This window comes from Triticum aestivum, chromosome 5B (assembly GCF_018294505.1).
Source record: "Triticum aestivum cultivar Chinese Spring chromosome 5B, IWGSC CS RefSeq v2.1, whole genome shotgun sequence".
Lineage (NCBI taxonomy): Eukaryota > Viridiplantae > Streptophyta > Magnoliopsida > Poales > Poaceae > Triticum > Triticum aestivum.
This window is the reverse complement of record NC_057807.1, coordinates 168,295,814-168,367,902: the sequence shown is the minus strand read 5'-3', so window position 1 is coordinate 168,367,902 and position 72,089 is coordinate 168,295,814. Positions and strand designations below refer to the sequence as shown.

General features: G+C 46.8%; 1 long non-coding RNA gene across 1 annotated transcript; it reads right to left on the bottom strand.

Moving 5' to 3' along the window:
• Window positions 1-35,747: 35,747 nt before the first annotated feature.
• On the bottom strand, window positions 35,748-39,464 carry LOC123115882 (uncharacterized). Its single transcript, XR_006456795.1, has 2 exons — window positions 39,095-39,464; window positions 35,748-36,047 (listed from the first exon to the last, which is right to left on the bottom strand). It is a non-coding gene; the product is annotated as an uncharacterized lncRNA (long non-coding RNA).
• Between the last annotated feature and the right edge of the window lie 32,625 nt (window positions 39,465-72,089).

Sequence of the window (72,089 nt, the reverse complement as noted above, 5' to 3'; positions counted from 1 at the left end):
CTTGAGGATCAGCAGCAGCAGGTTCTTCAGCACTAGCGGCTGAAATTTCTTCATGAACAGAAGGAGTGGGATGAGTTTCTTCAGAGCCCATCTGAACTGTGGTTGCCGGGGACTAAGGAATTTGTTGGATAGGTGTGAATGGAGGAGTATTGGGATGCTGACTTTCCCAAAAGTCATCATTCATCACTGGTGTAGTGCATCCAATATCCACATCTTCATCTTCAATTTCTTCAACACCAGCCTCTTCAGCTGTGAACTGAGGCGGAGGTGAGGAAATGACTGGCGTTGAAGGGATTGCGTCCACTTCAATTTGATCATCAATCTGCTCTGAGGAAACAGCAGAATGATTTTCTTCATCAGATCCGCTTGGGATCTTGTAGTCTTCTCCATAAGGAACAATTTCCTTTGATGACATGGAGGAAATCGGAACGACATCAATAGGATTTTCAAGAGAGCTGGTCATTGGCTTCATTTTCTTCGCAGCCGAAGAATTTGACGCAGCTGATGCCTTCCTTTTCTTCACTGCAGCTCGCTCTGCAGCCTTGGTTTTCTTCACTTCATAGGCAGAAGGAAGAATTGGAGTTGGTGTAGGCGCGGGAGGAGCTGAGGAATCTGGTTGATTTTCTTCAGGCGCAACTGATGCAGTTGCCCTGATCTCTTAAGTTTCTTCAGGCGCACCACTAGTGGATGCCCTGGCAATTTCTTCAGCGGCTGGAATGGAGTCATCAGCCCTGGAACTTACATTTTCATCAGCATGCTGAAAGTCATCAGCGGTGCTGGCATGTTCTTCAGCAGGCCGAGCAGAGTCTGCAGCCTGAGGATTTTCTTGTTGTGATGGGGCTGCAACAGTTGTCATTTTCTTCGTCAGGTCGACGAATTTCCTTTGGCTCCTTGCCAATCAGCATGGTATGCATCGAAATCTTTGCTGAGGGCTTGGATTTCAGATTGAGCTTGGAGAAGTTCCTCAGGTGTCATGCTGACAACATTCTTCTTCAGGAGCTTCTCCTTCCTATATTGAGCCTTCTTGATCTCACGAGCCTTCTCAAATTTCCATTTCTCTTGAGTGATGAAATGGGTCAGCATGTGACTTTGACCGGGAGTCAGAGGCAGATCAGGCATTGGAGTGTTTGGATCCTTGTGCCAGAGATCAATGTAATCGAGGATCTTCTTCGGATCCAAAAGCAGTGGCACAGATGTGCCTTTGGCTCTAGCGGCCTTCACTTGTCTGTCTCTGATGATTTCTGCAAGTTCATCATCAGAGGCTTCATCATCAGATGGCACTTGGAATGCAACTTGTTTCTTCCTTGGACTTGGTCGAGGACCGCGTCCAGCTGTTGCTTTAGTCTTCAACAGTGTGGGGCCTGATGAGGACATTGGTGCAGCTGAGGAACTTGCTGAGACACCAGAAGCAATTGAAAAACCAGTAGTCCTTTGGCATGTAGCCAGATGCACAAGAGTTGAGGACTTTGGTGGAGCAGTAGCAGCCTGAGGAATTTGCCGTGAGGGCATAGCTGAGGAACTTGGCCGTGAGGGCGCTGTCGGTGAAGCACTTGGCTTGCGAGCAGGCTTCTTTGGCATTGATTTCCTTGGTCTGACCGAGGTCTCAGCAGAAGCAGCAGCAGCAGAATCCTCATTGAATTTCCTCACTGCCTCCTTGGCTTGTCTTGCCAATTTAGCTTGGCGCTTAGCCCATTCTTCAGGAAAGTCTTCACCACTTTTGATGCTGGTGGGATCAGCTACTTGGCCAGGTGCCAATGGAGCTCTTGGGCACGGAGGATTTAAAGCGAATTTCTTCATGTACTTTGGAGTAACATATCGATATTCCCTCCATTCTCTTGCCCATCTCCGTTCAATTCTCTGTATGCGCACTTTATGCTGATTTTTGTTCTCTTTGCCAAACTTGGCTTCATCAGGTGTGCAATAGTCCTTATAGAGTTCATCAGGGATTTCGAAAGCAGTCATGACCTCAGGCCTCTTTCCTCCTTTCTGCGGTCTCTTTCCTTCAGCCATATTCTTCAGATGAGGAATTTGAACAATTGAACACTCTGAAGAAGTATGCAATTTTTCTTCGAGGAACGCTGCAAATGAGTTAAGTTGATGAGAACCTAGTGATTCAGCAGCGGACATGAGTACCTATGAACAGAGTGTAGGTGCGAGGAATTTGGAGAGGTCATATGCGTTCTCAGAAGGTTTTTCGAAAAGACAAGTTTTGAGGAATTTGACCAGTTGAGCCTTGAGGAATTTCACTAAGTGCTCTTTGTCTTAGGTTCCAGAGTTGTACAGATTGAAAATCCACACAATTGAGGAATCTTGAAGAAAATGATTGCTTAGAGAAATGGATCAAGAGCATACAGTGTGTGAGGTGTTCATATGTGTGAAGATTTGAAGAATAAAACACCTTTGAAGATTTTCAGGAAAGCTTGAGAATCAAAGTGAGTAATAAAAGTAACTTTTAATTACCCGAACTGAAGAACGCGACGAACTAAGATGAACAGACGTGAAGTTCGTCAGGTTCGATCTCCCACGCCCTAACTTGGCAGAGGGAAACAGCTACGGCGGCGGTGGAGTGAAGATTTCCGCAACTGGCGCGAGTACGACGGTGACGAGGTCGAGGCAGTGAAGCTCTTCCTCACCGGCGACGATGGAGTAGCGGCGGCGTTAGGGTTTGAGGAGCTCGAGCGAGAGACAGTGACCGAGCGGAGTAAATGAAGTGAGGAAGGGGAGAGGGGTATTTATAGCCACGGTAAAAACTGTTCGCCCGAAGATTTTGGGACGAACATGCCCCTGCCCTTTCTCCTTCACGCGACATGTGTCACCCACGTACTGTGCAGATGAGATCGTGTAAGATCGTGGGTGAATAAAATAATGCATCGTGGGATGCGGAACGGTTTGAGCGGTAAAACCGAAAATCTGGATAAGATTTGTTTTAAAGTTTCGTTCGCAATTTCTTCAGCTGACGAGGACACAGTGAAGACTTTGAATGAGTTTCAAATAGAACGCACATGAAGAATTTGTGAATAGATTGGGTTGAGTATAGCATAGAGGGGGAAGGGTCCGATCACATTCACTTAGTAGAAAAACACAACTTGAAGAAATAGCCATAAGTGAATGCTGTAGAGGACATAAACTCATATATATGTATAGCCAATGAAGAAAAACGACGGAAACAGTGAAGATTTTGCAAAGTTGAAGAATTTGAAAAACTGAAGAATTTCAAAAATGAGAAAAAACTCAAATTGAAGATTTTCAACTTTTGTGGTGGCGTGACCCACCGTATAAGAATGATGATTTCAGACACCACATACAATTGTCGTAGGGTTCTGAGAATCAAATTCTTCATTAATTTCTTCACACTTAGAGTGTTATTCTTCATTGATTGAAGAAAAAACGTTTCTTCATGTGTTGCACATCTAAGTCATCAATTCTGCATAAGGGTTAGGATGTGTGTCCTTTTCAAAGAACATTCGAAGATTCTAAAATATTTAGCTCACACCACAACTTGCTAAATCTCTTCTCATCCAAGGGCTTAGTGAAGATATCAGCTAGCTGTTCTTCAGTCTTCACGTGCTCGATGGAGATGTCGCCCTTCAACGCATGATCACGAAGAAAATGATGACGAATCTGGATGTGTTTTGTCTTCGAGTGCTGAACTGGGTTGTGAGCAATCTTGATGGCACTCTCATTGTCGCAGAGGAGAGGCACATTCTTCACGTTGACGCCATAGTCCTTGAGGGTTTGCTTCATCCAAAGCAGTTGAGCACAGCATGAGCCAGCAACATTATATTCAGCTTCAGCAGTAGACAGTGATACGCAGTTCTGTTTCATAATCCTAGTGTTAGTGGGTGAGCTAGATATCGAAGAATATGCTTCACAGCCTTATGGTGTGATTCCTTCGGTCCAGCTTGAAATCGGGCACACATGCAAACACTAAGCATTATATCTAGCCTAAATGCACATAAGTACAATAAAGAACCAATCATGGAGCGGTATACCTTGTGATCGAAGTCAATACCATTTTCATCAGTGCATAGATGGCCATTTGTGGGCATAGGAATTTTGACGCCTTTGCAATCTTGCATGCCGAATTTCCTCAGTACATCTTTGAGGTATTTCTCCTGAGATATGAATATGCCATTGCGCTGTTGACGAATTTTAAGACCTAAGAAGAATTTCAACTCTCCCATCATAGACATTTGATATTCTTCACTCATCATATAGGCAAATTCATCACTATAACGTTGGTCAGTACAGCCAAAGATAATATCATCAACATATATTTGGCACACAAACTGTTCACCATCATAAGATTTAGTAAAGAGAGTAGGGTCAAGTGAACCGGGTGTTCTTCACGAAGAATTCCTTCAATGTATCATACCACGCCCGAGGGGCTTGCTTGAGGCCATAGAGGGCCTTATTGAGTTTGAAGACTTTGTCAGGATTCTTTGGATCTTCAAAACCTGGGGGTTGAGCAACATATACTTCTTCCTCAAGCTTACCATTGAGGAATGCACTTTTCACATCCATTTGATATAAGATGATATCATGATGGTTAGCGTAAGCAAGTAATATGTGAATAGCCTCAAGTCTAGCAACAGGTGCAAAAGTTTCATTGAAATCAATTCCTTCAACCTGTGTGTATCCTTGAGCTACAAGTCGTGCCTTATTCCTCACCACAAGGCCATTTTCATCTTGCTTGTTGCGGTAGATCCACTTTGTGCCAATGATATTATGCTTGCGAGGATCTGGGCGATTGACCAATTCCCAGACATTGTTAAGCTTGAACTGATGTAATTCTTCTTGCATAGCCTGAATCCACTCCGGCTCCAGAAATGCTTCATCTACCTTAGTGGGCTCTGTGATAGAGACAAAAGCATAGTTCCCACAAAAGTTAGATAAATGTGAAGCTTTTGAGCGTGTGAGAGGACCTGGTGTGCGAATGTCATCGATGATCTTCTCCACTTGCACTTCTTTTGCAACGCGAGGATGAGCCGGTTGTCGCTGAGGAATTTGATTAGCATTTTCTTCAGCACCATTTTCCTCATCATGTTCTTCAGGTGCATCAGCTCGACGTTCTTCATGAACAGGAATGAATTCTTCAGCAGATTCTTCAGTAGGAATGACATCCTTAGTTGCCTTGAGCTTGATAGCATCCTCAGGTGCTGGTTCATCTAACACAGAAGGTAGGTGCTCTCTTTGCGGGCCATTAGTTTCATCGAACCGCACATCTACAGTGTCAACAATCTTGTGAAGAACAATGTTGAAGACTCTGTAGGTGTGCGAGTCCTTTCTGTAACCAAGCATAAAACCTTCATGTGCTTTCGGTGCAAATTTAGAGTTGTGGTGAGGATCTCTAATCCAACATTTAGCACCGAAGACTTTGAAATAACTCACATTGGGTTTCTTGTCAGTGAGGAGTTCATAGGACGTCTTCTTGAAGAATTTGTGAAGATATACTCTGTTGATGATGTGGCACGCAGTATCAATTGCATCAATCCAAAAACGCTGAGGCGTTTTGTATTCTTCAAGCATAGTGCGAGCCATCTCAACAAGAGTTCCATTCTTGCGCTCCACGACGCCATTCTGCTGAGGAGTATAGGGAGCAGATAACTCATGAGTAATACCAAGTTCATCAAGATAGGCATCAAGACCGGAATTTTTGAACTCAGTTCCATTGTCACTTCTGATATGCTTGATCTTCACACCAAAGTTGGTTGAAGCCCTCGAGGAAAATCGTTTGAAGACTTCCCGCACTTCATGTTTGTAAGTAACAATGTGTACCCATGTATATCGAGAGTAATCATCAACAATGACAAAACCATATAAAGATGCATCATTAGTGACTACTTAGTAATGATTAGGTCCGAAGAGGTCCATGTGAAGCAATTCGAATGGACGAGTAGTGGTCATGATAGTCTTCGCTGGATGCTTGGCCTTGGTCATTTTTCCAGCTTCACAGGCTCCGCATAAGTGATCCTTGAGGAATTTGACATTCTCAATGCCAATGACATGCTTCTTCTTTGCAAGCGTGTTCAAATTCCTCATGCCTGCGTGACCAAGTCGTTGATGCCATAGCCAGCCTTCTGAAGCTTTTGCAAGTAGACACACGGCTGGTTGTGGTCCTGTAGAGAAATCAACAATATACAGATCTCCTCTCCTAAAGCCTTCGAAGACTTTGGAATTGTCAGCTTCCATAATCACAACACAGCGATACTTGCCAAAGACAACAACCATATCAAGATCACAAAGCATTGAGACTGACATGAGATTGTATCCTAAGGACTCAACAAGCATGACTTTGTCCATGTGTTTATCCTTAGAGATTGCAACCTTACCAAGACCCAATACCTGACTTTTGCCTTTGTCAGCAAAGATGATATGCTTCAGAGGTGACGGTGATAAGGGAGCATCCGTTAATAGATTCTTGTCACCAGTCATGTGATTTGTACATCCACTATCGAGGACCCATTCAGTAGTTTTGGGTTGATCATCCTGCAGATGAATTAGTGTAGCTTACAATCTCATATGCTTCATCAGTGAAGAATATGATATCAAGTTCATCAGATGAATTTCATCAAGCAGTAAACAGATATAGCAGTATTAGGACGTGTGAAATGAAAGTTCATTTCATCATGATTCGCCTGCGTCCTTTCAGGCATTTTGTCAGGTCCCCAGCAAATTCTTCAGACGTTAAAGCACGTCTGGAGACCTGGCCCTGCAGAAGAGATTAGTTCTTTTTCTTCACCACCCACATCTGAAGGGGTGGCAAAGAGTTCATCACTCTGCGAGCACCATATGAGAAAGGTGGCAAAGATGCCAAACCATTTCGTTTCACATAAGAGGGGTTAGGGTAAGCATATGAATAAGCAGAGAAATTCTTCGAGGACTTATGAACATAATGATTTGAAGAATAATGCACATATTCATAGCCCTTAGCTCTACCCTGTGACACAGAGTTGTTAGCACAATGATAATCATATGAGGACCTTGATCCTTTTGTGGAATTTGATTCATGTGAGGATTTGGATCCATATGAAGAATTTGGTCCATATGAAGAATTTGATCTGGGATTCCTATTCTTCACAGGTGATGTCATGAGGACATTCTCCTGAAGACTTTCAACATAACTTTTGAGAACCCAGATTTTCTTCATAGGGGAACCGTTCCTGCAGTTAGTGCCAACATATCTAGCAAATACTTCACCATTCTGATTTTTGAACAGTTTATAGTTTGAGTCAAATGACTCATCAAAAGAATGAGGAGATTCACATGTAAAGCCAGATAAGTTAGATGGATCAACTGGAGGTCCCTTTGCAGCAACCCATGAGGTTTTGGGGTATTGCTCAGGCTTCCAATATGTTCCATCAACATTAAGTTTCCTCTCAAAGGCAATACCCTCTTTCCTAGGGTTTCTGTTGAGGATCTGCTTTTTAAGCACATCACAAAGTGTTTGATGCCCTTTGAGGCTTTTGTACATGCATGTCATGTACAATTCTTTCAGCCCTGCATTCTCAGTGATACTAGCAATGTCCTCAGATGAGGAATTAGTGATAGCAGAGGCAGATGAAGAATTTGTAACAGTTGAAGCATTTGAACATTCAGGTGAAGAATTAGCAGATTCACGTTCAATGCACTTTAAGCATGGAGGAACAAATTCTTCCTGAGAAGCGCTGATTTGTTGAGCTAGTAATGAATCGCACTCCTTCTGAAGATCTTCATAACACACTCTTAGCTTTTCAAGATCTTCCTTTCTTTGAAGAGATTCAGAAGAAAGCTTCTCGTGATCAGTCAAGAGGGTATTATGTTGATCTTGAAGGGCGTCAAACTTGGAGTGAATTCTCTGAAGACATTCACCCAATGCTTTTGACTGATCCATTTCTTTACGCAACATATCATCACTTTTGTCTAGCATGTTTTGAACTTGTTCCAAAGCCGTTTGTTGTTTAGTGGCAATGCAAACAGGTTTGGTATAACAAGATTCAATATCATCATCAGATTCATCATTATCAGATTCATCATTATCAGATTCATCATCACAAAACTCGGATGAGGAGCATTCGGTTACCTCAGCACCGTTTGCCATGAGACATGATGCAGAAGATGATGATTCTGGCTCGAAAGTCATCGTTTTGAGACATTCCTTGAAGTCCTCAAACCAGGGATCATGACGAGTTCGATGACCTTCATAGACATCAGAGATTCGGTCCCAGATAAGCTTCGAATTGCCAAGATGCATAATGCGCCCGAATTGATCTCTGGATAGGCAGGAACAGATGATATCCTTTGCCATGATGTCAAGTCGAGTGTACTTGCAAATATCATCAGCATCCGCCATCTTGCATAGATCAGTAAGACCAATCTCAGTGACTGTCCACAGCTCGCTGTTCATTGCCATGAGGCGCTTCCTCATAATGGCCTTCCACTTGGGATAGTCATGACCGTCAAAGATAGGGCATGTCACTTTCTTCATACCTGCGGTCGACATAACTAAAACTCCAGGCGGTTAAACCAAAATCACATAGAACAAGGGAGTACCTTGCTCTGATACCAATTGAAAGTGCGTTATATCGACTAGAGGGGGGGTGAATAGGCGATTTTTATGAATTCTTCACTAAGGAATTTGCCGGTGAGGAAATTCCTTACTGAAGAACTACTAGCAGCGGCATAAGTACTCAGAAGTAAGCATAACAGGATACAAGCATGGTCATCATGATAAAATGAAGACTAGCACAGAGTACCGAAAGCGTAAACACGGGATAACAAGATGAAGACAAACAGACTGAAGAAATTGAACTGAGGAAATTGAGAAAGTCTTCAGTCAAAGTCTTCAAGCACAGATATGAACAACATTCAACACAGTAATGAGGAAATGAAAGAGTTGAGGAAATAGAACCAGTTAGTTGGTGAAGACAATGATTTGGTAAACCAGTTCCAACTGTTGTCTCAGTTGTACGTCTGGTTGGAGCGGCTGAGTATTTAAACTCAAGGACACGCAGTCCCGGACACCCAGTCTCTGAGCCGCAACTCAGGACACCCAGTCCTCACCGTATTCTCCTTGAACTAAGACCACGCAGGCCTCGTCCAATCACTCGTGGTAAGTCTTCAGGTGACTTCCAAACCTTCACAGACTTGGTCACTCGGCAATCCACAATTCCTCTTGGATGCTCTAGACCTTGACGCCTAACCGTCTGGAAGAAGCACAGTCTTCAAAGGTAACAAGCGTCGGATCCACGCAGGATCAATTTCTTCAGTGATGCTCAATCACTTTGGGTTTGTGGGGGTTTGGTTTTGGATTTTCCTCACTTGATGATTTTTGCTCAAAGTCCTCGGAGGATGGATTGCTCTCAAATGACAAGTGTCAAGTTCTCTCGGAGCAGCCAACCAACTAGTGGTTGTAGGGGGCGACTATTTATAGCCTAGGGAGCAGCCCGACATGATAAGACATAAATGCCCTTCAATGATATGACCGTTAGGTGGATAAGATATTTTGGGACAGCCGGCGCGCAGCACAGCAACGGTCGGAAATTTGACTCTCAAATTCCCCAGGGCTATCATGTTCCTCACTGTGTAGGCAATTCGCACTGGCGAATTCCTAACTCCTCAGTCAGAGCAAAGTCCTCAGTGACCAGAAGAACTGCATCTCTGTCACTGAAGAAATTGACTGAACTGTATGAGATTTCCAATGGCTTCACTCGAAGGGATTGGTAGGTGTAGGATTTTGAGTTGAGCATCACATGAAAATTTTTCCTTAGTATTTCCTCGACCCCCTTTAACAGTACGGTGTTTCCTATGACTCAAGAAAGAGAAAATGAAACTACGAAAACAAAAGTCTCCACGCTTCATGTTCCTCAAATGAATACCAAGTCTTCAAGGTCACACCAATTTCTTCACTTTCAAAGTCTTCAGAAAGTCTTCAGAATATCAAAGTCTTCAGTCGAAGAACTTCATTTTTAGGGGTCGACTTTCTCTGTAAATATCAAACTCCTCATAGACTTATAGACCTGTGTACACTCACAAACGCATCAGTCCCTTAACCTATAAGTCTTCAATACACCAAAATCACTAAGGGGCACTAGATGCACTTACAATTATGTATTCCTCCGGGGTTACGGTTTCAATAACATTGGTTTCAACATATGGGATTACCTGAGATATAATTTTTGATTCTTTGACCGTTCACCACCTTCGGATTTGTGCCTTCGAAGTTGTTGATTTTTATGGCACTGGAATGATAGAACTCCTCAATAACGTAAGGGCCTTCCCATTTAGAGAGAAGTTTTCCTGCAAAAAATCTTAAATGGGAGTTGTATAGCAACACATAATCACCTACATTAAACTCACGCTTTTGTATCCTCTTGTGATGCCATCTTTTAACTTTTTCCTTAAACAGTTTAGCATTCTCATAGGCTTGGGTTCTCCATTCATCAAGTGATCTAATGTCAAATAACCTCTTCTCACCGACAAGTTTGAAATCATAATTGAGTTCTTTAATGGCCCAATATGCCTTATGTTCTAGTTCGAGAGGTAAGTGACATGCTTTTCCATAAACCATTTTATATGGAGACATACCCATAGGATTTTTATATGTAGTTCTATAAGCCCATAATGCATCATCAAGTTTCTTGGACCAATTCTTTCTAGATCTATTAACAGTCTTTTGCAAAATTAATTTAAGATCTTATTACTCAATTCTACTTGACCACTAGACTGTGGGTGATATGGAGATGCAATTCTGTGATTAACATCATACTTAGCAAGCATTTTACGAAAATCACCATGAATAAAATGTGAACCACCATCAGTCATTAGGTATCTAGGGACTCCAAACCTCGGAAAAATAACTTCTTTAAGCATATTAATAGAGGTGTTATGATCAACACTACTAGTTGGAATAGTTTCCACCCACTTAGTAACGTAATCAACAACAACTAAAATATGTGTATACCCATTAGAGGAAGGAAACGGTCCCATATAATCAAAGCCCCAAACATCAAATGGTTCAATAACAAGAGAATAATTCATAGGCATTTCTTGACGTCTACCAATATTACCAATTCTTTGACATTCATCACAAGACAAGACAAACTTACAGGCATCTTTGAAGAGAGTAGGCCAATAAAAACCGGATTGCAATACCTTATGTGCAGTTCTATCCCTAGCGAGGTGTCCTCCATATGCCTCAGAGTGACACTTGCATAGGATCTGTTCCTGTTCATGCTCAGGTACACAACGTCTAATAACACCATCTACTCCTTCTTTATAAAGGTGTGGGTCATCCCAGAAGTAATGTCTTAAATCATAGAAAAACTTTTTCTTTTGCTGGTATGTGAAACTAGGTGGTATAAATTTAGCAACAATGTAATTAGCATAATTAGCATACCATGGAGCAGTACGAGAAGCATTTATGACAGCTAACTGTTCATCTGGAAAGCTATCATCAATAGGTAGTGGGTCATCAAGAACATTCTCTAACCTAGACAAGTTGTCTGCAACGGGGTTCTCAGCTCCCTTTCTATCAATAATACGCAAATCAAATTCTTGTAGTAGGAGAACCCATCTAATAAGTCTAGGTTTAGCATCTTTCTTTTCCATAAGATATTTAATAGCAGCATGATCAGTGTGAACAGTTACTTTAGAATCAACAATATAAGGTCTAAACTTATCACAAGAAAATACAACTGCTAATTTTTTTTCAGTAGTAGCATAATTTCTCTGGGCACTGTCTAGAGTTTTACTAGCATATTGAATAACATTTAGTTTCTTATCAACTCTTTGTCCTAGAACAACACCTACCGCATAATCACTAGCATCACACATAATTTCAAAGGGTAAATTCCAATCAAGTGGCTGAACAATAGGTGCAGAAATCAAAGCTTTCTTAAGTATTTCAAATGCTTCTACACAATCATCATCGAGGACAAAAGGAATATCTTATTGTAAGAGATTAGTCAGAGGCCTAGAAATTTTAGAGAAGTCCTTAATGAACCTCCTATAAAAACCAGCATGACCAAGGAAACTTCTTATACCTTTAATGTCCTTGGGACACGACATCTTTTCAATAGCATCAACTTTAGCTCTATCAACTTCAATACCTCTTTCAGAAATTTTATGCCCCAAGACAATACCTTCATTAACCATAAAGTGGCACTTCTCCCAATTCAAGACAAGACTAGTATCTTCGCATCTCTGCAAAACTCAATCAAGGTTGCTCAAGCAATCATCAAAAGAAGATCCATAAACGGAGAAATCATCCATGAAAACCTCAACAATCTTTTCACAAAAGTCAGAGAATATAGCCATCATGCATCTTTGAAAGGTAGCAGGTCATTACATAAACCAAAAGGCATACGTCTATAAGCAAAAGTACCGAAAGGGTAAGTAAAAGTGGTCTTTTCTTGATCCTCTGCTGACACAGGTATTTGAGAGAAACTAGAGTAACCATCTAGAAAGAAAAAATGTGTATGTTTGGATAATCTTTCTAGCATTTGATCAATAAAAGGTAAAGGGCAATGATCCTTTTTAGTAGCTTTATTTAATTTGCGGAAATCAATTACCATCCTACAACCTGTAACAATTCTTTGCAGGATCAATTCATCTTTATCATTAGGAACGACAGTAATACCTCCCTTCTTAGGGTACAATGGACAGGACTTACCCTCTGACTATCAGCTACGGGATAAATTATACCTGCCTCCAGGAGCTTTAGTATTTCTTTTCTTACCACTTCTTTCATCTTAGGATTCAACCATCGTTAGTGATCAATAACTGGTTTGGCGTCTTTCTCCAATTTTATTTTGTGTTGGCATAGAGTGGGACTAATGCCCTTAAGATCATCAAGAGTATATCCAATAGCAGCACGGTGCTTCTTCAGAGTTTTCAATAATTTTTCTTCTTCCTGCTCTGAAAGGTTAGCACTAATAATAACAGGATATATCTTCTTTTCATCAAGATAAGCATATTTAATAGTAGCAGGTAATGGTTTAAGTTCAAACACGGGATCACCCTTGGGTGGAGGAGGATCCGCTAGGATTTCAACACGCAAGTTGTGTTTCAAAATAGGTTCCTGCTTAAAGAATACTTCATCTATCTCCCTTCTTTCATTCATAAACATATCATTTTCATGGTCTAGCAAATATTGTTCTAAAGGATCATTAGGAGGCACAACAATAGAAGCAAGACCAATAATTTCATCCTTACTAGGCAATTCTTTATCATGGGGTTGTCTACAAAATTTAGCAAAATTAAACTCATGAGACATATCCCCCAAACCAATAGTAACAACATCCTTTTTGCAGTCTATCTTAGCATTAACAGTATTCAAGAAGGGTCTACCAAATATAATGGGACAAAAGTCATCTTGTGGGGAACCAAGAACAACAAAATCAGTAGGATGTTTAACTTTCCCACACAAGACTTCAACATCTCCAACAATCCCAACTGGTGAAACAGTATCTCTATTGGCAAGCTTAATTGTAACATCAATTTCTTCTATCTCAGCAAGTGCAATATCATGCATAATTTCTTTGTATAAGGAATGAGGTATTGCACTTGCACTAGCACCCATATCACATAATCCATGATAACAATGATCTCCTATTTTAACAGAAATAACAGGCATGCCTACAACAGGCCTATGTTTATTTTTAGTATCGGGTCTAGCAATTCTAGCAACTTCATCACAGAAGTAAATAACATGCCCATCAATATTATTAGCCAAGACATCTTTAACCATAGCAATACTAGGTTCAACTTTAATTTGCTTAGGCGGTGTAGGCATTTTAGTATTACTCTTATGAACCACAGTTGAAGCTTTAGCATGATCCTTTATCCTAACAGGGAAAGGTGGTTTCTCAATATACGTAGTAGGAACAATAGGATCATTATAAGTGATAGTCTTTTCTTCAACTTTAATAGGTGCAACTACTTTTACTTGAGTGGGAGGATTATATTTAAACCACTTCTCCTTAGGGAGGTCAACATGAGTAGCAAATGATTCGCGGAAAGAAGCTACTATCTCAGAGTAAAGTCCATATTTAGTGCTAAATTCATGAAAAGCATCGGTATCCATAAAAGATTTAACACAATCAAACTTAGGTGTCATTCATGAAAAGCATCGGTATCCATCTGAATTCAATAGTCTTCATCATAAAAGAACCAGTACAAGAAGTATCGAGCATGGAGTGATTGTAGAGAGAAAGTCAAGCATAAATTTTTTGAATAATCATTTCTCTTGAGAGCTCATGATTGGGGCATGAATATAACATTGACTTAAGCCTCCCCCAAGCTTGAGCGATGCTTTCTCCTTCGCGAGGCCAAAAATTATATATATAATTATGATCACGATGAACAAGATGCATAGGATAAAACTTCTGATGAAATTCCAATTTCAATCGGTTGTAGTTCCATGATCCCATATCATCACATAGCCTAAACCATGTCAATGCCTCTCCCTTCAAATATAAAGGGAAGACCTTATTCTTTACAACATCATCGGTCATACCTGCAAGCTTAAATAATCCACAAACTTCATCCACATAGATTAGGTGCAAATCGGGATGCAATGTTCCATCTCCTGTAAAAGGATTAGCTAGCAGTTTCTCTATCATACCCGAAGGAATTTCAAAGTAAACATTTTTAGTAGGTTCAGTAGGTTGAGGAGAAACTATTTGCTCTACTGGTCGGGGTGAAGATACCCCGAACAAGCCCCTCAAAGGATTATGTTCCATAGTAACAAGTGACGGTAAATTTCAGCACACTATATAAATTTTTCCTTACCAAGTTCCACTTACCAAAGGCGCTTCACTCCCCGGCAACGGCGCCAGAAAAGAGTCTTGATGACCCACAAGTGTAGGGGATCTATCGTAGTCCTTTTGATAAGTAAGAGTGTCGAACCCAACGAGGAGCAGAAGGAAATGACAAGCGGTTTTCAGTAAGGTATTCTCTGCAAGCCCTGAAATTATCGGTAACATATAGTTTTGTGATAAGGTAATTTGTAACGGGTAACAAGCAATGAAAGTAAATAAGGTGCAGCAAGGTGGCCCAATCCTTTTTGTAGCAAAGGACAAGCCTGGACAAGTTCTTATATAGAGAAAAGCGCTCCCGAGGACACATGGGAATTATCGTCAAGCTAGTTTTCATCATGCTCATATGATTCGCGTTCATTACTTTGATAATTTGATATGTGGGTGGACCGGTGCTTGGGTACTGCCCTTTCTTGGACAAGCATCCCACTTACGATTAACCCCTATTGCAAGCATCCGCAACTACAAAAGAAGTATTAAGGTACACCTAACCATAGCATGAAACATATGGATCCAAATCAGCCCCTTACGAAGAAACGCATAAACTAGGGTTTAAGCTTCTGTCACTCTAGCAACACATCATCTACTTATTACTTCCCAATGCCTTCCTATAGTCCCAAACAATGGTGAAGTGTCATGTAGTCGACGTTCACATAACACCACTAGAGGAGAGACAACATACATCTCATCAAAATATCGAACAAATACCAAATTCACATGACTACTAATTGCAAGACTTCTCCCATGTCCTCAGGAACAAACATAACTACTCACAAATCATATTCATGTTCATAATCAGAGGGGTATTAATATGCATTAAGGATCTGAACATATGATCTTCCACCGAATAAACCAACTAGCATCAAGTACAAGGAGCAATCAACACTACTAGTGACCCACAGGTACAAATCTGTGGTTTTGGTACAAAGATTGGATACAAGAGATGAACTAGGGTTTGAGAGGAGATGGTGATGGTGAAGATGTTGATGGAGATTGACCCCCTCCCAATGAGAGGATCGATGGTGATGATTTCCCCCTCCCGGAGGGATGTTTCCCCAATAGAACAGCTCTACCGGAGCCCTGGATTGGTTCCGCCAAGGTTCCGCCTCATGGCGGCGGTGTTTCGTCCCGAAAGCTTGTGAGGGAGTCCTGGACTAGGGGGTGTCCGGATAGCCGAACTATCATCATTGGCCGGACTCCAAGACTATGAAGATAGAAGATTGAAGACTTTGTCCCGTGTCCGGATGGGACTTTCCTTGGCGTGGAAGGCAAGCTTGGCAATACGGATATGTAGATCTCCTACCATTGTAACCGACTCTGTGTAACCCTAGCCCTCTCCGGTGTCTATATAAACCGGAGGGTTTTAGTCCATAGGACGAACAACAATCATACCATAGGCTAGCTTCTAGGGTTTAGCCTCCTTGATCTCGTGGTAGATCCACTCTTGTACTACCCATATCATCAATATCAATCAAGCAGGAGTAGGGTTTTACCTCCATCGAGAGGGCCCGAACCTGGGTAAAGACATCATGTCCCTTGTCTCCTGTTACCATCCGCCTAGACGCACAGTTCAGGACCCCCTACCCGAGATCCGCCAGTTTTGACACCGACATTGGTGCTTTCATTGAGAGTTCCTCTGTGTCGTCGCAATCAGGAAGGATGCCTCTTCCCGTCTTTAAAGACGGTACCGTTGCCAAAGGAGCTTTGGCCACCGGCCAAACTATCCGGCTAGGTGGTTTTCTTATGACCGCCTGTTCGGCCGCCGCTCCGACAATGACCTCTCGGGTCATCAAAAGTGATCTTCACGATAACTCGGAACTCTCCGAGCAGCTAGATCCGATGGAGCTCTCCTCCGTAAACGAGCTCTTGGATCGCATCGCCGCCTTGGGAGTCGCTACAGACTACGATCAGATTGGGCTTAAAACCGATCTGAGGGAGATCAACTCCCCCAGGCTACCCACCATGTTGCTATGGTAGAGGAACAGCGCGGCGACTTTTCTTCTATATTAAAGACCAGTTATGTCCGGATTCCTGATCCCTCCTTGCCGGATTCCCGTGGAGGGATGGACGTCAGCCAAATACTGATCCTAAAGTCAGGCAGCAGACCAGATTCGTTGGACAACATCCAGCAATCCAAGCTTCCAAATCCGGAAACTTTTCGGCCCTTGAGCCTCAGATTGGGTGGGGTTCCGAATTTAATTCCACCCGCCCACCCAAACACAAGCGATCTATCTCAAATACGGCAAGAGCCCGATGAAACAGTACATCATTACTGGGCCAGATTCCTCCTGGTTATGGACAGGATAAAGGACTGCCGTGAGGAAAGCGCAATCTCAATCTTCTGCAACAATTGCACGGACAAGGGAATCATGAACGCCATAAGTCGTCGTGAAATTACACGCTTCGCCGACCTGACATCCATAGTACGAAAGTACTATGCGATGGAGAGTGCCTGGAAAACCGAAACCAAGTTTTGGGACAATCCGGCTCCGAACACAACCCTAGTCCGAAATAAAAGGGTGCATCATGCTCAAGCACCCGGGACAAAAACCAAAAAGCAAAACCCCCCTAAAGGGCACGGAACCGTACTGGAGGGATGACTCAGCGGACCCTGTAAAATCCATAGTACAGAGGGCGCCACTCCAACACATAGCCTTTGAGCATGTTGGATACTACGGCAGGTGGCCAAAAGTGGCGAAGAGCTTCTAGCCCCAGAGAACCAGCCCAACAGTACTAGTACGGTATTAACAGTCTTTGAGACTTTCGCATCAAATAATATGCGGAAACGAACACTCCGCAGCCTCGCCGAAGTCTACCAAGTAGCAACAATAAATCCATGGAGCGACACGGCCATCACCTTCAACGCCAGCGACGAACCTAAATTCCGAACAGCCCGAGCACCAGCCGCATTGGTCCTCAGTCCAATAGTGGACGACTTTCGTCTTACTAAGGTACTCATAGATGGCGGCAGCGGATTAAACCTCATCTACGAGGAAACCCTTCGAAAAATGGAAATAGACTGGAGCCGCATTGAGCGAAGCAGCACAACCTTTAGAGGAATAATCCCTAGTCGGGAAGCACGCTGCACAGGAAAAATTACACTGGATGTGGTGTTCGGCTCGCCGGACAATTACAGGTCCGAGGAGGTCACGTTCCAAGTGGCCCCGTTCAGCAGCGGATATCACGCTTTATTAGGGCGAGAGGCATTCACAATTTTTCAAGCTATACCCCATTACGGGTACATGAAGCTTAAAATGCCCGGGCCCAATGGAATCATCACTCTTGTCAGTGATCCGGACATAGCACTCCGCGCCGAAAATAAGACAGCCGCACTAGCCCTAGAGGCACTATCCGAAGCCCTAGCGGCAGAGGAACTCACTGCGCTGCGCTCCACGGTGAACAGGGACGATGTGATACTCGATAAGAGATCCAAGTCCACCTCTTTTAAGCCAGCGGACGAAATAGTCAAATTCCAAGTCCATCCAACGGACCCCACAAAGACGGCCTCCATTGGGGCACAATTAAACCCTGATGTAGACGCCGCACTACGAGAATTCCTTCGGGAAAATTGGGACATCTTTGCCTGGCACCCTTCAGATATGCCAGGAATCCCACGCAGGTTGGCAGAACACAGCCTAAACATCCTAAAAGGATTCAAGCCAGTCAAACAGGCTCTTCGGCGATTTTCCGAACCCAAAAGACAGGCAATGGGAGAGGAGCTAGCCAAACTATTAGAAGCCGGATTCATCAGAGACATAAAACATCCGGACTGGCTAGCAAACCTGGTAATGGTACCAAAAAAGGACAAATCCTGGCGCCTGTGTGTCGATTTTAAAGACCTTAACAAGGCTTGTCCAAAGGATCCTTTCCCCCTTCCCCGCATCGATCAAATCATCGATGCTACCGCAGGGCACGATTCATTGTGCTTCCTCGACGCATACTCCGGCTACCATCAAATCAAGATGGCGGAGACAGACCAAGCCGCAACGGCATTCATTACTCCATACGGACCATTCTGCTTCAACACAATGCCCTTCGGGCTCAAAAACGCCGGCGCAACATATCAGCGCATGATTCAGACATGTCTGGCAACCCAGATCGGCAAAACAGTGGAGGCATACATAGACGATGTGGTCGTCAAGACCAAACACGTCGAAACTCTAGTAGACGATTTGAGGCTCACATTCGACAACCTCCGAGCATATGACATTAAGCTCAACCCGGAAAAATGCATTTTCGGCGTACCAGCCGGAAAGCTCTTGGGCTTCATTGTATCCGGTAGAGGAATTGAAGCAAACCCAGCCAAGATCCGAGCTCTGTCACAGTTGGATATCCCAAAAGACCTCAAACAAATACAAAAATTGACTGGATGCGTGGCGGCTCTAAGCCGCTTCATCTCCCGCTTGGGAGAAAAGGCATTGCCCCTTTATCGCCTCCTCCGGCGCACCGAACACTTCGAATGGACGGATGCTGCCACGGCCGGACTCGAAGAAATAAAGGCCATATTGGCAACAAATCCGGTCCTGGCCGCGCCCAACTTGGGCGAACCAATGTTATTATACATCGCGGCAACACATCAGGTTGTAAGCGCGGTGCTCGTCGTCGAACGAGAAACAGAAGGACACAAATTCCCTCTTCAAAAACCAGTGTACTACGTATCCACTGTCTTAACTCCATGCAAGTCCCGGTATCCACATTATCAAAAGATAGCGTACGCGGTGTTCATGGCATCCCGGAAGCTGCGACACTACTTTCAAGAGTGTTCGATAACAGTAGCCTCCGAAGTACCTCTCAACGACATTATAAACAACCGCGACGCGACGGGCAGGATTGCAAAATGGGCCATTGAGCTCCTACCATTCGACATAACCTACAAACCACGGCGAGCTATAAAGTCACAAGTTTTGGCCGACTTCATCGCTGAATGGACCGAAGCCGAACTCCCTAAAGAGTACGGCGCATACTCCAATTGGATCATGCACTTCGACGGCTCCAAAATGTTGGCCGGCTTGGGGGCTGGCATCGTCTTGACGTCCCCAACCGGAGACACAGTCCAATACGTACTTCAGATAATGTACACGGACTCCAACAATGCAGCCGAATACGAGGCCCTTCTACACGGTCTCCGGATGGCAATCTCCATGGGCATTCAACGCCTAGAGGTCCGCGGGGATTCAAACCTCGCAATATCCCAAGTAAATGGAGACTTTGACGCCAAGGATCCGAAAATGGCAGCCTACCCTAACGCCGTCTTAAAAATGTCAGCTCGGTTCAAAGGACTCGAATTCCACCATGTAGCCCGGGATAATAACCAGGCGGCCGACGTGTTGGCACGCATCGGCGCAAAGCGCGACGCCGTCCCTCCAAACATCTTCCTGGAGCGGCTTTTTAAGCCATCCGTATTATGGGAAGAGGAGTCCGGAAACAACAACCCGGAACCAACCGCACCGCCCAACACCGAACATTCTGACACAATCGGTGGCTCAGCCAATGAAATAACACCTTCAGCCCACGAAATAATGGCAGTCATTGCCCCGTGGACGGAACCATTCCTAGCCTACTTAATTAGGCAGGAACTTCCCGAAGACCAAAACGAGGCCCGCTGCATAGTACGGCGATCTAAAGCCTACAAGGTCCATGAGGGAGAGCTTTATAAGAAAAGCACAACCGGAGTCCTTCAAAGGTGCATCTCCGAAGAGGAAGGGCGAAATCTTCTGGCTGAAATTCACGCCGGACTCGGCGGGCACCACGCCGCAGCCCGGGCCCTTGTAGGCAAGGCCTTCCGTACAGGATTTTATTGGCCGACGGCCCGGGCAGATGCTCAGGACTTAGTCCAACGATGCGTCGGTTGCCAGCTCTTTGCTAATCAAAGCCACATGCCACCCACCGCCCTCAAAACTATACCCATCACCTGGCCGTTCGCGGTCTGGGGGCTTGACATGGTTGGACCCCTTAAAGGGGGAACCCACAAGCAAAAATACCTATTGGTCATGGTGGACAAATTCACCAAATGGATAGAGGCCAAGCCAGTTAAAAACGGCCGAATTCAGACCTGTGATAGACTTCATATCTGGGGTAGTACACCGTTATGGCGTCCCCCATAGCATCATCACTGATAACGGCACGAACTTTGCGGCCGACGAGGTTAAACTCTGGTGCAAAAATATGGGCATCAAGCTCGACTACGCTTCAGTCTATCACCCTCAAACTAACGGTCAAGTCGAACGAGCAAATGGTCTAATCATGAGCGGCATCAAACCCAGGTTAGTGCGGTCCCTCACAGAATCTAACACGCACTGGGTGGAGGAGCTCGACTCCGTACTCTGGGGGCCACGGACCACGCCAAATCGCACTACCGGATTCACACCATTTTTATGGTATACGGCGGAGGCAGTTTTGCCCTGCGATATAATTCATGACTCACCTCGTGTGCGCATGTACGAAGAAAGAGAAGCCGAGTTGGATCGGCAGGACAGTTTGGACGCCTTAGAAGAGGAGCGCGACGTGGCAAAAGCTCGTTCCGCATTCTATCAACAGCAGGCTCGAAGATATCAAAGCAGAGAAGTACGGGCCAAAACTTACAATGTTGGCGAACTAGTTCTACGCCTGCCGGACAAGAAAAAGGACAAACTCAAGCCCAAATGGAAAGGTCCCTTCATCATCGACCAAGTCCTGACCGGCGGAGCATACCGTCTGCGAAACGCATCGGACAACCGACTCGAGCCGAACCCATGGAACACAGCCCGTTTCCGAAGATTCTACGCCTAGCGCCGGACTCAGAGTTCGTCTCCTTCCTCTGTCCATATTTTATACTTTAGCTGTCTTTTGTTTCTCTCTTTCTTCCTCCTTTTTTCGTAAAGCCTTTGAGGACTGATCTGCGCATTGTTCGCACACACTTGACGTGCGGCTCGCACTCATTATACCTGAGGGCTTCTTTAACAGAAGCTTATTTATAAGGGCTTCATGCCCAACACATGTGTCACACTTCCGCATGTGCCTTTTATTCACCATTATATGCATCGATATGACTTAAGTTTTGGCCAAGCTGGGTTGCCTGGCTCCTGTGCTTACCCCTACGTTCCCGATTGTTCGGCTAGGAGGTAAAGGGAGCACCTCTGCGATTGTTACTATCGGGTCAGCCGGATGTGTACCTCAGACTGGGTGAAGCCGAAAGCTAGCGTTCTTAAGGGAATATTCGGTCGGTGACTTGAAAGATGATTTCTTACTTATTTATTTATCTGCCCCCAGACGCTTTTTCTGCTCTTTTCGCAGTCCGGACATGCACTTTAGGGCATGCCTCCCAGGGAAAGGAACCCCTAACAGAACTATTCTCCCTGGAAGATGTTTCTTACTAACCATGTAATATAACATAACTAGTTGGGCACTTGTCTAATAAAGCACTAATGACCCCTACGCCTGGTCTCCATGCATGCCCCGGTTTTTACATAACCGTGAGGGTATTCGGACACACTCCGGACTGTTGGGTCCCGAGGTTGAAGCGAAAAGGTCCGCAAAGACAAACGATCTACAATCCGGCTAGAAGGCATTATACATGTCATTTTAAAATACATCGTCAAATTGACTGATCGTACTCCTCTTCAATCCCATCTAACAGGTTGTCTAGTTTACAGTCCCATTGGGAATACTTCGCGGCCAACTCTACTTGGCCGTACATTAAGCTCACAGGGATCTCCTTCCCATCAGGCCCCACAGGTCCGACCTCGGCCATGTGGTTCGGATCAGCCTTCGTGTACCACGTCTTCACCATGGCCCAGGCCTCCCTGGCGCCTTGATGGCAGGCCGATATCTTCCACAGACGGAAGCGCTGCCGTGCTGCCTGAAGCTTCTCCGCAAGCCCTCCAAGACCCTCGGGTAGGGAGACGGACGGCCATAAGGCCTGGGCGATGCCGCTCATCGCCTGCCGAACACGTCCGTGCAGTTGCAGCAGCTCGGGAAGTAGGTCACCCGTTGAACCGGGCATTTCCTCCGCAGGACGACCTGTGAGCAAACCTACAGACACATTTCTGTCAATCGACTTTCTCACCGAACTCTCTTTTCGAAAGAGTTTGCTCAACCACTTAGTATAAATGCCGCGACGAAGCCGCCGATTCTCCTTCACGAAGTCAGACAGCTGGACCCGAACATCTTTTAGTTCTTCGCCCAGCTGGGTGTTGGCATCTTGGAGTTTGTTCCTCTCCTGCTGCACCCTCATACGCACCTTCTCGCCGGCCTTCAGCTGGCGTAGTAGATGTTGCTTGTCCGGATCTAGTCTGGCACCATCTGCAATATGATTGTCAGACTTATACACACGCCGCACTTCATAAACTGCTTATCTTTTCGAAGTATGCATTACCAGAGGGGGTCTCTGTGGCTCCCCCCGCGGCGGCTAGTGCGGCCTCAAGTTGGGCCTTGCACTCTTGAAGCTCCTGGGACAAGTGGGTATTCTTCTCCGTAAGATCCTGCATAACAAATGATCCTTAAATCAGTTATTCTAACTATTTTAAGTTTCGGGGGCTACTGGCATATATAACTATTAAAATTCCTCACCCGTATGTCTTTCACATACTGCTCCATGGCTCTGGTTAGACCATCTCGAGCGGCACGGAGGTGCGCGTCTCCCGCATTAAAGACATTCAACGCCTCCGGGGAGAAACACGCGTCACGAAGAACTGTCCGTCGGCGCCTGTGATTCATGGCGCTCTCCACCTCAGACCTGATGGTGGACAGCCTGTCGGCATCCTCTGTTGGAGGAGCATCCGGCTCACGCCTTGTGTTCGCCTCCCCCTCCGGACCAGGCGTTGGAGCCTGGCTGGCGGAGGCTTGATTGGCAACCTCTCCGGACACAGTCCGACGAGTGCTCTTTCTCCTGGAAAAATCATGAGCGTTAATACACCTCCCAGGAATCTTTCCCTTAAAAACGATGGTGTGCCATACTGTTGCGGCGACGTTTTGATTCGCATCGCACTCCTCTTCCGCCCGCTGAGCCGAACTGACCCTTGTTGGTCAGCCGCCGCGGGTTCGGCTTCCCGCCTTAAAGGCACCTCCTGCGGGGCACCGTTGGTATACGGTGGTCAGAAATAAGCATGGATGAGTAATGATGTCAGGACTCCGGTCACAGTTACCTGGGAAGCCGGAGATAAACCGGGGTAGTCGGCCATAATGGCGACCAAAGCATTGTCCATGCTAAGTTGGTGGAACACCCCATCGATCAGCTCCACCTTTATGTCCGGATCCTCTTTGGAGGCCGGATCAAGGGATCGTCCCGGATCCTCGGGTTGTGGAGTCAGGCTGTGTATACCCTCTACGTCCCGGCGCAGCTCCTGCGTTGAAATCACGAAGTGAGACACTTAACTTTGGGAATATGGATCGGATAGATAAACGTCCGCTTACCCAGCTCTGAGGGTTATTCATGGAGAATCCATTCAATGGACTCGCGCGGAGGAAGTCCTCTTTCTCCCCCTTGTACAAGCCGGACAGGATCTTCACCAGATCGTCAACCGATCCCGGCCCCTTGCGGCCATGACGGGTGGCATCATCCTCCCCGTTGAAATCCCACATGGGGTGGCCCCTATATTGGAGCGGCCGCACCCCTCGCATGATGCACGTGGCCATGACTCCAATCATGGTTAATCCGGAATGAGCCAGTAACCTTATCCGGCCCATCAGATATTGGACGCCCCTATCATTCTCCCTTTGAGGGCTCCGCGGGCGCCAGCTCAGGCGTTTCTTCAGAGGAGCGTTGCTGAACTCCGGGAGGCCGATCCGAACTGGGTCCGGCAGTGGGGCGTCTTCCATATAAAACCATTCCGAAGGCCAGTCTTCGGACGGCTTCTTCGGGGTTCCGGATAGATATCCGGTCCCGGCGATGCGCCATACTTTGGCTCCGCCCACTTGATATATCGACCCCTCGTGAGAACGGGGTACAAGGCAAAACAATCTCTTCCACAATGCGAAATGGGCCTCGATGCCCAAGAACAGCTCGCAAAGGGCTACAAAGCCCGCGATGTGCAAGATGGAGGCAGGTGTAAGGTGGTGAAGCTGGAGTCCATAGAACTCCAGGAGCCCCCGGAGAAACGGATGTATGGGAAATCTGAGTCCCCTTATCAGATAAGGGACGAAGCATACCCGCTCTCCTTTGGAGGGATTGGGGACGCTCTCCGCCTGCTTTCCACCCTTGTAGGTGGCCAGTCCAGCTCGGACCGGAACCATGAAGGCTGGGGGGAGGTATCCCTCTGCTTGGAGCGTCACTAGCTCGCTATACGGGACTGAACATCTCCTCTAATCTCCTGGCTGAGGGCTGGGAGCGCGAGAGGAGGAGCCACGTCGACTGTCCATGATGGAGTGGATTTTTGTCAGAGGCGCTTCGATGAGTACTCGCGGAAGGAGGATGGTGTGATTCGGATCTGGATCCTCGCCTCTCTTATAGGCGGCTTATTCACGCGGCTACGGGATAAAACGCATTCATACAACACGTGGAAGAGGGCCATTATTGGACGTGGAAGCCAAGGAGCGCAACATTTATAAGGAAGCCGGACACTATTCGGCAAGCACGTGGGATTTGGAGGATAACCCGCCTTGCAATGCCGAAGACAATATGCGCACCGGACTCATCGTCATTGAAGCCTGGTTCGGGGGCTACTGAGGGAGTCCTGGACTAGGGGGTGTCCGGATAGCTGAACTATCATCATTGGCCGGACTCCAAGACTATGAAGATAGAAGATTGAAGACTTTGTCCCGTGTCCGGATGGGACTTTCCTTGGCGTGGAAGGCAAGCTTGGCAATACGGATATGTAGATCTCCTACCATTGTAACCGACTCTGTGTAACCCTAGCCCTCTCCGGTGTCTATATAAACCGGAGGGTTTTAGTCCATAGGACGAACAACAATCATACCATAGGCTAGCTTCTAGGGTTTAGCCTCCTTGATCTCGTGGTAGATCCACTCTTGTACTACCCATATCATCAATATCAATCAAGCAGGAGTAGGGTTTTACCTCCATCGAGAGGGCCCAAACCTGGGTAAAAACATCGTGTCCCTTGTCTCCTGTTACCATCCGCCTAGACGCATAGTTTGGGACCCCCTACACGAGATCCACCGGTTTTGACACCGACAACTTGCTTATTATTTTTTCCAGGGTAAAAGACTTCATATAGCATAAGATGGTCACCGGAAGGCTGCCAGGGGGCCACGAGGCAGGGGGCGCGCCCAGGGGGTAGTGCGCGCCCCCCCACCCTCATGGACGGTGGGTGGCCCCCCTCTGATATTTCTTCCACTCGGTATTTTTTTATTAATTCCATAAATGACTTTCGTGGAGTTTCAGGACTTTTGTAGTTGTGCAGAATAGGTCTCTAATATTTGCTCCTTTTCCAGCCCAGAATCCCAACTGTCGATATTCTCCCTCTTCATGTAAACCTTGTAAAATAAGAGAGAATAGGCATAAGTATTGTGACATAATGTGTAATAACAGCCCATAATGCAATAAATATCGATATAAAAGCATGATGCAAAATGGACGTATCACACCTCTTCCCATTGCAAGATAAATAGATCAAGTTGGCCAAACAAAACCCAAATATCAGAGAAGAAATACGAGGCTATAAGCAATCATGCATATAAGAGATCAAAGAAGACTCAAATAACTTTCATGGATAAAAACATAGATCTGATCATAAACTCAAAGTTCATCGGATCCGAACAGACACACCACAAAAAGGCTTACATCATATGGATCTCCAAGAGACCATTGTATCGATAATCAAAAGAGAGAGAGGAAGCCATCTAGCTACTAACTACGGACCCATAGGTCTACAAAGAACTACTCACACATCATTGAAGAGGCACCAATGGAAGTGGTGAACCCCTCCATGATGGTGTTTAGATTGGATCTGGTGGTTTTGGACTCTGCGGCGGCTAGAATTGATTTTCGTCGACTCCCCTAGGGTTTCTGGAATATTGGGGTATTTATAGAGCAAAAAGGTGGTTCAGGGGGCACCCTAGGTGGACACAACCCACCTGGGCGCGCCTGGGCCCCCAGGCGTGCCCTGGTGGGTGATGCCCCCTCAAGGCACCCCCAAGGTGCTTCATTGGCTCACTGGATGTCTTCTGGCCCCAAAAAATCCTCAAGAAGTTTCACTGTGTTTGGACTCGTTTGATATTGATTTCCTGTGATGTAAAAAACATGCAGAAAACAACAACTGGCATTGGGCACTATGTCAATAGGTTAGTACCAAAAAATGATATAAAATGACTATAAAATGATTGTAAAACATCCAAGAATGATAATATAATAGCATGTAACAATCAAAAATTATAGATACGTTGGAGACGTATCAGCATCCCCAAGCTTAATTCATGCTCGTCCTCGAGTGGGTAAATGATAAAAATAGAATTTTTGATGTGGAATGTTGCCTAACATGTTCATCACATTTCTTTTCTTTATAGCATGGACATATGGAATTTTATATGATTCAAAGCAATAGTCTAGTTATGACATGAAGACTTTAATACTCAAGCATATCAACAAGCAACCATGTCTTTCAAAATATCAACACTAAAGCAAGTTATGCCTAGCCCATTATGCTCAATCATTGATCCATTCATGAAACACACTCGAATATTAGCTACACCCAATGCTCAAATACGATCATAGTGCCCCTTAGTTGGTGCTTTATAAGAGAAGGTGGAGACTCAAATTCAAACTAAAAATTGCATAAGTTAAAGAAAGGCCCTTCGCGGAGGGAAGTAGGGATTTGTAGAGGTGCCAGAGCTCAAAGCTTAAATTGAGAGATAAAAATATTTTGGGAGGTATACTTTTCCCACCAACGAAAATGACTTAGAGATCTCAACACTTTCCATGCTAGATACGTCATAGGCGGTTCCCAGATAGAAAATAAAGTTTATTCCTTTTTCCACCATTACTTTTGTAAGTGCATCTAGTGCCACCCCTAGTTGGTTTTGGAGTATTGACGACGAACTTGGTTGAGGGACTAATGTGTTTGTGAGAATTGCAGGATAACACACATAGTAGTCCCATATTGATTTTGTTTACCTACGAGAGATGACCCCTAAAAATGTTTGAAGACATTGAAGACAATTGTGGTCTGTGAAGATATTCACATTGAAGACTATCACATGAGAAGACATCGCATGAAGACTATGGAGTGCGAAGACATAGTTGTTTTGTAGTTTCCTTTTCTTCTTTGTTTAGTCAGAGCAACCACCGTACTGTTAAGTGGGGTCCAAGTGAACAAAGTCGGAGTGAATGAGGTGATGCTCAACCAAATCCTATGTCTTCAAGCGGAGACAATGAGGGCAAATCTTATCCAGAGCTGGATGAGTCAGCTTTACTTGTATCCCAAGTCAAGCTGCCGCGTGTGTTTGAAATTTGACTGTTGGACACATGTCAGTTCCTTAGTGACCCAGGGTCATTTTGGACAAATCAGGTCGGGTTGCCACCTGGCTATAAATAGCCCACCCCCTACACCATAAATTGGTGGCTGCTCAGAGTTAGTGCACGGCTTTTGTCGTTTGAGAGCAACCCACCTCCGAAGCCTTTGAGAGAGTAATCCTTGTGAGGACAAAGCCCAAAACACCCAGAGCCAAAGAGTGTTAGGCATCACTGAAGTCTTTCTGTCCGCATGATCTAAAGACTTATTACACTTGAGGACTGTGAATCCTCCAGCAGGTTAGGCGTCGCGTTCTGAGCATCCAAGAGTCATTGTGGATTGCCGGTGAATGAAGTCTATGAAGGTTTGGAAGTCTTCCTTGAAGAGTTACCAGAGTGATTGGGCAAGGACTAAGTGTTCTTAGCTCAAGGGGAATAAGATGGAGACGTGGTCTTCTGAGTTAAATCTTAGCCTCCCTAACCAGACGTACAGCTGTCACAGCAACTGGAACTGGTTCAAAAAATCCTTGTCCTCTCCGAGCAACTGGTTCTATCTTTCACCTCTCTTTACTTACAGTTTGTCTTCGTGAAGTCATTGCCCATTTGTCTGATCTGATTGACTTCACTGAGTGAAGACCATTTACTTTTTGGCTTCATACTATCTTCCATCCTGATCCTTACTACCTAGCTACTAATAGTCTTTGTGCTTTCACTTCATTGCTTACTTGACTATGGCTTGTCTAGTGTAGTCTACCTTCCGCTGCATATCAATAGGTTCATTTCTATTGTTTGTCTTCAAAGCACCCATGTTTTGAAGACTTTCATAAAAATCGCCTATTCACCCCCCTCTAGTCGAATACTAGCACTTCCAATTGGTATCAAACCAAGGTCCTCCCTTGTTCTGTGTGATTCGGTTTAACCACCTGGAGTTTAGCTATGTCGACTGCAGGGATAATCAAAGTCTCCGCTGCGTGCACCGTCTTCGATGGCACTGATTACCCCTACTGGAAGAATAAGATGTGTATGCATCTTGAAGCCATTGATGTCGACCTTTGGTATGTCATCAAGAACGGCATTCCCAAGGTCGGTGAAGGTGTCACTGCTGCTGATGTCAAGAGGTTCATTCAACTGGACTCGACTACCAAGAATATCATCTGTGGTCATCTGACCAAAGGACAGTATGGTCGTGTGAGTGCTCTGGAAACTGCAAAGTTAGTCTGGGACTGGCTCTCCAAGGTCAACGAAGGCGTCTCGACCCAGAGAGATTCAAGGATCAATGTTCTTCGCAATATCTTCAACCGCTTCAAGAGAAATGATAATGAGAATGCCCAGCTCACATTTGATCGCCTCACTGATATCACAAATGAGCTTCATGCACTCGACGCCACTAAGATCACCAAGCACGAAATTGTCAAGACACTTCTGAGATCACTTGACAGCTCATTTGACACCCTGGCCCTGATGATTCAAGAGCGCCCTGACTTCAAGACTCGAGATCCATCTGACATACTTGAGAGGCTCAACACACATGAGTTCCAGCTATCTAAGAAAAGAGATATATATATATGGTCCCAACTATGGCTGAACTCGCGCTTTGAAGGCAAAGGATGTTTCCTCATCTGAAGAAGAATCTAACTGCAGTTATGGGGATCCTGAAGATATCGGAAAGGAGCTTGCTATGCTTGTGAACAAGTTCGAGAACTTCACTAAGAAGAAAGACTTCAGAAAGTCTTCAAGATCTAGCTCTAGAAATGATGAAGCTTCATCTCGTGATCACAAGAAGAGAACATGCCACAAGTGCAAGAAACCTGGTCACTACATCTCTGAGTGTCCATAGTGGGACAATGAGACAAAGAAGAAGAAGAAGAGCAAGGAATATGATTCTGATGACAACAACAAGAAATCCTCAAAGTCTTCTTCCAAGTCTTCGTCGAAGTCTTCATCACACAAGAAGAGCTCATCAAGCAAGGATCGTGCGTTTGTTGGCAAGGAGATGGCTTCAGAGGAGGAGTCTGCATCTGAGGAGGGAGAGGTTGAGTCTGAAGAGGAATCTGATTCTGGCGTGGCAAGCCTGGCTCTAGCTTCTGCGTATGTTGCCAAGTCCATCTTCAACACTAAAGACAATGGCCTCGTCACCAACACTGACGCTAAGGATGAAGATGACTCTGCTCCCACCTACTTCTTCATGGCACGTGGTGCCAAGGTAAACTCACGTGATGCTTACTTTCAAACATCAAGTGAAGATGACTATGAATGTGAATCTAAACCTAGCTACAAAACACTTGCTAAAATTGCAACTGAACAACAGAATGCTATGGAACATATTCAAAAGTTGCTAGACAAAAGCGATGACCTATTGGAAGCGGGAATGACCCGAACTCAGTCCTTAATTGAAGACATTAAAAATCTTCATGTTAAGTACGTGGAACTTGAAAGTCGTCATGAAACGCTCTCAACTTCTCATGAAAAGCTCCCCTGTGATTATCTTCAAAGGAAGCAAGAGCTGGAGAAATTGAGATCGGCTCATGAAGATCTTCAAAAGGAGAACGAGTCACTCAACACTCAACAGATTAGTTCCGCTCAGGAAGGATTTGAACCACCATGTCTAAAATGTATTGAGTGTGATAATGTTGTCTCTGTTGTTGGATGCTCTACTGCTGCTACTGTTGCAATATCTTCAACTGCTAATGTGGTAACTAACCCCTCTGCTGAGGATACCACTACTATTGCTGATGAGAATGCCAGGTTGAAGACATTGCTTGAGACAGGAATGTATAGAAGTCTCAAAGGGCATCAGGCATTATGTGATGTCCTCAAAAAACAGATTCTGAACTGAAACCCTAGGAAAGAGGGTGTTGGGTGATGACCCGCAAGTATACGGGATAGTTGTAGCCTCTTTCGATAAGTAAGAGTGTTGAACCCAACGAGGAGCTAAAGGTAGAACAAATATTCTCTCAAGCCCTATCTGCCACTGATACGACTCTACGCATGCTTAGTGTTCACTTTACCTAGAACAAGTATGAAACTAGAAGTACTTTGTAGGTGTTTTTGGATAGGTTTGCAAGATAGTAAAGAATGCGTAAATAGAAAATAGGGGCTATTTAGATAAATAAACAATAAAGTAAATATAGCGAGTGTGGAAAAGTGGTGGTAGGAGTTGTGAAATTGTCCCTAAGCAATTGACTACTTTACTAGACCGATAGCAAGTTTTATGTGGGAGAGGCCACTGCTAGCATGTCATCCCTGACTTGGAATTCTATGCACTTATGATTGGAACTATTAGCAATCATCTGCAACTACTAACGTTCATTAAGGTAAAACCCAACCATAGCATTAAGATATATTGGTCCCCCTTCAATCCCATATGCATCAATTTCTATGCTAGGTTGAAGCTTCTGTCACTCTTTCCCTCCAATACATAGTCCTATCAACATACAACTAACCCTATGGTGTGATCCACGCGCGCGCTCATATGATGGGCACCAAAGGACAGCAACATAACCACAAGCAAATTAAATCAATTATAGCAATTCATCAACCACCAATAGGACAACGAAAATCTACTCAGACATCATAGGATGGCAACACATCATTGGATAATAATATGAAGCATAAAGCACCATGTTCAAGTAGAGGGTACAACGGGTTGCGGGAGAGTTGTGACACCCGGATAATTAAGCTATAGTAATTCCCTGCTAATGATGCCACGTCATCATGATTACTGTTGTTAAACTCGCGTTGGTTCGAATCCGGTCCAAATTCAAATTCAAAATAAAGTCAAATAAATAAAGTTTTCAATTGTCAAAACAAAAATGTTTGTTGGGTTGCAAATATTCACCAGGTAATTATCATGTGGCAACCAACATCATTTGGCTCTCCCTTTAGTCCCTAGGAAACTATAAAGTGGCCCAGCAGCATATTAGTTGACCTATTCAGTTTCTAAAAATGCTTGAACAATTCCGTTGGCTCTAAAACTTTTTATGCAACACCACAATGTTGTTCTCGAATTATGTGCCAAATTTCAAATGAACTAAATTCATTTTATTTTGCTAATAAATAGAAAACAGTGGCAGAAATTTAAAACAAAAAAGAAATTATATAAAAAAGGGGGAGACAAAGCTACACTGTGCACCGTAGCCCACTGCTACAGTACACAGCCCAGCCCAACTCCTCCTATTTCTCCTTCCTCTGTTCACAGGGGGCTGGGTGGCCGTCGTGCACCCGTCCACGCCGTGGATCGGCCACGTGCCGGCCATCCACCACCTCCCTGGCGACCTACAAGTACCTCTCGACCCCCCTCCCAAACCCTAACCTCTCCTCACTCCCCCTCGCGTCGTAGCTCTTGCCCTCGCACACGCTTGAGCCCTCACCGCCATGGTCTCCGACGCCCACGTGCCTACCGAGCTCCCCGCACCCAGCCACCTCGACCGCGAGCTTCGTCGACGTCCACTCCTTCGACTACATCCACCAATTGGAGTCGGGAGCCCCTGCATCGCAGGGATCGACATCGTCATCTACCTCCGACCACCGCGACACCATTAATGGATTCGTTGCCTTCGCTCCATCCCTGACTTCCTCGAGAATGCCATCCGCTTCCAGGGTGAGCCCTCTGTCGATCCCTTCCAAGTACCCTTCAAATCCAGCGCCATAGCACCGCACCCGTGCTCGTCCGTCGCTCCCCACGCTCGCGCTCACCGCGGCCACCACCACCTCCGGTCCGTGCCCTGCGAGACTCCCGGCGCGCCCACGCCTCCCTGACCGCGCGCTGGCTCACTCGGACGCGTGCCCACTAGGACCACGACCTCTCGGGGCCGCGCCCCGCTACCCCTCCGCGCGCGTTCGCCTCTGTCGCTGTCGCTGCAGGGCTGCTGCTGCTGCCCAGTGCCGTCCCGCTCCCCCGCGCCCTAGCCACCCACTGCCGCATACGTACCCTGGCCCGCACGCGCCTGCCCTGTCGGGTTGCTACCGCCGGCCGCCTGTTGCCGGTTGCTTGCTCGAGCAGCCATGGCCGAACGCCCCTGTACGTGCGTGCGTGTGCACACGGCTGAGCCTCTGGCCGGCTCTGTGCAATTTAATTAGGGGGCTAATTCCCCTCTAATGCTAAACCTCATCACTAACCACCCAGGACAAATGGGCCCCCTGGGTTAAATAACCCCTTTGATTAAAAATATGAGTCAATTACATGTGGACCCCCACTACTGTTAGTTAAGTGTTAAATTTTATTAAAATTGCCTAAGTCAATGACAGCCGGGTCCCGCCTGCACTATTCTCCTTTTGACTAGTCAATGTTGACTAGGTCAACCCTACCACTTGACCCCACCAGCCAGCCTCTGTGGCTAGCACATGGCTGGGTACACTTAGTATTTTCTATTTATTTGCGAATTAATAATAAATCTAGAAAAACATTAAACTTTAGAAAACCTTAGAAAATAATCCGTAACTCGGATGAAAAAGTTTTCTACATGAAAGTTGCTCGGAACGAAGAGATAAATCCGAATACGCGGTCCGTTCGTCCGCCACACGTCCCTAGCATAGCAAAAGTCGAACCTTTCCCCTCCGGTTCATCTGTCTGACACACGTCCGGAACCGAGAAAACTTTCCTGGATGTTTCCCCCTTCACCAGTGTCGCCTAGTGCTACGTTAGAACGCCTCTAGCACCGTTTATTGTCTTGTTATGCATATGTTTGCTTGTATTTACTATTTCTTCCCCCTCTTCTCTCCGGTAGACCTCAAGACCGCTGCTGATGCCCCTGTGATCGACAACGTCACCGATGACCCTCCTTCTTGTCTGAGCAACCAGGCAAGCCCCCACTTTGATCATCCTGATATCGCCCATTCCATATCTCATGCTTGCATTAGATTTTGCTATTGTTGTTGTTTGCTCCTATTCTGATGCATAGCCTGCTTTTGTAACCTGCTCATTGTACCTTACACGATTATTCTAAACTGCTTAGTATAGGTTGGTTAGTGATCCATCAGTGAACCCCAGTACTTGTCCTTGTTGCCCCTGCTTCATCATCGACGACTCGATCAGCGTGATCGACGACCAGAGCCTGACACCTCACATCACATCACGCCCCTTTAGTTGCTCGACTCTGCAGAGCTACTATTGAGTGACGAGGGTGATTCCTCATAACGTACTCCTGATGATAATTCTGTAGTGTAGCTATTCGGTCGTGTTCATCAAGGGTGATTTCCTCTTTCACCATTCCCGATACGGCTCTGTCGTTCAACACCTCAAGTGTGAACCTCAAGGGTGGTTCCTCTTACGTTCACCTTGATGATTACATTGAGCGGAATCCTTCGTGGGTGATTCCTCAGGTTTTCCCCTTGATGTTTGGACACACGGTTACCTTGACTTTACTTGAGACCATTGTTGAAGTCGGGTCGGCCCTGAGGGGTACCCGCGAGTTGATGTGAAAGTCGGGCGGGTCCGTTGAGCACCCGCGAGTTTTCCATGTGGCACGGCCGGACAGTCTGGGCCCTTGCTGTAAGTCCATGTGACGGGGCGACAGGGTCACCTTATCATGATTTTCTGCTCGTTTCCACAAGCCCCCAATGCACCAACAGGTTTGGGTATTTGTTCTGAGTTGGCCCTTGGCCTTTATGCACTAACCACCATGCAAGAATAGATATGGGCCTCGATGTCGTGGTATCAGCCGAAGCTTTGTCAGATGTCCAGTTCAGCATTGTGGCACGGTTGGATCCTGTCATCCACTACACGGATGGTGCTGTTATCCACCCTGCACACAACGACCCGGAGTGCAACGGGCTATGGGCCCAGACCCCGGAGTGCTTAGGATGTAGACCGGCGGGGACCTTTCTACTGAGCCTAGGTAGGGCTGCGACGTGTTGATCTTCCGAGGCCGGGCATTGACCCCAGAAAGGTGTGTCCGGCCAAAGTGATCGAGCGTGTTGGGTAACGTGGTGCACCCCTGCAGGGAAGATATATATTCGAATACCATGTCCATGGTAATGGACGTTCAGACTTATATCCTGATCTTATATAACTAGAAATGGATACTTGAGATATGTGATGGATATGTGGCTTCGAGATGCTTTCTCGCAGGGAGCCGAGGAAGGATCTCTGGGCGTTGTTGTTACAACATGCTTGTTAATTAAACTGCTATTCTTTACTCTCCTACATGCTGCAAGATGCTCGGAGCTGCTTGAAGATGCTAGTCTTTGTTAGGCTAGGCCTTCCCCTCTACTCTGGCATTTCTGCAGTTCAGTCCACAGTGAAAACCCTTCCATTTGATACCAATACATACTTAGTATAGATCTGATGCTTGCGAGTACTTTGGATGAGTACTCACGGTTACTTAGTATACCCCTTTTCCCCCTTCCTTCTTCTTTCCGGTTGATGCAACTAGATGGTGGATCCCTGGAGCGAGATGCCACCACCGATGGATGCTACTACGTGAAGACCACCGACGACCAGGAGTAGTTAGGAGGTCCCAGGCAAGAGGCCTTGTGTGACGCCCCCTTTTCGACCATACACTAATCATGCACGCAAATGTGTACGACCAAGATCAGGGACTCATGGGAAGATATCACAACACAAATTTAGACACAAATGAAAGTCATACAAACTTCATATTACAAGCCAGGGGCCTCGAGGGCTTGAATACATAGCTCGAAAGCACAAGAGTCAGCGGAAGCAACAATATCTGAGTACAGACATAAGTTAAACAAGTTTTGCCTTAAGAAGGCTAGCGCAAACATCAACGATCGAAGAGGCAAGGCCTCCTTCCTGGGACCTCCTAACTACTCCTGGTCATCGGCAGGCTCCACGTAGTAGAAGGCAGCCTCTGGGTAGTAGTAGTAGTCGGCGGGGGTGGCATCTGGCTCCATGGATCCACCATCTGGTTGCATCAACCGGAAAGAAGAAAGAAGGGGGGAAAGGGGTAGCAAAGCAACCGTGAGTACTCATCCAAAGTACTCGCAAGCATCAGATCTATACTAAGTATGCACTAGTATCAAATGGAAGGTTTGTATCTGTGGACTGAACTGCAGAATGCCAAAATAGAGGGGGAAAGCCTAGCCTATCAAAGACTAGCATCTTCACGCAGCTCCAAGCATCTTGCAACATGTAGAAGAGTAAAGAATAGCAGTTTATAATTAACAAGCATGTTGTAACATTAATGCCCAGAGATCCTTCCTCGACTCCCTGCGAGAAAGCAGTCCCGGAGCCACATATCCATCACATATCAAGTATCCATTTCTAGTTGTATAAGATCAGGATATAAGTCTGAACGTCCATTACCGAGGACACGGTATTCGAATAAAGATCTTCCCTGTAGGGGTGCACCACGTTACCCAACACGCTCGATCACTCTGGCCGGACACACCTTTCTGGGGTCAATGCCCGCCCTCAGAAGATCAACACGTCGCAGCCCGACCTAGGCTCAGCAGAGAGGTCCCCGCCGGTCTACATCCTAAGCACTCCAGGGTCTGGGCCCATCGCCCGTTGCACTCCGGATCATTGTATGCAGGGTGGATACCAGCACCGCCTCGGATGGCCAGCATGATCCGACCGTGCCACAATGCTGAACTGGACATCTGACAAAGCTTCGGCTGATACTGCGACGTCGAGGCCCATAACTATTCTCGCATGGTGGTTAGTGCGTAAAGGCCAAAGGCCAACTCGGAACAAATACCCAAACCTATTAGTGCATTATTAAAAGGAGTGACGGCTATCGGGACAAGTCCGGAGCTATCACCCCTCCTGGGTGATACCGCTAAACAGCCAGCCGCCACTGTCACATCGCACGGGTGCTCTCCGGGCCCGCCCGGCCTTCACAACGGTCTCCAGTAAAGTCAAGGCAACTGTGTGTCCAGACATCAAGGGGAAAACCCAAGGAATCACCCTCGGAGGATTCCACTCGATGTAATCATCAAGGTGAACATAAGAGGGACCACCCTCGAGGTTCACACTTGAGGTGTTGAACGACAGAGCCGTATCGGTAATGGTGAAAGAGGAAATCACCCTCGATGACCACGACCGAATAGCTACACTACATAATTATCATCAGGAGTGCGTTATGAGGGATCACCCTTGGCACGCGATAGTAGCTCTGCAGAGTCGAGCAACTAAAGGGGCGTGACGTGATGTAAGGTGTCGGGCTCTGGTCGTCGATCATGTTGACCGAGTCGCGATGATGAGGCAGGGGCAACAAGGACAAGTGGGGGTCACTGATGGATCACTAACCAACCTATACTAAGCAGTTTAGGATAAGCAGGTAGGTAACAAAAGCAGGTACAAAGGCAGGCTATGCATCAGAATAGGAGCAAACAATAACAATAGCAAAATCTAATGCAAGCATGAGAGTATAGATTGGCAATGTCGGGATGATCAAAGGGGGGGCTTCCCTGGAAGCTCCGCTGAAACGGAAGAAGGGTCGTCGTCGACGTAGTCGATCACAGGGGCATCAGCAGCGGTCTCGGGGTCTACCGGAGAGAAGAGGTGGAAAAAACAGTAAATACACGCAAACATATGCACAACATGATTATAAGCGGGGCTAGAGGTGTTCTAACATAGTGCTACGCGTTACTGGCGAAGGGGGAAACATCCGGGAAAGCTTTCCCGGTCCCGGACGTTTGTCAGACAGATGAACTGGAGGAGAAAGTTTACAGGTTCGCTATGCTAGAGACGTGTGGCAGATGAACGGACCACGTATCCGGATTCGTCTTGTCGTTCTGAGCAACTTTCATGTATAAAACTTTTTCATCCGAGTTACGGTTTAATTTCTATTAATTTTCAAAGATTTAAACAATATTTTGGAATTAATTTTAATCCGAGAATAAAGATTAAAATGCTATGGGTACCCAGCTCTATGTACACAGAGGTGTACCAGAGGGTGACATGCGGGTCCGGGGGGTCCCAGTTGACCAGTCAAAGTTTGACTGGTCAACAGGGGGTGGGGCCCCTTGTCATGGACACATTTATCCAACTACAATTTTAATTAACTAATCTAGTTCATTAGTTTAATTAAGATTAATTAATTAAGTTAATTAAGCATTTAACTAATTAATTAATTATTATTTTTAATATGTTTTTTTACACTTCTTTTTTTATCTAATCAAGGGCATGGGCCCATATGTCATATGCCTGAGGGGGGGGGGGGTCTAACGGGCGCAGGGGAGCAGAACTGGGTGCGGGCAAACCCGCCTGGGCGACGGGGATCCCGCCCAGAAGGGCACGACGGCACCGGTGGGCGCCGGCCACGGCGGCAACGGTGGTGGGCGGTGCGGCGGCACCGGTGGAGGGCGACGCCGATGGAGGGCGGCGCCAGCGCGGGCCGGGCGCTGGGGCGTGGGCGCCCGTCCAATGGGGCACTGCGAGGCCGTGGTGTTGGCGAGGCGCTGGCGAGGATGGCTGCGGCTGGGGGGCGCCAGCCGGAGCGGCGAGGCGCCGGCAGGGCGCGCGTGGCGGAGGCCACGCGGCCCCAGGCGGGCGCGGACACGGACGAGACGGGGGGGGGGGAGCAGAGTGTAGTGGCGGCCGGAGCTAATGGAGACGGGGCGGAACACCGGTCGCGGCAATGGCGCAGGACAGGCGCGGGCTCGCGCGCGCGTGCGCGGCGAGCGCACGGGAAGCAGCAGCCGCGAGGGCGTGCTTGGGCGCAGGCGCGGCGGTCAGGCCGCGACCCAGACGCGGCCAGGGGTGTAGGCAAGGCGACGACCATGAGCTCCTCAGGAGCTCGGGCGTGATGGCGGGAGCGGCAGGGCTGCAGGGCGACTTCGCGGGAGCAGCAACAGCAAAACAGCAGCGCAGGGAGCACTGTCCATGACGAGCACGAGCTCGGGCGGCGGTGAGCACGGTGGGGAGGCGAGCTACGGACGCGACGACTAGCTAGGCTACGGGCGCAGATTCGAGCTAGAAAGCGAGGGGAAGGAAAGAGGAGCTCACCGAGGAGCACAAGGAGGCTCGGTGTTAGCTTAGGAGCTGCAGGGCGGATGGGACCGAAGAAGATCTCCGGCGGCGCCCGTGGAAGAAGACGAGGTCGATCCAATCCACAGAGGGGCGATGATCTCGATCTGGCCCTTGGAGTTGACGTGGACGAGGTCGTCGGAGCCCCTGGTGCCGTCCTAGGTGGCGGGGACGATGATGGGCGCGAGGTTGGCGACGGCCATGACGACGGAGCTTCGGCTTGTTGCGGGGAGGAGAGGGAAAACGGCGCGAGGGAGAAGGGGATGAGGGATAGGGTTCGGGGGCGCGAGGGAGAGGCGTCGGGGCCGCCTTATAGCCCCGGGGAGACGGCAGATGGCCGCCACGGCGATGGTCGGTGCCGTGGCGGGCATCGGTGCTGCCCACGATCCCCCCCGTGAACAGGGAGGGGGGAGGCAGTGCGCTCGGGCCGGCCAGTGGCCAGTTGGCCCAAGGCCCAGAGGGGGCACGGGGGTTTGCCCCTTTTTTTGTGTGTGTGCGTGTGTGTGTTTTTTTTCTTTTTATTTATTTCTTCTTTACTGTTTTATTTACTATTAGCATATTATAGTTTTATAAAATATGAGACCAATATCTAAATTAATGTTTTAGTTTAGCCCTCAGCCACAAAAGGTTCTACTCCCAAATAAATATAGTTTGCTAATTTTTATCTTAGGAAAGGCATTTAATTAAATATGATTATCACTGTCTTAATCACAAGGAGCATTTAAATATTTTTACAAAAATGTTGGGTCAGCACCATAATTGGTTATGGAATATTTGCCACACTTTGAACATTTTATTTTTGCCATTTGAAAAACTTTCGTTGTTTGACTTTATTTTAAATTTGAGATTTGAATTGGTTTGAACCAACGTGGGACTTAGCAACAGTAAAAGTGATGACATGGCATCATTAGCATGGAATTACTGTAGCTTAATTATCCGGGAGTTACACCTTGCCTCTTTGATCGTTGATCTTTGTGCTAGCCTTCTTAAGGCATCTTTGTTTAACTTATGTCTGTACTCACATATTGTTGCTTCCGCTGACTCTTGTGTATCGAGCTATGTATTCGAGCCCTCGAGGCCCCTGGCTTGTAATATAAAGCTTGTATTATTTTATTTGTGTCTAGAGTTGTGTTGTGATATCTTCCCGTGAGTCCCTGATCTTGATCGTACACATTTGCGTGTATGATTAGTGTACGATTGAATCGGGGGCGTCACAAGTTGGTATCAGAGCCGACTACCTGTAGGATCCCCCTTTCCAACTCCTTGGCCGAAGTTGAGTCTAGTCTTTGAAAAAAACTGATTTACTAACATGGTTGTGCGGCTTATGGGCCCACGTCGCCATTGGGTGGTATTAGGATCTTTTACTCCTCGACTATACTCTGGGACTCTGATCTCCCTTCTATTTGGGTTAAATGGTTTTGTTAACTCTAACTCTAGGTTCTCGTAAATACTTTCTCCCGGAGAGCCCCTCACCCCAGATGATTGCTTGGTGCACCAGAAGATTCTGAAGATGCTCTCTGATGTTTTACTGAGACCCTTCCGCCCTTCGCCGTTACAATCCCTACCACAGAAAAATCCTTATGCATAACTACCTACGTTGTCGTTCATACCTTCATCACCAGTTGCTCTTGTTATTACAAGATGTCCTGAAATACTCTTCGATGTTTTGAGAATCCTTTATGCTTACTACCCTGCAGTCCTTGCCACATGAATACCCCTACAGATAATTACTCACTCTTATCGAGTATCCATTCATCCCCAGTTATTCTTATGCTTCATAAGATACTTTGTAATACAATTCGAGCTTTCGATGACCTCTGTCGCCTATTGCTCTAGAAGGTCTTACCTACCTACACTCTAGTTAATTCCACATGCCTAGCAGTATCCATTGACATCCTTTGTCATTATCATCTTCAGTCTTTCGATTTGATATGTTTGTGTCGCAATCATCAGTTAATCCTTATAGATTACCTTTCCGGCTCATACGTCTTCCCGAACATGAGCTGGTTCTCGGCCAATCAGATTGCCATCGATTGTGCCCCAAGTCTATTCCACTTATCCATCCTTGGTCAGAGCGTTTGCTTCTGATCCCTTGATTTTGGGAATCGTAATTCCGTTGCATTTGAGCCTTGAATTAGTCAATTGTTTCTATAATCTGATCTCCTTGCATTCTTTCTTCTTCTGGTTGAGTATCCATGCTCACCTCATATCCCTTGTGGACCACCAGATCCTTTGTTGGGTTTATCCGACATCATCCTTCATATTCAGTAAACCTTGTGAGCCTTTCCTCGGATACATAATGCCTTTGGTAAATTGTATCCCCGCTCTTGTCAACCATACTCTACTTCCGAGCTTGAGTACTCATGAAGTTTGTGGTATATGTTCCTAAGATGCCACGATGGGTTGAATCTATGTCTTCCCTGAATCCGCGCGAACTCAAAAATTGTGCGGGTTATACTCTGCTGGCTTTTTGCGAGGTAAATTTTCAATGCTACAACTTGTTCGAATGCGAGAAGTGAATGGAAGGTTATGCATTGGAGAAGTGGGAGTCGACCTTGAACTTTGTGTTCATGCCCATAGACACGATGTACATCCTATCATGGAAGCTTCTTGTTATAATAATAATCCTCTTATGATAAGTTCATCTAGTATCTATGTTTCGTCCTTCGCAACCGTGGTTCCAACCATGATTGTTCTTCTTTGATTTAATTTCTCAGACAAGTGGAAGTACTTGTCTTCTGTAGTTCATTTCACCCGTCCAACCTCTGTTCTGCTATACCCTCGAGTATTACCCTCTAGTATCTCGAGAATATCACGGAACTACATAACATCTTATGAGTTCTTCATGAACTATTAATTCTTGCTGATTCCAAGTTTCTACGGGTTCTGAGTTGTTAGACACTTGAGAACACCGATAAGTGATTCGATGTCTACACTTTACTTTCCATTGTTTTGTTTAAACTTTCTTGTAACGTAACATATATGAGCAGTGATAATTCGCTTCTTATGTAAATGCCTCGATGTACAACTCTGTCAGTAAGACCTTGTTACTATTGTTGATGGCATTCCGGTAGCCACTGATGGACGAGAACTTTGCCTATTTGTCCGCCTCGTCTTAACGAGCAGGAAAATGGTTCTCTTCGTCCCTCGCCCTTGGTACCAACGTTGTTGCCAACATAACTGACAGGCTATCCTCTGACCTACCTTGCTATCATGACCGTGCATATGCTAGCACCCTTCCTACCTTTAACCCACATGGTGGGCCCATAACCCACAGTTCCACAGGATCGAAACCTGACTCTCCTGTACATCTCTGTCTTACAAAATTGTTCCTCATGCTTGGCTTCGTATGTAATTCACGAGCCACCTTCTTGTGATCTGATCTGCAATCAGATGCAATACTTATTTTCGATGCACTGAACCCCTTTCACACTCTGTTTCAGGCAACGAACAATTGCCTACCCGCTTAAAGCTTCTTATTGCACCTCCTTACCTTGATCTTGATGACTTCTTGAATTTCAACTCGAGAGATGTCTCTATGGCATGTTCAGTGAGATAGCCCCCAGGTACCTATCTAGTGTTGAGCTCCGTCCTTCCCGAGTCTTCCCCCCTTACTCCACCCCTTCAATCTCGGGACGAGATTTCTTGTAGTGGAGGAGAATTGTAACGCCCGAATAAGTAAGCTACAGTAATTCCCTACTAATGATGCCACGTCATCATGATTACTATTATTAAACTCGCGTTGGTTCGAATCCGGTCCAAATTCAAATTCAAAATAAAGTCAAATAAATAAAGTTTTCAAATGTCAAAACAAAAATGTTTGTTGGGTTGCAAATATTCACTAGGTAATTATCATGTGGCAACCAACATCATTTGGCTCTCCCTTTAGTCCCTAGGAAAACATAAAGTGGCCCAGCAGCATATTAGTTGACCTATTCAATTTCTAAAAATGCTTGAACAATTCCGTTGGCTCTAAAACTTTTTATGCAACACCACAATGTTGTTCTCGAATTATGTGCCAAATTTCAAATGAACCAAATTCATTTTCTTTCGCTAATAAATTATAAAAAAAGGGGGAGTCAAAGCTACACTGTGCACTGTAGCCCACTGCTACAGTACACAGCCCAGCCCAACTCCTCCTATTTCTCCTTCCTCTGTTCATAGGGGGCTGGGTGGCTGTCGTGCGCCCGTCCACACCGTGGATCGGCCACATGCCGGCCATCGAGCACCTCCCTGGTGACCTACAAGTACCTCTCGACCCCCCTGCCGAACCCTAACCTCTCCTCCCCCCCCCTCGCGCCGTAGCTCTTGCCCTCGCACACGCTCGAGCCCTCGCTGCCATGGTCTTCGACGTCCATGTGCCTACCGTGCTCCCTGCGCCCAGCCACCTCAACCGCGAGCTTCGTCGACGTCCACTCCTTCGACTACATCCACCAATTGGAGTCGGGAGCCCCTGGATCGCATGGATCAACATCGTCATCTACCTCTGGACACCGCGACACCATTAATGGATTCATTGCCTTCGCTCCATCCCCGACTTCCTCGAGAACGCCATCTGCTTCCTGGGTGAGCCCTCTGTCGCTCCCTCCCAAGTACCCTTCGAATCCAGCGCCATAGCATCGCACCCATGCTCGTCCGTCGCTCCCCACGCTCGCGCTCACTGCGGCCACCACCACCTCCAGTCCACGTCCTGCGGGACTCCCGGCGCGCCCTCGCCTCCCTGGCTGCGTGCTGGCTCACCCGGCCGCGTGCCCACTAGGACCACGACCTCTCGGGGTCGTGCCCCGCTTCCCCTCCGTGTGCGCCCGCCTCTGTCGCTGTCGCTACAGTGCTGCTGCTGCTGCCCAGCGCCGCCCCGCTCCCCCGCACCCTGGCCGCCCACTACCGCATACGTACCCTGGCCCGCACGCACCTGCCCTGCCGGGTTGCTACCGCCAGCCGCCTGTTGTCGGTTGCTTGCTCGAGCAGCCATGGCCGAACGCCCCTGTACGTGCGTGTGTGTGCACACGGCTGAGCCTCTGGCCGGCTCTATGCAATTTAATTAGGGGGCTAATTCCCCTCAAATGCTAACTCTCATCACTAACCACCCAAGACAGATGGGCCCCCTGGGTTAAATAACCCCTTTGATTAAAAATATGAGTCAATTACATGTAGACCCCCACTACTATTAGTTAAGTGTTAAATTTTATTAAAATTGCCTAAGTCAATGACAGTCGGGTCCCGCCTGCACTATTCTCCTTTTGACTAGTCAATGTTGACTAGGCCAACCCTGCCACTGGACCCCACCAGTCAGCCTCTGTGGCTAGCACATGGCTAGGTACACTTAGTATTTTCTATTTATTTGCGAATTAATAATAAATCTAGAAAAACATTAAACTTTAGAAAATCTTAGAAAATAATCTGTAACTCGGATGAAAAAGTTTTCTACATGAAAGTTGCTCGGAACAAAGAGACAAATCCGAATACGCGGTCCGTTCGTCTGCCACACGTCCCTAGCATAGCAAATGTCGAACCTTTCCCCTCCGGTTCATTTGTCTGACACACGTCCGGAACAAGGAAACTTTCCTGGATGTTTTCCCCTTCACAAGTGTCGCCTAGCGCTGCGTTAGAACGCCTCTAGCACTGTTTATTGTCTTGTTATGCATATGTTTGCTTGTATTTACTACTTCTTCCCCCTCTTCTCTCCGGTAGACCTCAAGACCGCTGCTGATGCCCCTGTGATCGACTACGTCACCGACGACCCTCCTTCTTGTCTGAGCAACCAGGCAAGCCCCCCCCCTTGATCATCCCGATATCGCCCATTCCATATCTCATGCTTGCATTAGATTTTGCTATTGTTATTGTTTGCTCCTATTCTGATGCATAGCCTGCTTTTGTAACCTGCTCATTGTACCTTACCTACTTATCCTAAACTGCTTAGTATAGGTTGGTTAGTGATCCATCAGTGACCCCCAGTACTTGTCCTTGTTGCCCCTGCTTCATCATCGACGACTCAATCAGCGTGATCGATGACCAGAGCCTGACACCTCACATCACATCACGCCCCTTTAGTTGCTCGACTCTGCAGAGCTACTATCGAGTGCCGAGGGTGATCCCTCATAACGCACTCCTGATGATAATTCTATAGTGTAGCTATTCGGTCGTGGTCATCGAGGGTGATTTCCTCTTTCACCATTCTTGATACGGCTCTGTCGTTCAACACCTCAAGTGTGAACCTCGAGGGTGGTCCCTCTGACGTTCACCTTGATGATTACATTGAGTGGAATCCTTCGTGGGTGATTCCTCGGGTTTTCCCCTTGATGTTTGGACACACGGCTACCTTGACTTTACTTGAGACCATTGTTGAAGTCGGGTCGGCCCTGAGGGGTACCCGCGAGTTGATGTGAAAGTCGGGCGGGCCCATTGAGCACCCGCGAGTTTTCCATGTGGCACGGCCGGACAGTCCGGGCGCTTGCCGTAAGTCCATGAGACGGGGCGACAGGGTCACCTTATCGTGAGTCTTTGCTCGTTTCCGCGAGCCCCCAATGCACTAACAGGTTTGGGTATTTGTTCTGAGTTGGCCCTTGGCCTTTATGCACTAACCACCATGCAAGAATAGATATGGGCCTCGATGTCGTGGTATCAGCCGAAGCTTTGTCAGATGTCCAGTTCAGCATTGTGGCACGGTTGGATCCTGTCATCCACTACACGGATGGTGCTGTTATCCACCCTGCACACAACGACCCGGAGTGCAACGGGCTATGGGCCCAGACCCCGGAGTGCTTAGGATGTAGACCGGCGGGGACCTTTCTACTGAGCCTAGGTAGGGCTGCGACGTGTTGATCTTCCGAGGCCGGGCATTGACCCCAGAAAGGTGTGTCCGGCCAAAGTGATCGAGCGTGTTGGGTAACGTGGTGCACCCCTGCAGGGAAGATATATATTCGAATACCATGTCCATGGTAATGGACGTTCAGACTTATATCCTGATCTTATATAACTAGAAATGGATACTTGAGATATGTGATGGATATGTGGCTCCGAGATTGCTTTCTCGCAGGGAGCCGAGGAAGGATCTCTGGGCGTTGTTGTTACAACATGCTTGTTAATTAAACTGCTATTCTTTACTCTCCTACATGCTGCAAGATGCTCGGAGTTGCTTGAAGATGCTAGTCTTCGTTAGGCTAGGCCTTCCCCTCTATTCTGGCATTTCTGCAGTTCAGTCCATAGTTACTACCCTTAAATTTGATACCAATACATACTTAGTGTAGATCTGATGCTTGCGAGTACTTTGGATGAGTACTCACGGTTACTTAGTATACCCCTTTTCCCCCCTTCCTTCTTTGCGGTTGATGAAACCAGATGGTGGATCCCTGGAGCCAGATGCCACCGCCGATGGATGCTACTACGTGAAGACCGCCGACGACCAGGAGTAGTTAGGAGGTCCCAGGCAGGTGTAACACCCCAAAAATTTAACCATGATTGTTTATTAAAATTTTGCCAGGAAATTAAATTTTTATTTTCTGGATTTATCTTTTGATTTCAGAACCTCTCTTTTCTTTGATATTGTGGGGTTTTTACGCCAAGTGAAAACTTTCCAAAAATATTATTGGACTTGTATACCCTCTCAAGAAAACATTTCTTTTATCAGTGGATTTATTTGCATAATTGTTTTTCCTGAGCTTTATTCATTTAAAAATGATGTTTCATAAGTTTTGGAGCCTCTTTTGCACTGCAACCATTTCAAATACTTCTTTAAAATCCCCACCAAAATTTGGGGATGACATATGATGTCCCTAAATCACTTTTATGCAAAAACCTCTCTTAAGAATTTGGAGATTTTGAGCTCTACTCCAAATTTTCAAATCTGGTCCAGTTTGCACTTTTGCACTACAACCTATTTAAATATTCCTTTAAAACTTCCGCCAAAATTAGGGGATGTCAGTGGGAGTATATAATTCATCTTTGTGCAAAAATCCACTGGTGTTCTTTGAAAAAATTGAGCAAATCATCCTCTTTTGCTCTCTGGTCCGGTTGGGTGTTTTATACTGCAAGTCTATTTTATTCTGCTCTAGTGCCCATGATCTTTCTCCTGCTTGTAAACCACCCTACAAAACCCTTAAGCCCAGGAGATGGGACCCATTGGAACATTTTTGGTCCATGCAATAATAGCCTTTAGTTTCTGCCCAGATTTGGTTTTCTAAAAAACTTGCACTAACAAGTTTCTGGTTTTGCCCAACTAACATTGCCATCCTCTCTATCATCTAAGGAGACTAGGATCTGGAGTTTTTGGCCACCCCAACAGATGCCTAGATGCCCATGAAACTCTGTCGAGCACTTTGTGTGCATAGCCAGATTTGGCATGATTTTTAGTTTGCATTGTGAGCTTGATCCTCTGACCCAACAAACTTCTCCACTAAACTCCTAGCTAACCCTAACCCAGGCCTGTTAACTACCCGCCTCGCTCAAGCTCTCTTGCACACGATGGCATTACGTCGAGCACCTGGCGTGCGTGCTCTGGGCGCGCCCAGAGCGCATGTTTTGCACGCGCGCGCACCGCACTACTAGAAAAACCCCTACTAATGGCGCACCCAATATGGCCATTAATGGCGCATCTGTGGTGCGCCATTAACAGCATGCCATTAGTAATTTTTACTAATGGCGCACCACCTGGTGCGCCATTAGTATCTGGTATACTAATGGCGCACCGCGGGTGCGCCATTAGTATAGGCCAGCGTGCGCCATTAGTATGCCTCCCAGGGGCCATGTATACCCAGGTGCTTTGGCATACTAATGGCGCACCACCACTGGATGCGCCATTAGTAACCGCAGCATACTAATGGCGCACTACCCAGTGATGCGCCATTAGTATGCACTGTCATACTAATGGCGCACTGTCCTGTGATGCGCCATTAGTATGAATATTAGGTTTTTTTATCTTTTTATTTTCTGTTTTTTGCACAGGTTACAAAATGTATAGTTTGACAAAATATAGACAACACACATCAACAACAGATTCATCGAATACAATAGAAGATTAGTCTTTGAATACAATTCATCATATTAGTCTCCGAATACAATTCATCATATTAGTCTCCGAATTAAAAAGACCGAACAAAGATAGAACATTATATTACAAGTCTCGAGACCGCGAGTAGCGAGTTTGTCTTCACATTACAAGTCGATATCGATCATCTAAACTACCATCACATAGAAGAGAGCTGCGGTCATCACGATGAGCATCATCACGATGAAACTCGTCTTCATCCGGTTCCTCGAACGCTCCCTCCCCTCTCCCGCTAGATAGCGGGCGTATCTAGATTCGGCCTCGGCCCTAGTGGTGTACCCTTTGTAACTGTTACCGCTGAATCGGTGAACCTGTCTCCGACACTCCTCCCAGTCATCGTAGACTCCGGGAACCTTACCCTTGTACACGACATACGTCGGCATCGCTATGCACTAGCCAAACGAAACGTTAGTACCAATTCACAGACAATACATAAGCAATATATAATTATGCAACAGAACGATCGGAAGAGAAAAGGAAGACATTAATAGCATCGATTACATCTAAGTTGAACGACTCTCGAAACCAAAGAGACATACTACAAGTTCATTAAAGTTTAATTACAACATGAGCCAATCGATGTTTCAGAACTAGACAACTCGACTCAAGGGACCGGAGCGTGGATGAAGCCGCCGTCTATCGTGGGAGTCATGAAAGAACGGGCGTTGTCATCCTGCATTTGTAGCATTGTGTCGATGTCACTGTTGGACGGTTGATTTCTGAGGTAGAACTGCCCCGAGGTACAAAGGACATCTTGATGGATGATTTCCGCAAACTCCGACTGGATGCGAAAGAATTCTTGTCGGAGGTCCGCGTCCTGGATTGCCGACACGCTCGCGGCCCAATCTTTGAGTTTACTCGGTAGCAGAAGTTGATGATGGTCCCGTACGATCGCCCGCATGTGATGGATGGCGTAGTAGGCACCCTTCTGACCGCCAGGCGGCTGCTTGACGCAGCAGAACGTCGTATTGTGGGAGAACACGTGCTTGCCGTACTTACGAATAGGCCTGGTGAAGGTGCCTCCAGATTGGGCGTAGCCGGGGAGAACATCATCAAGAACCTTCTTGACATTTGTGTAGTCTACGTTCGACTGACGGTCCGGGTCGAAATACGTGGCCATGGAATATTTGGGGCTTAGGAGGATGAGCGTGCAACGTGTGTCACTGCAGAAAACACGGAATGTTAAAAGAAAAACGATCGAAAAGTAAGAATTCATATGTTACGGGCCGGTTGAGGGGAGGACTTACTCGGGAAAGTAAGGCACGAGGAAGTTATCCTTATCTTGGTTTGCCAGAATGACGCCTTCGAGGTAAGAACTCGCGACTTGCCGGTCCCCAGCGCTGCCCAAGATCTTGGCACGCATGTAGAAGGGGTCGACTATCACGATGTCCGGGGTCTTGTCGCGAATGATCCGCATCTCCATACTCAGCGAAAATAGCCGAACGAAGGTGTAGTGCAGCGGATGAAGGTTCAACATAGCGTGGATGTCATCAAAACGCAGGACGATCGTACGCCCGATGGAGTTATCCACAAAGCCCTTGCCCTCTGGCACCTTGGCCGCGAAAACCGGGTATGCCACATCCTTCTCCCTGAGACGCCGCTTCTCCAAAGCAAGAACACTGTCATGCAGACTCCGCATAGCACCGGTTGCAGCATTGAGCATATTTGTCGGTAGCATCGCCCTACCCACCACATGCACCCTCCTCGAGATATCCTGCGGTGAAGGTGGCCCGTCCTGAGCACGGATCGTACTCGGTGCCGGCTGGCTCGCACCCTTCTTAGTCTTTCTTTTGCGTGCCTTCTTCTTCTCCTGTAATGGGACCGAGTTCTGCTCACAGACCGCCTTCTTGAGTGTGTTGGGGCTGATAATATTTCGCACCTCGCCTATCTGAGGCTCGGTGAAGTTGGCAGCTGGAGGCGTCTCCTGAGAGCTGAACGCCAGACGGCGCCTGTTGCAACTTGGCTTCTCCGCGGTACGAGCTAGATCGCACACGTCTTTTGTTGGGTTTGGTTCTTGAGAAGGAGGCCCCATGAAGTCGCCATCGTACCCATGCTCGGCAAAGTACTGATCGACGTTGCCAAATGTATCATTGTCGTCGTCGTCGTCGTTCTGATCCTGTGCCATATGCATGTTTGGATCCAGTGGCATAGGGATGTCCAGCACCGTTACGGCGGTCTTGCCATGGGGCCGACTTGGCGCCGGCACGACTGGCGGTGTTGTCTTTGGGGTGGTGTCCCCCGCCCCCAAACGAATCTGGCTCTTCGGCCAAAGCAGGGGCCAGCTCAGGCAGGCGCTGAGGGTCATCATGTCATCATCGTCGGCCCCGACGGGTCGAATCGGAGGCAACAAGTCGTCGCAGCCTGGCAGCACCCGAACCAGTTGAACCCTAAACAAGTTGGGTGGCATCTGGGTACCGTGGAACAAGGGGTTGCCCAGTTGAACGATTTTGCCCTTGGCGACATCGACCAACTCGTTGTTCACGAAGTGTAGGAGAGTGCACGGAACGTCGGCGGCGCCCTGCGAAAACATGTAGGGCGTCAGGGATGCCCAGTCAAAGGCAAGGAGATGAAGTCCTCGGCCGAGAGAGGCTTAATTAGTTACCGTGATGATGGCGTCGAGCTCGGCTAATGTCGAGGCACCGCCAACGGCGGGCGTGCAGTTGACGGAGCGGCCGCTTGCTGAAGAGGTGCCGGCCGGCGTACACCCGGGTGCATTAAGCTCCCGTGCCGGCGTCGGAGACACCAATGCCGCCTCCGCCGGAGGCACCAATGGCCCCGCCATCGCATTATGCGAGTTGCTGGCCGTGAAGCTAGGAATCGGGGGCGGCCCCTGTTGGCCGCCCGCAATCCACGCACTCAACCCCGAGATCAAGGTAGGCACAAGGGCGGTGATCGTCGCTCCGAGTCGTTGTTCCACTTGCTCTTGGACAATCTCCGGAATCCGCGCCACCTGTGCCTTGAGTTCTTGAACCTCTCGCGCCTGGCTTTCCGAGCTGGTCTTTTTCTCCTTCCGCACACCAGCGGTATAGTATGACCGCCATTTTGTCGACAAGCCTTTGCCGGCCACACGACCAGCTGACATCGGCTTACTGAGCTTATCCTTGTTCTTCATTATATTCAACCCCCTATTTAGAGTGGTGTCCCAAGGGGTGCTCTTAGTCGACCCCGCGCTACTGCTTTCAGTCGCCTGCGGAAGGAATGTGAACCATTTAGAAATTCGGCTTCATTAATTAGAATGCAACCATATGGAGCTAATTACGCGGGGGTGTATTCCTTACCAGAACAAGCTCAAGCCGCCTGGTCTTCGGATCCGTGGTAAGCTCCTTTGTTTTCGGGTCCTTCTTGTACCGGGCCCTGACAAAGTTCCTGGTCTGCTTGTCACCGTATTTATCGAAGAGGGGCGGTAGGCCTTGCTCGGCACGGTCCGCCTCCTCCTTGTCCCATATAGGCTCCGCCACTCTGTAACCGCCGGGACCGAGTGTGTGTTCCCCTATGTTCAGCTCCCGCATTTGTTTCCCCCACTCACTTGATTGGGAGCTTGCGGTGCTCGAGCAATTGATCTTGAAGTCGTTGTAGTCATCTTCGGTGATCGAAGGATTTTTCTCCTTGATCTTCTCATAACTCTCACCTTTCTCGATCATTCTCTTCACATTGCTTTTCCAAGTAGACAGGGCCTTGCTCATCTTCGTGAGGGCAGCATTGTTCACTTTATTCCCTTTGAGGCTTGTGTTTTCGAATTCAGCGGGGAACTTGTATCGTTCGTGCAGCTTCGTGAAGAGGAGGTGGCGCAAATTCCCTCGGTTAGGATGCCTCAGGTTCTCGGTGTTGATCGAGACGGTGCTCCGGACAATGCACTCGAGCTGAAGCGAGTACCCCTTGACTATTCGTTCGGGCGCCGTTGGATTCCCGTTGGAGTCCACTTCAGTAACTTCCTCCTTGAGGGTGCGGAGCACGATCGGGCGCTGGTCCTTCCGTTGCCTCTTCGGCTGGCTGCTATCTGTGCGTGCGCCGCCATCATCAGTGGTGGCATCCTCGGCGGCACCATCAGTGGTGGCATCAGTGTGGTCATCCTCGGCGGCACCATCCGTGGTCTCAGGATCGGTGGGGAAGGCGGCGGCCTCATACAAGTGAGGTTGTTCCTCCATCTCCTGGGACAGCTCCCAGAATGCCTTGCCGCCCGAACCCCCGGCCTCATCGTTGTGGGCCATGTTTCTCTCTAAATAGAAACAAAGTTTGGTCAAGAAGTTGGTTATTGTCAAGGAACAAGATCATGGTCTCATCATTTAGGGTTTGTCGACACCGAGGCATCCTAAAATCTAAGCTTTTATCATTGAGGGTTTTTCGATGCCAAGGCACCCTAAAAGCCTAACTTTTCATCATTTCGGTTTTTATCGACACCGAGGCACCCTAAAAGCCATGCATTAGTCACAAGTACGCCGGGGCACTTGATCCTACTTAATTAACTACTAAGATACCCCGGCCTATGCATTAGTCACAAGTACCCCATATGTCCTATTTTTAGCAAAGTCATGCTAAAATTCACGGAAAATTTCAGCATGACCTTTGCTGAAAATAGGACATATGGAGTACCCGAATTTGCCGGAACGGAAGTTAATCGACATTCCGGCAAACTCAAGGGCCTCTCGGGGTACCTGCAAAATCATCACGACACGATGGTCGGAGACAAAACCCAGCAAACTAGCAAAATCATCACAAATTGTTTTCTGTTAAAGATGATCGTCATCTTTACAAGTCTTTCTCAATGTGATCACAAGTAATTCAGAGGCATCACAAGTAATTCAGAGCATCACAAGGCATTAGTAGTTCAGTACATGAACAAGTTTTACAAACCCATATAAGAACAAGTGAATTCTAGTCCCATTGACACTCCTGGTTTTCTACAAACACCAAGTACTAGGGCACACAAAAGTTCTGAAATTTGTGTGCCTAACTGAATTAACTGAATTTTCAGTAACCGAATAAACTGAATTTTCAAAACTGCAAGAAGCCAATTAAAAAAAATCCAACAGCACTAGAACTGAGCTGATTGACAGTAGTTTTGTTCACTGTTATGAAGAGAAACTTCTTCTTGTAAGAAAGGACTTCGCGTGTGGTTTGGAATATTCAGAAATCAAGTTGAAATATAAAACCATATAGAGGTAGGTATGCTACAAGTCTACAACATATATACTAATTAATCAACTGCAATCAGGAGACAGTTTCTTCTTCTAAGTCCATCTCACGGTTCGCTGAATTAAGAAAAATACATCATCATTTCAGAAAACTTACGCAAACTACTCAAAACAGGAAGAAGAAGAAAAACACATTTCAGAAGGAAAAAACTTTTGTATAGCTAGAATTCAGAATGCATTCAACAATCCAAACTTTTGTATTTCCTGGATAACAAACAGTAATGATCTCTAGCCCTGACATTCATTTATTCATTCTTCTAGTAAATAGGTGCATAAATGTTCTTGCCGAATGGGTTTATTTTTTGTTGATCTATATGCTCATATATGCAGACGAGGCTAGCCACTTTTCTGCCACTCATATGCCACTGATAAAAAAATGAACTTTCACCAGTAAGTTGTAACTTGGCAGCCAGTCAGTTTATACAACAAAGATAATCATATATTTCTATGAACACTAGACGCCAATCTGAGGATAAAAAAGCATCTACTAGTAACTAGTGCATATGATCATCACTAGCCCATAATTCATGGGTATATACCTTGGAATCCTCCTAATGGAAACAGCACTAACTGGCGTCTCTATTTCAGCACGAACTGTCAGAAGACTTTTGACCTAAATAATATTTAAATGGTTCTAAGTTAGTAAAGTACATAAAGAAAGATCATCGAGTAATTCTCCATGGCATAATTTTTACCTACCAACAGGAGACCTATAACATTTCTAGGGTTTCCTAAATACACAGGTACACGGCTGTGGCCCCGGGCAAGAATTATTAGATTCTAACTAAATCATTAGATTCTAACTAAATCCACAAGTCAGATCTCAACTCAAACGCAACACGGACCAAAGATAAATAAGAACTAAGACATACATCTATCCTGCTGCCACATCTACTGATTATATCCTATCCTGATACTAGTCATATCTCATATCCAAGTACCGCTTAATTTTCCTTTTTTAGGGCAATCCTATGCCTTAATTTTCTTTTTCAGACAATGCTATGTCTTCCTAAATAGGCATGTGTTGCTGTCTTGGACATGCCAGACAGCCACAGGGCCCAGGCCGACCATAACGCCAAATGCTCTATGAATATTATCTGCCAATCAATTAACTAGGAAAAATGCTCTATGAAACAGTAGAGTCAGGATCTCCTACCAGTAAGGGCTGAACAACAACCAAACCTCAATGAGCTGTTAGAGAATGCACTCTTATACTACAGGGGTGCAAGAGAAATTCCTCGAATGTAGTATTAAAGGGGATATTGAAAGTAACAACCAAATGAAGCAACTAATCAATTGTGTGCTATCTAGCTAATCTGGAGCCTCAGTGAAATAATTATCAGTCTCTGGGATTGTTAGCACCATCCTCATCTGGAAATGAGTAGTTGCTTCATGTGCTAGCTGGGTAAATGTGAAGGTGATGCTATATCTTGATGCTCATGACAGGTACATTGCAAGTAGCACAGTTGCAATTTTCGGAAGAAAAAAAAAACTCGTATAACTCCAGCATGGCAGCATGTCTTTGATGTCCACTTTAGTGAATGAATTTAATCGAAAACAGACCAACCAAAGTTTTGTAACAGCAAACCCATACTTTAGTTGGAGGTTTAATCTTCAGACTGAGCTTACGAAGGATAACAATGGCGAAGGACTGAGGAGGCTATGGACTTGCGGAATGGAGAAGTAAGGAGGAGGTGGTCGTACCTTGGGCGTCTAGTCTAGGTCCTGCGGCGCCGTGGCGTCGAGGGAGGCGGGTCGACGGTGGTGTGGACGGGGCGGGGTCGAGGTGGGGCAGCGGCGTCGGGGCGGGGTCGAGGCGGCGTCGGGGCGGCGGGGCAGCGTCCGGGCGGCGGGGTCGGGGCGGCGTCCGGGGCGGCGTCCGGGCGGCGGGGTCGGGGCGGCGTCCGGGCGGCGGGGTCGGGGCGGGGTCGAGGCGGCGTCGGCGCGGCGTCCGGGCGGCGTCCGGGCGGCGAGGAGAGGGCGAGGGAGGGAGAGGGCGAGGGCGAGGGCAGCGGCGGCGGCGGCGGTGGATCGAGAGGGAGAGAACTGGCGAGGGGGATCGGGCGAAGAGGGATCGGGCGAAGGGGGGATCGGGCGAAGGGGGGCCACAATACTAATGGCGCACCTCACCGTGGTGCGCCATTAGCATGTCCATACTAATGGCGCACCTCACCGTGGTGCGCCATTAGTATTTTTTTTTATTTCAACTCGAGCCAAAAGGTTATGTGGTACCAGAACCTATCTATGTCAAGCCCACTCTACTAGCTCGACTGGTCAGCAGCCAGTTCTCACACCAGGAGGTCTTGGGTTCGACTCCCAGGCTCCATAATTTTTTTTTAGCATTTAAAAAGTTGTTTGATACTTATTTATGTTTAAATATGTTCAAACTTGTTTAAATAATAACAGTAATATTTTTTTATAAGACAGTAGCATTTAAAAAGCTGTTTGATACTAAATTTTTTTATAAGACGGTGCGCGGGGTGCGGGGGGTCGGCGGCGGCGGTTGAGTAGGGGAATTGAGGGTGCGGGGGGTCGGCGGCGGCGACCGGTGGACTGGGGGGGTGCTCGGCGGCGAGGGGGGCCGGATCTGGCGAGGTGGGATAGCGATCGAGATGGAGGGGGATCGAGATCGAGTGTCCATGAAATTTAAAAATATTCATGATAGTTCAAAAAGTACCCATGAAATACAATCGAGAAATGAAGGCTACGATTTAAATACAATCGATCTTAGCTAGCTATCTGTTCACAATCTTCTTGCCCTTCTTTTTCGCAAATGGAGTTCTTCTGTGGAACGGACGTCCTTTAGGTAGGGTGGTCCTGCTTCTTCTTGTGGTGTATGCTGCTACTTCATCATCGTCGTCATGTTCGATCCTCGGGTCGCCGTACTTGTCGAAGTCTTGCTCATTGGCTACTCCATCCATTCCGATGATCTTCCTTTTGCCTCTCCTCACGACAACACGACTGGGCTTTGGCGGGTCAGTAATGAAGAAGCATTGGTCCACTTGGGAAGCCAGTACCCATGGCTCATTTTTCGCGGTGACGTTTGCGCCCGCGGTCTTGGATTTGGCTTCGGGTATAACCATGGTGGTGAAATACCGGTCTTCTTTTATGACGTTCTTGGCCCATCTGACACGGAACATCGGGACCTTCTCTCCAGCGTAGCTCAGCTCCCAGATCTCCTCGATCCTTCCGTAGTATCTGTCCTTGTCGTTACCGGTGTAGGATTCCATCGTTACCCTGGAGTTCTGATAACCATCGCTCTTCATGTCCTTGGCCTCGGTGTAGAATGTGTAGCCGTTGATATCGTACGCCTCATAGGTCATCAGGTTGTGCTCGGCGCCCTGTGACAAGGCGAATATGAGTTGTTCTTCCGCGGAAGAATCCTCATGTAAAGGGTACGACAGAAGCTTATGCTTGAACCAACGCGTGAAACATGAGTTGTGCTCTTTGAGTGTATCTCCGTCCGTCCTCTGTTGGCCTCGGTCATTGTACGTCTTTTTAATAAAGGTTTTGTGCTCTACCACCCAAGGATCGACCACGTCTATGTGTTGTAGCGCGACTAGGTTTGCTCTTTCAAAGTCGGCGAGTCGACCCTCGAAGTCGACATGCATTTCGCGGCGACCCTCACGGTGACCCCATCCAGCGAGCCTGCCGAGGTGCCTGTTGACGGGCAGACCAACGGGGTTCTCGATGCCTAGATAATTCGTGCAGTAGGAGATGCACTCTTCGGTCAGAAAGCCCCTGGCTATGCTTCCTTCTGGACGTGACATGTTGCGAACGTATCCTTTGATGACACCATTCATCCTTTCGAACGGCATCATGCTGTGCAGGAACGTCGGTCCGAGTTGGATGATATCCTCCACTATATGGACCAGCAGATGCACCATAACGTCGAAGAATGCGGGCGGGAAGTACATCTCAAGCTCGCATAGTATCACCACGATCTCTTCCTGTAGCCTTCTGAGTTGCCTCACGCCAATCGACTTCCGAGAGATGACGTCGAAGAAGTTGCATAGGCCAAATAGCGTTTCACGGACGTGCGCGTCCATGATCCCACGGATTGCAACTGGAAGTATCTGCGTCATCAGCACGTGACAGTCGTGAGACTTTATCCCGCTAAACTTCTGCTTCGCTGGGTCTAGGTATCTGCTTATCTTCCCCGCGTAATCGTAAGGAAGTTTTACTCCTAGGAAGCAGGTGAAAAACTGCTCGATCTCCTCCTGACTTAGAGTGAAGCACGCGGGAGGGTAGTCATTTCCGGTCTTCTTGGCCTTTTTGCCTTTGCGACGACTTTCTGTGTCCTGCTTCGCCTCATCATCATCATCATCATCATCATCATCATCATCATCATCATATATAGCGTGAAGCTCCTGCCTGATGCCCATTGATTTCAAGTCTGCCCTTGCTTTCGGCCCATCTTTGGTCCTCTCTGGCATGTTGAGCAGGGTACCAAGCAGACTCTCGCACACGTTCTTCGTGATATGCATGACATCAAGGCTGTGAGGCACACGGTGGATCTTCCAGTACGGCAAGTCCCAGAAAACAGACCTCGTTTTCCATACCTTCAGCAGCGGCTCTGGCGCCTTTCGCTTCTTTCCCGGCTCTGGCGCCTTTTGCTTCTTTCCCGGCAGTGGGCAGTCTTTCCAATTTTTCAACAGCTTGTCTATTTCCTCGCCGCTCCTCGTACACGGACGTTTTCGGGGTTCGGTTTCACCATCGAACAGATCCTTGTGTTTCCTTCACGGGTCATCGTCGCGAAGCCACCTTCGATGTCCCATGAACACGGTTTTCGAAGACCCGGGATCTCTATCCAGCTGGCGATACGTTGTGTCATCCATGCACCTTACGCATCTAGAAAATCCGTGGACTACCTGCCCCGCAAGATATCCATAACCGAGATAGTCGTGCACCGTCGTGAGCAGTGCGGCTCTCATAGGGAAATATTCTTTCTCTGCGGCGTCCCACGTATTGGCTGGCGTTTTCCACAGCGTGTCAAGCTCCTCTTTCAGCAGCCCTAGATACAGATTGATGTCGTTCCCTGGTTGTTTCGGCCCTTCAATTAGCATACTCATGTGAATGTACTTCCTCTTCATGCACAACCAGGGGGGAAGGTTGTACATCCACACAAACACAGGCCAGGTGCTATGTGTGCTTCTCTGGCTGCCAAACGGATTGACTCCATCGGTGCTCGCGCCCAGCACGATGTTCCTTGGATCGTTCCCAAATTCTGGGTATTCGAAGTTCAATGCTTGCCACTGGCTCGCATCCTTAGGGTGACTCAGCATCTTGTCTTTTTTATCTATCTCCGGATCATTTGCGTCATCTTCTCGCTTCTTCTCCTCCCTATCCGCGTGCCAACGCAGGAGCTTTGCTACCTTAGGATCCGCGAAATACCGCTGCAGACGAGGAGTGATCGGAAAGTACCACACCACTTTTCGAGGAGCTTTCTTCCTCTTCTTGTATCGAGTGACACCGCACACCGGACATATTGTAGACTCCGCGTGCTCGTCCCGATAAATGATGCAATTGTTCATGCACACATGGTATTTCACGTGCGGTAAATCCAGAGGACACACGATTTTCTTTGCCTCCTCCAAACTGGTCGGGCACTTGTTCCCCTTGGGAAGACGTTCGTGCCAGAATGACATGTTCTCGTCGAAGCATGCGTCGGTCATTTTGTGTTTTACCTTCATCTCCAGAGCCATGAGCGTTACTTTCAGGCGGGTATCCTCGGGCCTGCATCCTTCATACAACGGAGTAACCGCGTCTAACTCAAGTTGATCCATCTTGGCTTTCTCTCGGGCGGCAGCTCTTGCGTTATCCGTCTACTTGAGAAGCAGCTCTTGAATATGAGGGTCCTGCACCCAGCCCATCGATGGTCCAACGTCGTCTGCTCCCCGGCATCATCATCATGTCCTGCATCTTCCACATGATGACTGTGTACAGCATCACCGTCGTGATCATCTCCTGGGGATTCTTCGTCTTCTTGCCCCCCCCCCCCCCGAGCCGCGGTGGTTGTCTTGCTGCCCTTCCTCATTTCTTGCCCGGCCCCCATGAACGACTTCGTAGTCATCATCATCACCTTGCCACCGATAGCCATCCATGAAACCACGCAAGAGCAGGTGGTCCCGCACCTGCCCGGAATCCGGGTCCGCAATAAGGCTATTCAGCTTGCATCTTCGACACGGACATCTTATCTCCGTCTCGTTCTTTTGAAGCATCTCGGCCTTCGCGGACCTCAAAAACCTATTCACGATGCCTTCGGTCATCGTGCGGACCATGGTCGCCTGCGGGGTAGAGCAAAACGATATTTTAGAACCAAGAAAAAATTTGGCATGACTTTCCCTAAAAATAGGACCAAAAAGAATGCTTAATGCCAAAATTCTCGCCGAAACGGAAATGAATCAACATTCCGGCAAAATATTGGCAACTATCGCATTTCAAATACCGGTACACCTCCAAACACAAACACATATGCAACACCACAAACATATGCAACACCACGAACATACATAGATCTAGCTAGGCCATAAAAAGTGCATGTGCACATTGTTTGTAGGGAGAACAACATAAATATAGCTTCCCCCCTTACTTACCTAGCAAAACAAGGTAACTTAACCACTTAATTTGAATGAATCTATGGTGGAAATGAGGTGAAAAAGAGGAGGCACCCGAGACAAGGAGGAGGCGGTGGAGAGAATGAAGTGGGGAGAAAGTGAGTGTGGGAGGAGAGGCTGTCCAAAATATCTTGTTGCTGCCCACTTACTAATGGCGCACCAGCAACAAATGCGCCATTAGTAATCCAGGTTACTAATGGCGCACCCCCTGGCGGTGCGCCATTAGAACTTTTGCAAAAAAAAGGAATAAAAGCAATAATAATAAAAATAACATTAGTGGCGCACCTCCTGGATGGTGCGCCATTACTAGTTACAACTAGTAATGGCGCACCACCAGGGGATGCGCCATTAGTATGTTTGGACAGGCGCACTAGTTCAAAAAAAAATTGGTACTAATGGCGCACCGTGGTTAGGATGCGCCATTAGTAGTTTCAACACTAATGGCGCATCAGAGGGTGGTGCACCATTAGTATATACTAATGGCGCACCACTTGTCTGGTGCGCCATTAGTGTCATTTCCATCTATAGCCCTTTTCCTAGTAGTGCCGTGCCGCCGCGTCTCGCTGCCGCCCTCCCCCGCACCCGTTCTGATCCTTGGCCATTTGCCGCCAACGTGCCCGACCCCTCCCCCGTTGTAGAGCCGCCCTGGCCCCTCCTGGCGCCCTACAGCACCACCACCGCAAGCCGCTACTGTCGCCCGGCCGGCCCCTGCCATGGACGGCGCCGCCCAAGCCATACGCGTGCGCCAGCTGCCCTCTGGAGCAGCTCGAGCTCATCCACGAGCTGTCTGCTAGCGGTCGTCGCCGCCACGTCGCCCTGCAAGCTATAGAACGGCGGTTCGCCGTTCTTATCCACGGCCGCCGTAGGAACCGACCTTGGCCGCCTATAAATAGGGAGCCCCGAGCCTCTCCAAACCCCCAGGAAACCTCAGGCCATCCCTTTGATGCTCCCCTACCCAGCCATCGAAGGGGGGAGGCCTTCTTCCTCGTCTCCGGCCAGTTCGGCCGCCGCCACACTCCGATGCCATGCGTTGCGAGCAGAGCCTCCCCCATCCTTCCAGCGCCACCATTTGACTCCCCATGGCCTTGCGGAGCCGCCCGGCCTCTCAGCTTCGACGGGGAACCACCGTAGCCCAAGCCCCCAATCCTCCTGAAGCCACCGTCCGCCGCAGAGCTCGCCGCCGGCGACTCCCTTCGCCCCCGCCAGCCGTTCGACCACCGGGAGGACCACCCTGGACCAGCGGATCCATCCCTGCCCTTGGAACCCCACGGGGAGCCGCCGTTCGTTGACGGTGATCGCCGGAGCCCCGCCTCTGCTCGGGCAGAGGAGAAAGGAGGGGGGGGCGACTGGTCAAACCTGACCAGTGGGCCCAAGGGACCCACTGTCAGTGACCCCGAGCCGGTCCACACTGGCATAAGTGAAAGCGTAAAGCCCAGAGTACGCTTCCCCCCCCCCCGAACCGTTTTTCTTTTTCTGTTTCTTTTATTTATTTATTAAAAAAATAGAATTTTGACTAAACTTTGACTGGCTATAACTTTTTAAATATAAGTCCAAATGATTTGATTCTTTTTCTGTTCTTTCTCAAATTTTGTCTAGTTTATTTTCATGTTTATTTGAAAAAAATTCAAACAAATTTTTTGTACTGTTTTAAAACTATGTGTTAATTTGAATTTTCTCAAAATAGGATTGTTGGAGAGAGAAAAAAACTTTCAAAAAAGTTTTGGAATGCACCCTGCCTCTCCACAACTTGAAGGCAAGCATTCTGAACCCTGGCATAATATTTTTGTGTGTTGTTTGATACGGTTACAACACCACCTGGACATGGAGCATTCGTTATTTTATGTGATGATACGATCATTCGCATGAGTGCATAATGAAGATGCTTTGCTGTTGGAAATGGATATGCTTGTGGGTGGGCGGAATTAAAGGGGTGGGCATGTTAGACAAAGAGAGCGCCTGTGTTTCTGTGTGAGAGACTTGTAGGACGGGGTAGAAAGACGAATTCTAACCTTGACGGAGGGAGAGAAATACACGAAGTGCGCGTGTGTGATTCCGATGCCCACATGGAAATGAGATATGTATGCGTGTGAGAGAAATTGCACAATTCATTCATGTATCACTATCTAGCGATCGTGGACGTGCATCGCTTGAACATAAATCAATATCTACTTCGTATTGTGGCCAAAGGTACAATATCGATTCAACGCTATAAAGATTGGACACTCACATATCATATTTTTTTCTATTTAAATAAACCTTTTCAGTTGTGCATGCCAAAGTTACAGTGATATTTCTTCAAACAACCAATGTAGCTATCATGTACATGCACCATTGTTACTCTTGCATTCAAATTCATTAGTCTTGGATGATTTAAGGTTCTATTATGAAGTAATATATGTAATATTCATATATGAATTCAACGGGTACGCAATTTATGAAATGGAGGCTATGTAATCATATAAGGTAACACTTTTAAGTAGCGGACTTCAATATCCATTTCTTTTCGTGCGCCTCTACACTAACACGTCAATGCATTATGTTTAAAGTAAATAACCAATGGCACTAAATTATCTATTTACGTAAGAAATACATAGGCTGAGCATTTGATCCCTTTTTTTGTGAACGCGCCACTACACCCGTATGATTGGTCGTGCCCGTGTGAACGTCCAAGTTATGTCCAAGTTATCGGCGCATCATCCCGAATTATTGTCTTTTTTTCTGGGGTGGACTTCACACCAGTTATTAACTGCTGACGCGTGCCCCATGTACACAGTCTAGCATGACCTTCCCGCTAGCACGGTCCAAAACTAGTTGAAACTGGATACGAACGATCCCGCGGGCGGCAAAATCTCCCGCCTCCTTCTAAAATTTCCGCCACCTTAGTCTTTAGCATGCGAAATTCCCCTTTTGTCCTTGGTGCATGGAGACCAATAGTTACAATACCGCCCTCATCTACATAATAGGTCGGGGCTGCTTTGGTAACTTCCGGTTCCCCCCACTACACGGCACCCCCATTTCCTCTCCCCCTCCCGCAAAAACGACTAACTCCACAGCACCAGAGCATCTTACATCACGTTGTCCGTACTTCATCGGCCTTTCTCCCCTCCCCTCTCAAAACCCTAGACTGCTCACCCACCGGCATACCATAGCCCATTCACTACCAGCGGCGTCCACCTTGCTGGATCTGCTTCTGCGGCCGCATCTACCCCTCCCACCTCCCCTAGAAACAAGTAGACTGCTCATCCACCATTGTACCACATCCCATTCAGTGTCGGCCTTGTCCACGGTGTTGGATCTGCTTCGCTGGTACTCTCATCAACCGCCGCGCAACTGTAGCGGCTCATTCGTACTCCCCACCGGAGATGCTTCATCCACACACCCCGAAGCCGCCCCACCGATGCCCTCGTTGATGGCCTCTGATCATCTTCGCCGACACCTTCCTCAATCCTACCGGAGCCGCTTCGCCGACACCATCGTCAAACCTACCGGAGTAGCTTCACCTATACCATTCTCAACCCTACCGGGGACTCTTTGCCAACTCACAAGTCCACGGCCTCAGGTCCGCTTCCTCGCACCCTCATCCAACCTACCGAAGCAGCTTCTGACGCCCCGTCCATGGCCGCAGATCCACGTCGTCGACACCACCCTTAACCCAACCACCGGAGCAGCTTCACCTACACCCTCGTCCATGGCCACAGATCCACTTCGCCCACACCGTAGTCCACCCTACAGGAGCCGCTCCACAAACACCCTACTCAATGGTTCTAGATCTCCTTACCGGACCCCGACAGCCAGCGCAGCGTCATCACCCTTGACATTTCTAACCTGATTCCCACCGTCTAGCAAGATGCCAAGCACCCGCCACGGCCTAGGGACTTGTCACCTTTAAACCCGTCCAGCATCACCTGCCCGATGTACTTCAAATATACTAACAGGTCACTGTTACCTGTTATGCAGTTGGCAAAAACTACAAGGATGGTGTTTCTTCTGGATCTAACAACTTGGCCAACCAAGATCCTGGACTGAGGCATTGCTATGATCTTGTAAGTGCGTCTCTCTCTCTTGTATTGTTCTATGCCTGCCAGCGTGCTTCGCTAGGATTTTCGACCAGTAATCCCTTTGTGCAGACAATGATTTCTACTACTGGCTGCTAAATTAGATATGTAGATGTCATACATGATACTACCTTGTACCTCCGTTCCTAAATATAAGTCTTTCTAGAGATTCCACTATAGGCTACATACAGAGCAAAATGAGTGAATCTACACTCGAAAATGCATCTATATACATCTGTATGTGGTCCATACTGGAATCTCTACAAAGACATACATTTTAAGAACAAAGGCAGTACATTACACAAAATCGTAGGTGGCATGTAGGAATTCCAGTGCATTACATTAGGCTCCCTTAGAGTGCCTGCTAGTCCAGCACACAGAGTCATGGCTAGTTTATGCTACGCACACAATCATTAATTGGTGGTTTAAATATGCGCAAGGGATATGCAATGTATTATCATGTAGAGATGTCTGAAATTAGCCGTGTCAACTTGCAGATAGGGTTACATAATGAAAAAGTACAAGATGTATGTGGCAATTTCATGGAACATCGCAAAAAAAGGAGAGGCAGCAGTGAGCCTATACAGTGTGCTATGGTACATCACTCCTCCATTGCAATCATCGTGACATGTTATTTGTATGTCAGTTCTATTGGCCAAGTTTCTTAGGGACAGTTATTACGAGTTATCCTAAGAAAATAAGCACATGTGAATATAAGCTCCATGTAATAAGCCAACCAATTCTTTTCATTGCGTTTTCAGCTTATCTTTGATATGATCAGTGAAAAGTCTAGATTGCATTATATTTTTTCATTTTGCTGCCCATATGAAAATTAATTTGACTTGCAAGCATCACAAGTTGAACCCAGTGCAGTAATTAATATGATAGAAAAACAGACCATCACTATTTGCTCAAAATGCAAATACAAAGATACCATCTACTTGGCACAATCTACTTTGCTCAATGTTTTCCATAGAGATCTCATTGCCTAATTTAAACAAAGAACGCATGACCCGCATTTAAATTAAGAACAATTATTTATTGAAATTTGATGGTCCAAGTGGCTGGTTATTATCATATAGCAGCACCACCTGAAAGCATCATATAGCAGCAGCAGCTCACAGCAACTCATCATACAGCAGCAGCAGTGTGCAATTCGTCATACACCAGCAGCAGCTCATAGCAATTTATCATATAGCAGCAGCAGGAGCAGCTCATAGCAATTCATCATATAGCAGCAGCAGCTCCTAGCAATTCATCATATAGCAGCAGTAGGAGCAGCTCATAGCAATTCATCATATAGCAGCAACAGCTCATAGCAATTCATCATATAGCAGCAGCAGGAGCAGCTCATAGCAATTCATCATATAGTAGAAGCAGCAGCTCATAGCAATTCATCATACAGCAGCAGCAGGAGCAGCTTATAGCAACTCATTATATAGCAGCAGCAGCAGCTCATAGCAATTCATCATATAGCAGCAGCAGCTCATAGCAATTCATCATATAGCAGCAGCAGGAGCAGCTCATAGCAATGCATCATATAGCAGCAGCAGAAGCAACTCATAGTAATTCATCATATAGTGGATCAGAATGAAAATTTGGCAAAAAAACAGAGGAGATCCTCACCTTGTTGGATGAGCTCATCCTTCAACAGCACCTCAAGCCCATGACCTGGGAGGAGGGGAGGGGGAATAGGGTGCCTTCTGCCGCAGTGTGGTATCAGCCATAGTTGTGCAGCGCCCGCCGGAGTAGTGCGTTGGACGAACCACAGTGGAGCAGCTACTGGAGACCATGAGAATGAGGGGCAGCGCCAGAGGGAGGAGCAGCCAGGGAGATTTGCCCCTACCCGCCGGCCATGTAGCCTAGCTGGACAGAGCATCGTCGAGGACCAGGCCAGATGGGACCAATGGCGACAGCTTGCTGGAGGAACCCTAGTGCTGCAGGCAAGGGATCGAGGTAGAGGGAAAGGGGAGAGGAGATGCAAGCGGGCAGGGCAATGAACGCTTGCGTGTTTGTTTTTACTTGAGGGTCAGGTGTGACACGGGCGTCAGCAGTTGCATTTTGAGTGTAATATAGGCAGACAACAGAGTCATTTCACTATTCCCCTTCCCTTCAATTATTAGTGAGGTTCTACCTGAAACACCCCCCTCCAAAGCGAAATTAGTTAAGCCCAAGCCCATAACTCAAAAATGACTTCTTTACATCTTTTATGGCTTATTTTGATAATAAGCCCTGAAAAGGCGGAATCAAACTGGCCCTTAACCTGCAATTCAATTGTGCATGCAATGATGAATCACTCCTGCCTGCAATAGTGTACATTTAGGCATCATCATACATGGCATAACCTAATACATGTGCATTCCATTGTAGAATCTGGAATATGCAATGTTTATGTTAGTTCATACGTTGCACATGATGTTTAAATGCCCCTTAAATCTGTTCAGTCAAGTGATGGTCTTTAAGCCTCCTTCTTTGCTTCTTTTCTTGATATGTAAGATTTGCTCACACGTCTGTTCAACTACTTGTTTGCATCAGCCAGCCATACTAGGACTGTTTTCTTTGATTACTTGTTGTTCTTGACCTAACACTCTAACAGAGTTTGTCAATGATTTAAACACTAAGGGCTACTATAGTGGGGCCTTGTCTAACTCATAGGTGACATAAAGGTTTGGCTGTACACTAAAGTAGGCTCTCCAAGAGTACCTGGAGATCCAGTTCGAAGGTATGCCTAGTTTTTACATAGTGCAGACATAATAAATGCTCATTTCATTGTGTGCAAGTGCAAGAGATGCAGCATGTTTCATTATGTGGTGTTGTTTTGTTATAATCTCATCCTTTTGTGTTCATAGACTGGAAAGTATGCATATTTATCTTCCAAGGAGACGAGTAACTAGTTTGTGTCACCTTGCAAAGGGGGTGCAATGAAGATAAGATTGAGGATTTCCAAGTACAAGATGTTAGGAAGGAGCCTTGCAAGAGAAGTAGGAGTTGCGCTCAGCCTGTTCAACCTATTAAGGTAAGTCACTGTATCCAACTCAACAGTTCAATTCCTTGTTTGTTTCAGGCATAGTTAATTTGCTCTTTTCAATTGCTTTATTTGTCCTCAGTTAATGAGATGCCCAAAGAATGATGCCTGATGTTGGTACTTGTATAACTATTAGTTGACATAATTAAAGGCCTTACCATTTAATTACTCTGCCGAAGTGTGCATGAAGCTTTGAAGTCTATTAACCAACTATTATTGCATGAGGCTCGCAATCTAGTTTATACTAGGCTAATGATTGCATACTTTTGCTTGTTGTAGTATGTTTGTATGAAATCCTCTCTGTTCATTATGCTCCCTAAGACTTTAATTGAGCTACAGAATGGCCAACTGCTTGCTTACTTATACGCAACATGCTGCTAAATTTGTAACTTGTCTGTGTTTTGGATTGGGCCCCAACATCATGCTCCTCTGGTGAGCTAAGAGAGATTTCTGTATGCATGCTGCACAGACTACCTTTTTATAATTTTTAAAATATCACCTGCTTATGCTTCATGATGTGTAACATTATTGTCAGTCCTGTTTTGCCATGTACTCCCTCCGTCCCAAGATAAGTGTCTTAACTTTGTACTAGCTCTAGTACAAAGTTGTACTAACCTTGAGACACTTATTTTGGGACAGAGGGAGTACAAAATACTCTGTCTTGCTCGCTTCACTGTTGTAATATATTTTGCCCTAGTCATGTGTACTTACAGAAACATTTCAGGATGAAGTGACATCAACACAAAGATCTGCGAGCAGTGCGGCATGGCCATTACCAAATGATTATGGATTGGAATTGGAATGTGCTGATGTTCTCGAGCATCAACTAGAGGTGGCAAGACAACGTGTACATGATTCTCAATGTACAATCAACAAGTTAAGATTGGACATGCAGGTATTAGATGCAGGAGTCAAAAAAATGAAACAAGACACTGAGGTAACCACGAAGGAATTGGAGATTTTGCAGACTGAAATTTGTGCTATCTGAATCCGGCCAATCCTACTTTCTGAAGAGATTATAGCTCAAATGGAGTTAAGTTGATGCGCTTCCATGATGTATGAGCTGTATTTGCCTAGTGTATGTAATTTGTTGTTTGTGTATGCTTTATTATCACCGGTGCCGAACCATAATGCCTAGTGGGTATAATCGGCTGTAATTTCTTTATTCTATAGTGTAGGATTATTCTACGTTTCTATGCCTTGGTCTCTCTGTTGTATAGTGTATGTTTTTTAGAGGTGATAGTATAGAGTAGGATAATTCTTTGAATATACTATATCATTCAAATGGGGGCCAACTCGCCCAAACGTTGTAGTGACCACGGCCCTCCACAGGCCGTACGATCCATGGGCCATCTACGGGACGGACGATCCATGGCCTTCTATGGGCTGTCGGATCCATGGGCCTTCTACGGGCCATCAGATCCATGGGCTTTCTATGGGTCGTCGAATCCATGGGCCTTCAATGGACCGTCGAGTCAATGGGACTTCTACGTCCCGTATGATCCATGGGCTTTCTACGGGCCGTCTCATCTATGGGCCTTGTACAGGCCATATAATGGGCCGTAAACGGGCTAGAGTGGAAATCGTACATTTTATGGGCTGACCATAACAGGCTGTTAATAGGTCGTAAATGATGATGCTATGAAAATGGCCCAACAGATTAACGAGCCACAAACGGGCCGACTGTATCCACGGGCTGAATTTGGCCCACAAGCAGAAAAGGCCAGTAATGGGCCGTAAGTAACCGAATGTTGGAAATGAGCCCAAGAATAAATGGGCCCTAAGAAGGCCGAAAGGTAACACGGGCTGGAAAAGACCCAATGGAATAATGGGTCGCTGATGGGTATAAAGCGATACATTGTTCATTACGGGCCGGTTTCACCACGGGCCGTTAATGGGCTAAGAGTTACAAAGGGAATCATATGGGCCGAAAGACGTCATGGGCCATACATGGGCCAGAAGTTACAACAGGCTGGAATCATATTGGACGACCCAGATGACGCTACTGGGCCTAATACCGTTAGGCCGTAACGGGTCGTGAGTTAGCGGGTTGTAAATGGGTTATATGCGAACATGTCGTTAACAGGCTTTCCGTGGGCCGGCCCGCCACCTTTTGACCAAGTCAAACGGGCCGGCCTCTTCACAAGAATGGGCCTCTGTTGGGCCGTGCCACGTGTTGACGTATCATAGGCGCCTTGGGTCCAATGAGTGGATGACATCTGTCCCAACAGTGAGCCGACACATGTTTCCTCCGGCCAATGATGATTTTACACGTGGAAAATCCCCATTGGTCAGGGCTGTTAATGGGTTATCGGATCCAAAACTGGACCCGATAGCTTAACGGCGTTCCGTTATGGTGGATGCCACGTGTTGGTCACCCTTGACGAAAGCACTTCTGTGACGCACAATTTATCGTCATGGAAGTGGACACTTCCGTGATGATAATTTTGGTAATGTCATGGAACACTTCTACGACAGCACAGGTATGACTATCTTGATTCTATCATAAAATTGTCATGGATGTACATGCATGACAAAAAATGCAACCTACTGTGACAAATACGTATCATCACAAAAGTGTATTTTTTTTGTAGTGACACATCGACCGCTATCCAGCATGCATCTGGTGTATTAAGTTCATCGAGAAAGGGAGTAATGCAATAAGAATGATGACATGATGTAGACAAGATCTATTTATGTAGAAATAGACCCCATCTTGTTATCCTTAATAGAAATGATACATACGTGTCGTTTCCCCTTCTGTCACTAGGATCAAGCATCGTAAGATCGAACCCATCACAAAGCACCTCTTCCCATTGCAAGATAAATATATCAAGTTGGCCAAACAAAACCCAAATATTGGAGAAGAAATACGAGGCTATAAGCAATCGTGCATATAAGAGATCAAAGAAGACCCAAATAACTTTCATGGATAAAAACATAGATCTGATCATAAACTCAAAGTTCATTGTATCCGAAGAAACACACTACAAAAAGGCTTACATCATATGGATCTCCAAGAGACCAATGTATTGATAGTCAAAAGAGAGAGATGAAGCCATCTAGCTACTAACTACGGACTCGTAGGCTACAGAGAACTACTCACGCGTCATCAGAGAGGCACCAATGGAAGTGGTGAACCCCTTTGTGATGGTGTCTAGATTGGATCTGGTGGTTTTGGACTCTGTGGCGGCTGGAATTGATTTTCGTCGACTCTCCTAGGGTTTCTGGAATATTGGGGGTATTTATAGAGAAAAGAGGTGGTTCAGGGGGCACCCGAGGTGGGCACAACCCACCTGGGCGCGCCCTGGTGGGTGCTGCCCCCCTCGAGGCACCCCCCAGGTGCTTCCTTGGCCCATTGGATGACTTCTGGCCCAAAATGAAATCCTCAAGGAGTTTCGCTGCGTTTGGACTCCCTTTGATATTGATTTCCTGCGATGTAAAAAACATGCAAAAACAGCAACTGGCACTGGGCACTATGTCAATAGGTTAGTACCAAAAAATGATATAAAATGACTATAAAATGATTGTAAAACATCCAAGAATGATAATATAACAACATGGAACAATAAAAAATTATAGATACATTGGAGACGTATCAGCAGCAGAGCTGGATCATGTTTGTGCTTCGAATGTCATTCTGATTTTCCTTCAGCCATTTTCTTTTCGATGTCAAATTTGATAAGGCGACAATATTCTTCTCCTTAAGCTCGATCTTTTTCGGCCTTCTTTGCTCTCTTTTCAGCATTCTTCTGGTGCTTAGCCAGCTCAGGAGGATATGATGCAGGAGTCTTGAGAGATGACTCATCAGCATCAGGAGGTGGCGGAGGTCTCTCCTGGGGATCACTTGCACGTAGGAGTCCAATTTCACGATAATCACCCCAAGGAGGATGGAAGCCAAAGTTGTTCGCGAACCGAGGATGAATCATTTTATAGTTGAACCACTTGCCTACCAGTGACGTCGAAACTTCTGCAGACGCCTTTTCTTTTCTGTAGTTGTTTCTTCTATAACAGTGTTGTAGTTCTCATGAGAAATATATTGAGTTGAATTTGTGAAAGGTTGTCTGCCACCTTTCCTTTTCTTCGGAGCATCTTCTTCTTGCTCAGCTGGATTTTGCTCGGATCTCTTTCTTTTGTTGGTGGATGGGCCTACCGTTGGGCCCTTGGCATTTGGAGCTTTTGACTCATCTGTTGTGCCCATAACTGTCTCTTCATCATCAGCTATGCTCAGTGGTCGTGTAGAATCTTCAACAGATTGCATATTCCTGTGAATGAGAGTAGATTCAAGGGAAAATGGGGACATGATTACAAATGCTCACAATGAATATTTTTTCGAACAAAAAGCATTTTGAAGAAGAATTAGATGCAGACTTTGAGAAACGTTTCGAAATAAGGAAACGTATAAAACGAGCTAGTAGGTCCAAAGAATATACTAGTCAACGTGCTAGGCATTCCATTCGAGCGAATCATAATGCAAACCTTAGATCTGAACTAATTCAGATGCGAGGTACAACTACAAACCACATCTGCACTGGTAAAGGTGAAAACCTAGATCTAAGATATGCGGTAAAATCAGAGCAAAATAACCATGGCCAAACTCGAGTCGTGAAGGAAGGAGGCCCGAGTTCGAACTACACGTACCCTAGGTTGGTGGCGTGCAGCGGGTACGACGGTGCGGGGAAGAAGATGTCCCGTGGCGGTGAGGAAAGACTCCGGTGAGCACTTTCTGACAGTGAAGCGGCAAAGAGGTCCTCGGCGTCGAGCTCAAGGTGGAGCGCTGCAACGAGGGTTTGAGCAGAGTGGAGGCGAGGAGAAACAGAAGTGAAATGGAAGAAGGAGGGGCGCGGTATTTATATGCGAAAGAAAATAACTGCACGCAGTGAATTTTGATCGAACGACCTCTATTCAAAGACTATTGCGATTCAACGGTCAGGATGGGATGGCAGTTGATGGATAACACATGGAAACCGTCATAAAGGATCGTGGTCCTAACTTGGGCGGGAGACCCCAAATTTTGGACTCTTTCACTAAAATGGATTAAT